Here is a 72,089-nt window from a genome sequence, read left to right on the forward strand (position 1 = left end):
ACACAGATGGGGTTGATAAAGGAAAAGCCGCCATGACTGGGGAAGTTGTGGGTACTGATGGTTTTGTCCTAGTTAAGACAAAGAACAGGAATCAGGGACAAAAGAGGCCCTTACAAGTGAGACAGAAGGAGGATACTTTCAACAGATTTGAAGCCCTGGACGACCTCACCCAGCAGGAGGTAAACCCTGGGTTGACTCCTTTGGATCAGGGTGCTCTGGGGTTGGCAGATGATAGTGTAATTTGGGACTCGACCCAAGCTTTGCAAATTGTGGGGAGCCAGCAAATGGAGATGGATCAGCCAGGTGTAGCCAGTTGGGATCCATACCTAGTGCGGTAGTGGAGTTGGTTGGGGGGGAGGTTTCTCCTTTTGCTAAAAAATTGGAACCTGTTGGGACCAAACGTAACAAGATGGGTGTACATTTGGGTCTCCACGAGAAGGACATTAAGAAAGGATCACCGGAGAAGAGTTCTAAGGCTAGAAGAAAAAAGGACTTAGAGAAGATCAAATTGATGGGGGAGAATTTGGTTGAGTCAGGGTCAGTAAAGACTCTGGATTCATACTTTTCCAATCCCCCTAAATGATTGTTTTATCATGGAATGTAAGGGGCTTGAACAGTGGCCCTAGACAAAAAGTTGTTTGGGAGTTGATAAGGAGCCATGCTCCTGATATCCTTTTTTTGCAGGAGACAAAACTTTCTGTGGAAAGTATGATGGATCTGATGCTAAAGATTTGGGGGAAATGCCAGTGTCAGTGTATTGATGTTGTGGGCTCCTCAGGAGGGGTGGCCTGTCTTTGGAACCCTCTAAGGATTCGTCCTGACTGGTGGGTGGCCTCCAGATCTTCGTTATCTGGGGTTGTCTCTAGTCTTGAGACTGGGGAATATATCTTGGTTACTAACATCTATGCCCCCACTAATCTTCAGGGTAAGCAGAATTTATGGGCCCATATCTCTGGTATGTGGAGGTTGGTCCCTTTGCATCCTTGGATTATGGCGGGTGATTTCAATGCCATCCTTGAGTTGAGTGAGAAGAAGGGGGGTGTTATGCGGTTAGAACCTTCGTCTTTCCTTTTTCGAGATAATATAGCTTTGTTGCATCTTGTTGACATTAAGCCCGGTAATGGTATGTTCACCTAGAACAATAGGAGGATAGGGGAGTATTGGATTGCGGAAAGGTTGGATCATTTTCTGGTTTCTAGTTTTTGGATTGGTGGGGAGTGGTCTACTAGCTTGGAGATTCTTGACTGGAGAGGATCTGATCACTGGCCCATCAAGTTGGCTTCTTCTTCGGCTCGGGTCGCTTGTTCTCCTTCTTTCAAGTTCCAACTTATGTGGCTTCGGGATCCTGCTTTGCAGACTCTTGTTGCATATTGGTGGAGACAAGGGAGGTCGGCCTTTGGCACTACTATGTATACTTTTGCCAAGCAATTGCAATTTGTTAAGTTTCAGCTTAAAAACTGGAAACGTCAAGGTTTCAGAAATATTTTCCATGCTAAGAAAGTTGCTCAGATTGTGTTGAATGCAATCACCAGTGACATCAGAGAGCATGGTTTGTCTGAAGCCTTGCTTAGGGAGGAAGATAGGGTTGTCAAGGCTCTAGAGGAATGGGAGCTTAGGGAGGAAATATACTGGAAACAGAGAGCTCGTATTGAGTGGCTTCAAGAGGGTGATAAGAACACTACTTTCTTCTTCAATTCGGTGAAAGCTAGAAGACATGGAAATGTCATTCCAGTTTTGGTTAATGATAGAGGTGAGCAACTTTTATCATTACAAGAGATTTCTAGGGAGTCTTTACTTTACTTCTGGACCCTCTTCAGGGAGGAGTCTCAGATGGAATCGGTGGAGGAGAATCAAGTTCTTGATTGCATCCCTTCTCTTGTTACTAGGGAGATGAATGAGCAGCTTATGGGTCCCATTTTGTTGGAGGAACTAGAGAGGATTGTTTTTCACATGAGAAAGGGAAAGGCCCCTGGTCCAGATGGGTTCCCGGTTGAATTCTTTCAAGAGTTCTGGGATATTATCAAATTGGACTTATGGGAAGTAGTTCAAGAGTCCCAGAGGAATAAGCAGATGCTTCGGGCGTTGAATGCAACTTTCATTGCACTCATCCCCAAGTGTGATGGGGCTGACCGGTTAGGCCAATTCTGACCCATCTCTCTCTGCAATTATGGAATTAGACAAATTATCTCTAAGCTAATAACGGATAGGTTGAAAAAGTGTCTGGGGGATGTTATCTCTGAGGAGTTGAGTGGGTTTGTGGAAGGGCGCCAAATCTTGGACGAGGTGGTCATATCTACGGAGACTATTCACTCTATGGCAATTTGTAAGGAAAAAGCTATGTTCATTAAGTTGGATATGGCTAAGGCTTACGATAGAGTTTGTTGGTCCTTCCTTCAAAAGATTCTCAGGGCGTTTGGCTTTGCTGATGAATGGATCCAATGGGTAATGAGTTGTGTGACGTCTACATCCTTCTCGGTGCTAATCAATGGCGATCATACTAAGTTGTTCGGTGCGTCTAAGGGTCTTCGCCAAGGGGACCCCCTATCCCCATACCTATTCATTCTTCTGATTGAGGGCCTGGGGAGATTGATTAAACATAATGTGGGTCGGGGATTTATTCAGGGTTGGAGTTGGGGTAATGACTTTGCAACCGCAGTCTCACTTGTAGTTTGTTGATGACACGGCCCCGATGGGTCTTGCTCGGATCAGAGAGGCCACTAATCTGAGAAAGGTTTTGGATGTTTATCTTGCAGCTTCATGTCAGATTATTAATGAGAATAAATCTTCTATCCTCTTTTTCAACACTCCGGGTCCTATTCAAAGGAGGATTGCTCGTATCCTGAGATTCCAAGTTGGCACTTTGCCCTTGACTTATTTGGATATTCCTATTTCTCCTGGTAACCCTCCTAAGGATTCTTAGCAGGGCATCTTGGATAAATTTTGCATGAAGGTTGATCACTGGACTAATAGATGGTTATCCTTTGCTGGGAGGGTTCAGCTGATTCAGTCGATGGTTCAGGGTCTTCCGACTTATCGATGTATGCTTCAAGTGGCTCCTAAGTGGTTTTTGAAGGGATTGGACTCTCTGGCTAGGCAATTCTTATGGGCAGGTAGCCTCTCCTCCTCCAAATGGAGTCTTGTCAATTGGGAGTTGGTGTGTAGACCGAAGCAGTCGGGGGGGGCTTGGTTTAAGGCAGTCTATTTTATTTGGGGAGGCTCTAACGGCTAAATTGTACTGGAGGTGGTGTGTTGAGCAGGATCGTGGCTGGGCTAGGATTTTGGCCTACAAATATATGCACAGGATCCCGATGGAGGAAATTCCAAGATATCCACTTGAGGGTAAAGGTTCAACGATTTGGAGTACTCTTAAGAATGGGGCCTCTCTTATTAAGGAAGGTCTCTTTTGGATTTGCGGGAGGGGGGAAGAGGTCCTATTTTGGAACAACTCTTGGGATGGTCACCCCCCCATCCTGGATCAGTTTCCCAACCTTGGGACTCTCTGCCAGAGGTTTTTGGAGGCGGGGTGGTCTAGGGTGAGTGACTTCAAGGCTGTGTATAGGCGCAAGCAGCTAGAGATGGAGCGGTGGAAGGCCCCTAATGAGTGGCTGGTTGTTGAGATGGAGGAAGAGTGTGCGGAGTTGTATGGCATTTTAGCGAATAGACATTGTAGTTCTCTCAAGGGTAGGGATGGACTTGCTTGGCTCCTGAATCCTAAGGGTGTCTTTACTGTCGCCAGTGGATATCGAGTACTGTTGAACCGAAGACTTGAGGGAAAGAGGTGCCTTGGTGGAAACAGGTGTGAAATAATCTTTCTTGGCCAAAGTGTAACTGCTTTGCCTGGACTTTGGCCTTGAACAGATGTTTAACCTGGGACAATATCCGCAAGTGTGGATTTTTGGGGCCTTCCATTTGTGCCTTGTGTGGTAATGGGGAGGAAAACTCCTCACACCTATTTTTCAGATGCCCCTTCTCTATGCTTATTTGGCATTATTGGTGGGGCGTGTGGAAGCATCCTTGTGTTCACGTGGATTCACTGGTGGAGTTTTGGAGCAGCTTGGGTAGACCTCCTATCTTCTCCTCCTTTTTCTAGACTGTCTGGTACATTGGCCCCATCTTCATTTTGTGGCAAATCTGGATTGAGAGGAACGGGAGGATCTTTCGTGAGGTCAGACTGATGGTTCAACAGGTGTGGAATAGAATCATAGTTATGATCAGGGAGACTGTGGAAGCTAAATGTGAGGTGCATTTTCCTTTGAATAAAGACGAGGCAGATATTGTGAGTAGGTTGGGGCTGCAAGAACTATCGCCTGCCTCAGCTTGTGTCAGGAGAGGTAGACGTTCTTTGAAGAAGGTTAAAAGGATGGGAAGATGGATACCTCCTTAGGATGGGATTATCAAAATTAATACCAATGGCTCCTCTAGGGGTAACCCGGGCCCTACTGAGATTGGTGGTGTTGGTAGGAATTGTATGGGGGAGGTGGTCCTCTTATGTTCGGTTCATAAAGGGTGGCATTCTAATAATTTTATGGAGGGCTTTGCTATTGTCTATGCCTTGGAGCGTGCCTGGGAGTTGGGTCGCAGAAAGGTTATCTGTGAATCGGACTCACAAATTGTGGTGAACTTGTTAACAGAGCAGAAGGTGAGTGGGGTGCATTGGCAGTTGGCAGAGATTGTTTGTCAGATTCTTCATATTAGCTCGGCTATGGAGCAGGTGTCTTTCATCCATATTCTTCGTGAGTGGAATAGAGCTGCGAATTGTTTGGCCAAGTGGGCCTCGGAACATGGTAGTGATTGGAAAGTTGAAGGGTGTGATCATCTTTCCCCGAATTATTGTCAAGACTTGCAGAAGATTCTTGTTGAGGACTTGGATGGGTATGAGATTGGTTGATTTTGGGTTGGGCTTGTGGTTCTTTTCTAGGGCCTTGGGGCCTTGGGTCTCTTTGTAATTCTTGTGTGATTTTGAATAAAGTTTTTACCCCCTTTTCTTTTCTTTTTTTTTAATGTAATCTTTAAAGAAAAATTGCTTTCATCGAGAGTTTAATAAAAATATAAAATAATAATAAGTTGGTACTAAAAGTTTTTTTTAATGTTTAATGAAAATATAAAAAAATAAAAAATATAATCACAAGAGCATTAAAACATAATAATATAATCATATCTTAATAATAATTTAATATTAATCATAATATTATAATAATTTAATATTAATTATAAAATTATTAGTTCTTGTCATGGCATGATACTTATGCATTCATTATGATTTTAAATAGCTTAAATAGTTATTACTCATTGTCTTTTCAACCACTCAATTTTAAAAAAAAATTAAACTAAAATAAATTTCTCTTTTCAAAAGTTAAGATACAAAAGTTATGCAAAATATGATTGATCCAGGCTATAGCAAATTCTTGGACCGTAATCTCTCCTTGGAAGAGCTTGACCACGCTCTCTTCTCTATGAAAACTTCTAAAATCCCAAGATCGGATGGTCTCCCAACTGAATTTTATCAAATTATGTGGAAACATATTAAGGATTATTTTTATATGGTTTATTAAGAAGCCTTGCAAAATGAGACTTTGGGTCCTAATATTAATAAAGGCATAATTGAATTCATTCCTAAATGGAAGAATGAGAATGCTATTGTTGGTTAGCGACCTATTACCTTATTAAATACTTCATATAAAATCATTGCAAAGGCCTTCGCTATCAAAATAAGACCCATTGTTCAGGTGATTGTGAGAGTTGAGCAAACAAGTTTTTTGAAGGGAAGATATACTTGACAATCTTATGTTGGCTAGGGAAATCATGGAATGGGCTTAGCAATCAGGCCAAATTACCTTGGTTGTCAAGTTAGATTTTGACAAGGCATGCAATAGAATCTATTGGAGCTTCATTCTTAAAATGTTACAATGGTTGGGGTTTGGGCCTAAAATTCAACAACAAGTTCAATTGTTGTTTAAAGATGTTAATCCACACCTTATTATCAATAAGAATATGTCCAATTCCTTTCAGTTGCACTGTTTTATAAGGCAAGGATGTCCTTTATCCCCCTTTTTATATGTTCTTACAGCTAACACCTTGGGTTATCTTCTCCAAAAAGCGATCCATATGAAGATGATCAAAGGAGTTTCTATTCCTCAAAATAAGGTGGTAATTAATTCCCACTTTGCAGATGATAGTGTGTTGTTCTTGCACAATTCTGAAGAGGAATTGAACAATGTTTTAGCCATTTTAAACTTGTATTGTGAAATTTTTGTCTCATGCTTATCCCACAATAAAACTGAATATCTAATGACTTAGCTTGGTCCTATTCCACATTGGATACCACATGAATGGAGACAAATCAAGCATGGAGAAATTACCATATATCTTGGCATTCACTTTGGCTTGGGAGTTTCTCTTTCTGAAATGTGGGCTTGGTTTCTTAATAGACTTAAAAATAAGCTTTTTAACTTTGGTAATAATTTTTTGTCCTTAGCTGGCAGAATTCAAGTCGCTAATAAGATCTTTATTGCAACCCATGTGTATTACTCATCGTGTTGGATGCCATCTAAACAAAGTTATGAAGAATTGAATAGAATAATTCGTAAATTTTTGTGGTCCAAGTGGGATGGGAATGCAGGGTTCATTGCTTCTTCATGGTCTCATTGCATTCAGCCAAGACATAAAGGCGGTCTAGGGTTTATCGATCCTAAAACACAAGGGACTTGTCTTGCTACTAAATGGATTGTTAGAGCTACCTAGTGGAGATGAATCATGGAAAATTCTTGTCTATCAACAAATCATAAAAGCTGCAATAAAGACAAAACGGCAAGATGTCAATTGGATTGACAAAATACTTATGGCTCCTTTCTTCAGAATAAGAGCTCCATTTCCTCTTCAATCCATATGGACTGCATGGCAATCGGTTTGTAAGTTTTTGGAATGGAATGAGTCTTTGCTACAACATGGTTTTAGTTTTGCTTTAGCTTCAATTTGGTGTAATAGACTTATTAATTATCATAACCAGCCATTAGCCATGAGCTTCCCTAGATATACATATTACTTATTCAAAAAGGGGATAAGACAATTTAAAGATATTTGGGATTTTGAAACTCTTGATTGGGCTTCATGGAATACGATTAAAACCCATTGTGGGCTTAACGGTAAATATGAATATGAACAATTTATGATTTTTGTTCAGTCATTAGTTCCTCTTGAGTTGACTATGAAGCTCTGTACCTCAAGAGATTGTTCCTTTTTTAAAGATTGGAAATGGTTGTCTATTAGTCACTTCAGCCATCTTCCTCTCAAGAAGATTCATTTCCAGTTATTGCGTAGTTGGCATCCCATTCCTCATCTAAATCAAACATGCAAATTCAGATTTAGTTCCAAATTTTGGATCAAATTTAGTGTTCTAGTATGGAAATCTAAAGCTTATTTTGATACCCAAGTGCTAGCATGGAAGATATTACATTACAAACTACCCGTGGGAGATAAATTGAAATGAATTATGATCCAACCAGCTTATTGTCCTCTTTGTAATGGCATTGAAAGTTTGAAGCATATATTTTATGTTGTATTTAAAGATTTTTCTGGTATTTTTCATCATGATTTGAACTACAAAGAAGTTATTCTTGGTTTTGGCATGCATAATGATGATTCTATTCGGCAAGTGGTTTTAAAGAATATATGGAAGAATAGATGTTCTGCATTGTTTTCTAACAATTATCATCATGTAACTAGTACTCTGAGGCTTTACTTTGACATATTCCTACAGGTGGCCTTTCTATTCTCGCAAATCCGAACTTTATGCATTAAGAATGCTGGACACATTAAGAATGCTGGACAACTACTCTTGTAGCTTCAATTTTGTAATTTCAACATATTAATTGAAATCTTGTACAGTCTACCGCACAAAGACAACAAGACAACTGTCATTACTATATTTGGATGGTATAATCAATATTATTTCAATATAAAAAATGAAGGTACGATCATGATTTCGAGGACCCTTTTGATTTATAAGTTTCTTTGTTCCTAAGATTAAGTTAATATATTATTGAAAAATTACACAATTTCTTAGCCTGTCGGATTAAAAAAAATACCAAGATCTCATGCCCACCGATTAGATGGTTTAAGGAATATTTTTTAAAAAAAATGATGCATACTTCATAGGATATGTGATGCTCTCACATGGGTTAAAAGATTGTTTGGTAGAATTTTTAGATAGAAGTTTATGAATCGTATCTTTATGAATTATTTTTATTTTTAATACATTTTTTAATATAGCATTTTAAATATAATTATGTGAAAATATCACACTTAATTATTTTACTGAAAAATTATTTTATAATTTTTATTTTTAAAAATATATGGAAAGTGTACTAGTATTCTTAATTATTTTATTGAAAAATTATTTTATAATTTTTATTTTTAAAAATATATGGGAAGTGTACTAGCATTCATTATAACTAATAGCTAATTTGGCGTATCCATAAATCTTAAACCTGCATCAATAAATTTTAGGTGAAATTAAATTCTATATAAAAATCAAATTTAATGTATTTATATAGTAGTAAACTTTTTTTTAATGAATGGTTTAATAAATTTAATTATTCTTATTTTAAATTTAAAAAGATAAATGTAAACTAATATTTCTTTGATAAAGAATTTAAGATTCGAAAAAAATTATTCAATTAATGTCATTTGAACTATGATTCTATTATAAGATAAAATTTAATTCTTAAAAAAGATAAAATTTAATTCTTAAAAGGCTCATTTAGAACCATTCAACTTTACTAAAAATTGGAAGTCTTTTAAAAAATAATTATTTACTTATCTAGATAACAAATTACCAAATCATCTTTAATTACATCCATGTTTTTCTTTCATTGTTTTTATTTTTAAATAAAAATATAAAACATATTTGTAGAATTAACAAATTTCAAACTTTGAATTATTAATATTGGATTATAATTTTTTTTTAAATCACTTAAAATTATTAATATCAAATTGTTTTTATGGGGATTATAATTTAAAATATATATAATAATGTTCTCACCCCAACCTAAAAAATATAAAATATATTTGTAGAATTAACAAATTTCAAACTTTGAATTATTAATATTGGATTATAATTTTTTTTTAAATCACTTAAAATTATTAATATCAAATTGTTTTTATGGGGATTATAATTTAAAATATATATAATAATGTCCTCACCCCACCCTAATATTAGCTATGCCTCCATTTTCACTTTGAAAAACTAGATATTTAAAATTTATATTTTAAAATTCAATGCTATGCTTTTTTTTAATCGAGCAAAGGAAAAAAAGGAAAAAATTGCATTGTAAAAAGCAACCAAAAGTGCATGAATAAAATAATAGCCTTAACATACCAGAGGGTTAACAAATTGTAGTTCATATAAAAATCGAATCTATTTACCAAATGGGCTTCCTTGCTTCCTCCACCTCCACACACTATTGTTAAAATAAAAGAAAATAACATATATTATTATCTCTACCTCTCTATCCCTCTATGATAATGCCACATATATCTCTATTTATCCTTCTACCTCTCCCTCTCTATCCCTATATAGATATCTCTCTTTATCTCTATTTATCCTTCTACCTCTCCCTCTCTCTCCCTCTACCTCTTTCTCTCTATTCTTCCCCTTCCCCTTACCCTTACCCTTACCCTTACCAAATAACATATATTATTATCTCTACCTCTCTATATCTCTCTATGATAATGCCACATATATCCCTATTTATCCTTCTACCTCTCTATCCCTCTATGCTAATGCCACATATATCTCTATTTATCCTTCTACCTCTCCCTCTCTCTCCCTATATTTATCCTTCTACCTCTCCCTCTCTCTCCCTATATACGTATCTCTCTTTTATCTCTCCCTCTACCTCTTTCTCTCCATTTATCAAACTTCTTATTTCTCTCTATCTCCCTCTCGCTCCCCTTCCCCTTCCCCTTCCCCTTTATTATCTACTCTAAACTAATGACAGGAACCAATGTAAACTCAAATACAAGAACAAGTAAAGTTCATTTTTGTTAGTTTAATAATTAGAAATTTGGAAGTCGGGTGGTATTAATAATAAGAGAAAGAAAATGATGAAGTTTGAATAATGACGAGTCCGTAATCCTCACCTGTAACTAATGCATTTTGTACAGAGCATTCTTGTCAGATTTTCTCTCTACACTCCAACTGAAGACGGAGAAAACAAGAATTCAAGAAATTGAAGGAGAAACAAACCTCAAATTGAATTTCAAAAGATTACCAAAAAATACCAAAAAATGCCGATTCCAGAGTGGAGGACGGTTACTATTCGGAAAAAAAAAGGTACTAAACTAAATATATACAACGCGCATCGTTAGGTGTCCTCTAGAACTTTCTCCAAAGCCGTTCATAAAAATCGCGCTTAACAATTTCCTGCAGGAAATGCAGAATTAATACACATGCCATGTTGCAAATGCAAGAAAGAGGAAAAAAGTCATGCCATGAGATACAACCAAAACTGCAAGGGTTTTTGGTGTTTGTTTTTATTGCAAACCTATCAAGTTTAGAAGACCATAAAACCCATCCAGTTAACTTGGATGGTACATCAATCCATCCAATCATCTCCATGGGGAAAAAGAGACTACTCACATACCCCAAACGGGTCATGGAGAGCTTGAAAGTTAAAACTAAAACAAGGCAATACCTGGAACAGACCTTGCAATTCCCTTCACGTGTTAAGTAGACATCAAAGTTCATATAACAGGAATGCTGGAACTAAAGATGGAGAATGCAGCTGCAAGCATCGTGAAAAACAGGGCCATTTAATCCAATGGTCCAGAGTAAAGAAGCGTACACACTCTATACTATATATCAAATCAATTAATGTGACAACAAACCAGATGCATGTAATCCAATCCAATATCTGGACCGATTTACGTCAGAAGATAAAGGAAACTAGGACAACCTTCTTCAGAAGGTGAAAAAACATGTAAAATAGAAGAGTGAAGGCTCAACCCAGTAAAATACAGCACTGTAGGCTCAAACCTGAATGTGAGCAATTTATTACTTCAACTGCACCAATTTTCTTCATAAGGTAAAGAAGCCTACAGAATACAATAAAAGTTGTTAGGCTCACTTTGACAGTGTCCAAACAAAAGCTCTCATCCAGAATTCCATTCAATGCAGAATTCAATTAAGCATTCAATTCTTGCAGAGAAAATAGCTATTCAGAAGAAAAAACAAATAGAACCATTCACTCATTTCTCAACAGAATTGAGTATGTTTATCCATTATCAATAAGCATGAATCTCTATAGATCTCAATAATTTAGCAAAAGGACCATTTTTGGGGGATATTTATTGCAAAAGAGGGAGAGAGATACTCAAATTTCTATGAGTTAATGGATAGTAGTATAACAGCAGCAATAAAACATGACACTGTTAAAACGATGCTGGATGATGTCTGCAGAACCCTACATGCCAACCACAATTTAAAGAGAAATTGTTTGTCTGCACTTCTCACACAATACCACACTGTAGCACACCATGGCCAATGAAACTTTAATTTCTTTTACAAACTGACTATAATATCATATCAAAAAAATTGAATTTTGAGACTTTGTTGAACAATGAAATCAGAAATCAAATTATTGCTGTTAAGTGTTAACTGTTATATAGCTTATATCTGATGTTGTCACTGCTATCATGATTAATATTATTGCTGTTATGCTGCTGTCGTGATATATTTATTGCTGCTGTTATAATGCTGTCATTTTATACTGTTGTTAAAATGCTGCCGTGAATGTTTAACAGTCACCATTATCCCCATGGAATAAAGATATACAATTATGTCATACAGGACAGCGCACTTGGGCTCTATCAAAGCATGTATGTTGCAAGGGTGATTGCAGGGGCACTGTGAACCGCATTGCTAATAGAAGGATATAGTTTCGTTTCGTATCTCAGGGACTTATAAGATGGTCAATATGAGTGCACTCCATGATGCTATGTGGTCAAAAAATGCACATTCCTTAGGTAAGGAAAAAGTTTTAAAGAAAATATTCATGCATATGTTGTTGAGGTTTCAAAAGAGAAACTTCTAGTGCCTACACTAATATTTTTGTTTAAGTTTGTGCCTTGTGGTGATCGGAAGTGGCAAATAGTAGAGATGGATGCCAGGTATCAGTCAGTTCACACACCAAACAGCTCAAATCAAGTGCCGCAGCATTGCATTAACTATAAGGACATGTGGGCAAGGTGACATAAAACAAACCAGATAGGCACTTTTATCCCTTTTGTGATTTATGATTTTAGCCCTTAGGAGCAGTTATCCATTCAAAATTGCCCTTCAAATGCTATGGGATAACATGGTTAAACTGTGAGAAAAATAACAAGTGTAGAAAATTGCAAAGAAGAACAATAGCACATAACACACAGATTTACGTGAAAAACCTGGTAAAAATATACCTGTAAAAAACCACAGGCAAATTATCATTTGTATTGATTCTCAGGAATTACAGAGCTACAACCATCGTACATCAAAACATGACTTTGAGCAGTCTAAAACAACCGAGTTGTTGAGTCCTACTTGAAGACAACTTACTAAATATAGTAAGTATGACTCAAACAACTACATATAAAACACATGTTGAAATTACTATTTACCTGAACTACATATAAAACACATGTCAAAATTACTATTTACTATTTATATTAAGTTTCCTAACAAAACTTTCTATTTATAGTAAGTCTCAAAAGGCCATGATACAAAACTTTCTATTTATAGTAAGTCTCAAAAGGCCATGATGACTCATTGACTCATCCACTGCTAGATAACTAGATAAGAAGGCCATGACTCAACCACTGCTAGATGGGAATCTAAGATGTACTTCACATTCCAACATAAACATCATACATTATATATATACACCTATACAATAATAGTTCAGAGTCTGCCCAAATTTCTCCCTTGATGTAATAGTATTCCTAATTTTTTATTGCATTTTAGGGCGAAAATAGATAAATGCAATAGCCATTATGCTTACCTCAGGTATCTATGAGCACAACAGCACTTGACATGTGTATCTACGCACGTGTGTTTGCATCTGCATGCATTATGTATGGCATGGATAGGATACACATGCGCATGTAACCACACCAACATACAGGTACACCATTGTGCATCTGCAGAAGCACCGGCATGGAAGAGAATCTCTAATGGACTGATCTTGAAAAGCTGCCATCTTATGACTGCCTCCGGAAGTCTGTTCTCAGATGCAAGAATGTTGATGTTGCAACATTCTCCAGTAAAATTTGGCAGTTGTTCATTCCGAGGTTCCGCAGATAGCTAAAGTGACAACAAGCAGTTTCTTTAAAAGTTCAGGCAAAGAATTGAGAGGTAAATAAAAATAACTTTTTTCGAGTAATGATATTGAAACAAGAGTAGAGTCCTGATGGTGGATGTAATGATATAAAAGAAGAGGATAGTCCCTGCTTTTATTGTTTCTGAAAGCAACTGTTGGGATATTGTTTCTGTAAAGCAAACAGAGATTTGTGAAGCCTATTGACAAATCAGATTAGAGCATTGCAGCATTTGCTGCTAGCATATAAAAGATAGGAGAAACGCTCTTCCAGGTCGAAAGGCATCAGAACTCAACTCTTTGAGGACATTCAAGTTTGCTGGTATACAAAGTCTTGTGAGTAAAGTGTGTTGGCATTAATATCATTGTTTCGGGAAAGCAAAGAGAGATTTGTGAAGCCTATTGGCAACACAGATTAAAGCATTGCAGCATGTGCTGCTAGCATATAAAAGATAGGAGAAAGCTTTTCCAAGTTGAAAGGCATCAGAACTCAACTCTTTGATGGCATTCAAGTTTGCTGGTATACGAAGGCTTGTGAGTGAAGTGTGTTGGCATTAATAACAGACATTTACTTTGGTCGTTGATTATATGTTGGGTATGCAAAGGTTTAATTTAAATAACTTAAAGGCTATTTTCGTTAAGCAAAACTAGGAAGATGCTGAGAATATCTTTAATTTGGTATACTCTATGGCTTTGTACAAACTATTCTCACAGAACATAATTGGCTGGGAATCCAGAAGGTTGGAATGCTTATGTTGTATATGAAAAAGATAGGAAAAAAATAATATACAAGAGAAATTTAAATGGCGTCCTAAAGACAGTGCTACTTGCATATAATGTGGATATACTTTTTAGTTTAATGTTGATGTGTTAAAGAGAATTAAGGCCTTCCTTTTTGCACAGCCTTTAGCCTTTATTTTCTCTTTTAGACCATATGTTACAGACATATATCTATACATACATGCATGCATAGATACAATACACACACATATATGCATATCCATCAATATAATTAGTAATGTTTAAAATTGCATACCCGTTCTGTTTTCTCTTATGTTTTGGGACCACTTCGATTAGAGTGTCCTCCATGCAATAGAAATGTAAACTGCCGTCCATTTTAGATGCAATAATGCCTGTAGGCACTTGCACACGTGCATGTACATGTGTAAATTCAATGGCTGAACAATCACAAATAAGGTAAAGAACACTCAAAAATAGGGTAAATTTCTGTCAATTTTAAATGCAGTAATTACTAAACACCTATCAGCATTTGTACTTGTTCACATGTGTGTATCCATATGCCACACACACATGCGCACACACGTCCACACATCGATATAATATTGTAATGGGGAAAATTGCATATCTATGCCTCATTTCCCTTACCTTTTGGGCCTCCTGCTATTAGTGTGTTCTTCATGCAATAACAAGTCTACAAGCGGACAGTTTTTTGTGTGAATTCAGCTCATAAAATCACTTTATCATTATCCCATCATCACCCATACCTAGAAATTGGTCTTAATAGCTAGATTTCCCCTCGCTCATTTTATTCTTGTATTTATACAGTTTTTACACATTGATTCTCACTTGTTTATATAGTTAAATTAAAGACATTCAACACAGTAACAGTGTTAAATTAGTTAAATTAGTGATATTAGATATCCACAATCCAAAATTAGTTAAATTAGTGATATTAGATATCCACAATCCAAATTGTTGCTGTTTCTGGATTCGATAGTGTGTGAGTTTTTGCATCAACGTTTCGGATCACACATCACCAGGATGTTAGAGAGCTTAAAGAGCTTAAGGAGTAAAATGACCCCTGCATATGTGAGATTTGAGAATATTATCTTTGATATTCATCCACAACCATGGAGCTGATCTAATCAATGGGTTCAACCATGGAGCTGATCTAATCAATGGGTTTGACCAAGGAGACCACAACCCTTGTGATCTCACAAAGGTATTTTTCAATACTGCCAAGTGGTACACATCAATAGAAATAGAGACAAGTAAGATTGTGCGGGCATATTTTCTGCTAGATCAATCCACAGATTACAGGACAGTTCCTCACATCAAGACAATTCCATGAGAGTAGGATGAATCACACACAGCACAAATCTGACCTTCAAGGAATCCTATGATTGTTACAATCGGAAGTCATTGAGTAAACCAAGAGCATCCATTTGCTGCACTGAGACAGCTAGATTATGCACAGCATCAGACTATTCATCATCATTATTTCAAGAGCCAAGTGTCTAATCCTCCTCATTTAAGATTCACTTATTACACATTTGTCATTCCCAGATGTATTAATTAATCTATGTTAATTTATGCTTGATTATAACCTAGATTTAAATTGAAAAGTATATTTTTCATCATGTATGTGTATATTCATTTCAACTTGCTTTGCAAACGAGTTGGAGTCTGTGTCCATGGAATTTGTGACAGTTATGTCAAATAACATTCCACCTGCAGGGGTCAACTAACCTGAATGATCAATCTCTAATGGATACCCCCTCCCCAACATTTGGTAGAGTTTTCTGAGTGATCGACTGATGAACCATATCATTTTGGCAACTCACTTATATTCTCCTTTCCAAGACTTGAAGAATTAAAATATTTTGGGCTTACCAAAGCTTGCTTTTTGAACAGATTGTCTTCTGTCCATGGAGCTTGTGCTGATGCACAACCTTCCACCTGGAGGAGTAGCTAATGGTGAATTATGTTTTGCTTTGCCTGTCAGAATATTCTTGGTACTCAAAACGCTTTTCTTACTCGATGAGCCAAATATTTTTCCAATCTTATTTGTGGCAGTGTAATGATTCATATTCTCCTTCTCCTCAATCAGACTTTCCTCTTCAATAGTAAAACATCCAATATACCCTCGTTCATTTGAACTTGCTTTGCAAACAAGTTGGAGTCTGTCTCCATGGAATTTGTGACATTTCTGTCAAATAACATTCCACCTGCAGGGGTCGATGAATCTGAATGATCAATCTCTAATGGATATTTCGTCCCCCAGCATTTGGTGGAATTTTCTGAGTGATCACCAGAGTCTGAGGAAAGATGAGCCATAGAAATTTGATGATGTGTATTTTTTACACTTCAACATTTGAAATACTGGAGTGAATAAATGAAGAGCATTGTAAAACTCTGTAACTTCCATATTCCTTTTCACAAGGGAACCTTTGCCAAGACTTGAAGAATTAGAATATTTTGGACTCACCAAAGCTTGCTTTTTTAACAGATTCGGTCTTCTGTTCGTGGAGCTTGTGCTGATGCTTTCACAGAACCTTCCACGTGGAGGAATAGTTAAGGGTGAATTATGTTTTACTGAGTCTGTCAGAATATTCTTGACACTCATATCCATGGAAAATGTTGGCCTTCCCTTTTGGGGAATCAAACTACTTTCAAGTGGGTGCAAGCTATCATGAAGTTGACTCGGGATATGCATTTCTGGAGTTGTCATGTGTGAGATTTGTCCATTTTCAATAATAATAGAGGTATCCCGCAGCTGAATAGTTTCTATGGCATCCAAAGCTTCTGACTGTTCTGCATCTTTCATGTCAGCACTGTTTCCACAGTAAGTCCTTGAGGATGGCCATCCTTCTGCACATTCCTGAACTATTTTCGGTGTGTCTTTCTGCGGGATTCTCTTGCAATCCATGTCATTAGAACCCTCACAGACTGGATCCAAAGAATTCAGTTTCACCTCTGTTGTCACTATTTCTTCTCCATGACCAGCATTATCTCTTATAGCGGAAGATGTTGGCCTACTATGTATAAATGTGTGTACACACACAGACACACACATATATATGCATACATACATATATGTACATAAACATATATATATATATGCATACATATCTATGTTATTGGGTTCTCCTATTTCCAGGGATGCACCCATACCAAATCAGACCAGGCATGGATGCTGGATCTGACCCCTCTGTGGTGCATCCAGGGTTTGTTCCTGGGACTGTGGATTTGTCCCAGAGACGTATTTGTGACAAAACCATAGTCCCAGGCACAAACACAGAAAAAAATATACTTTTCTTTCTTTTTTTCTCAGATTTTTATAATCAACTGATTGTAATTTATTTTGTGTCAGTTTTCTTCTCTTAAATGTTTTCTTTTCATCCCAAGCACAAACCCATGGAAAAATATACTTTTCTTCTTTTTTATTTTTAAGATTTTTATAACCAACTGATAGTAATTTATTTTGTCAGTTTTCTTCTCTTAAATGTTTTCTTTTCATTCGCGGTTAAGTTGTCAGTTATCTTCCCATAATTTTCTTTTTCAATCACAATCAAGCTCTGATTTTTTTTTTCTCATAAATTGTAAATGTCCACGGGAAGTTTTTGTCTATAGGCACAAACATGTTTTAAACATACGAATTCTGATTAAATGTCTAAGAAACATTTTCACCCCACACTGAAAATTAATGAATTTGCATCCTACATATGCTCCTTGAACAGATCTTTCATAGTTCACACATGAGGCTCCAAACTCTTATTTTCAATGTTCATTCAATGATAATGCCACTTGATATGCACAGTGAGAGGACAAAAAGAGTTGATAATATATTCAAACTGAAGCTATACTTAGGCCTCTATGCAGGATATACTAAATATAACAGCAAACAGAATAGATACTGCTCTACTTATGGTTCTTTAATTTTCCATTGATACTATTTATTATGGATGGATTACTTTTTTGAATCCTTTGTAATCTCTGTATAAATAGCGGTCTTTGTTCATCAAATGTTTATGTTTATAGGCTTTTAGCCACTGATTGTTTATTGTAATGTCTGAAGGCTGCACTATAATTCATAAGTAACGCTCCTACATGCCATCACATTCAACAAAACCATTCCAACATGCCATTTTTTGTGGAAGAAGTTGTATTGCCTCTCTAGCATTCTTACTCTACAACTCTTGAAGAGATTCTGCCATTCTCACAATCCAGTAAGCTCTATCACACTGCGCATGTCATTTTCTTTAAGGTTCTTGATCATCACTTTTGTGGGATTGCAACCAATAAAGTTACAGCAACAACATCTTTCTTGAAGGTTTTGCATGAACTTCTAGGTGATCTTGTGCTGATTTTGTTGTTCACTTTCTCATTATTCTGTCATCTTATGATTGCATTTGAAGATTTCAAGTGTTAGCATTGCGTAGTTGGAACTTTTTGTATCACAATTCATTACATTGTCATTTTAGAACCAAGGTTGCCAAGAGACTTGTACTGGTACGGTACCAGTACAGCTATTTTTGAAAAAAATATGAGACGGGTACTTGGAGATGCCCTTTTTTTAAAAATAATTTAACAATTGACTAACTTGCTAACATTAAACCTGAGAATATCAGTATGAAGTGAAATGTGAAAGGAATTTAGGATAACTATTTCAATTACTGTGATACACCCACTCCCACAGGTCTAGTCATCATGCGAGGATGCCCATTGGTTTATACTATTTAAAGGCAACAGTTATGGTCACAAATGTCTTTTAGAATATGGGTGAGTCATGTAAGAGTCATCCAATTATTATAAGGTAGTTCTGTTGGCATTATGGATGAATTGATTATGTGTTGCATTGATGTTTTGTCATTGATGTCAACACTAGCTGTTATGATTGGTTACCGGCAGACAAGTTTTGGTTACCAGTAGAAGATCTAGTGTTACCGACAAAAGAGACTATCTGTTGGACACTTCCGGCATGTTCGGATCAGTGAAGTATGTTTGATTTCATGTGTTATATGCTCCATGAGCATGTTTTGGTCAGTTGGTATTGGCTTGGCAATTGGATGCTATCATACACTCTGGTAAACCCTTACGGCACTGGTTTAAGGCTTTACCGGCAGAGCTTTCATTGAGTAATCGTGAAAGGATGAATAATTGGTGTTGGTGCAGTTTCTTCATGGATTTTAGGATGCTGAAGATGTTCTTTGATCGTGAGTCAACTGCTTGAAGACATTGCTTTGACGTGGTGGACCCAGAATAGGTCCGGTACCTATCTCAGTTATGGATCGGTATCATGCTAACATGTTGTTGATGTGTATTTTGTACACGACCAAACACAGAATAAAATACCAAAAGGTACCTTATCCTCTCTTGAATAAAGCTCCCGAATGCTGAAGATATCGCAAAAGGATTAATCGGAGAAGCTTCAAGGTTCCTGTTATGTAGGATCTCTACTCGTGGATAAGCTCTTTGTGGTATGATGTGATTTTTGCTAGAATCACAAGGGGACTTACACTTGACGACCTAAACGTCTGATTTGCTGGAATCACAGGATTTCACTAGCCTAGATTTTTTGAAAAAGGGGAAAAAAGGATGAGGGCGAGGGAAGGATCTAATTCTGACACTAAGAATGTAGGAACAATGAATGACCTTTGATGAAATTCTAACTAAGTCTTGTCTTGACATCCCAAGACCATCTCCACAAGGTTAGTGCGATCTTCAGAGGAAAGCTTTATGATGTTCAGATCATCGCTACAGGCATAGACACCATCAGGCTGATGCATATCAATGAAGAAGCGACAATTGAAGTTAAGCTTAAGCTGAATGATTCCAGTTGACTACACAAGGCAAGTCTACAATCAACAAACTGCTAGTAGTATGGATATACAAATTTCACCATCAATCAAACACATTTCTTCCACTCATCTAATAACATGAAATCAAATCTGAGAAGTATAAAGACCATGCAAATTGTTGAATCAACCCATAGATTTCCCCATTTCCTCAATGAAGTTTTACAAGTCTTTTACAACAACATCTTGGCAACAATCTTTGCCTTCTCTTGCTATTCTACTCTAATTGCTATTCTATCAACTGACTATTCACTATTAGCTAACTATTCACCTACTATCAACTATTGACTAACTATTATCCTTTACAAATGAGGAGCCAGGGCTTATATAGCGCCCTCAATACAATTCAATGGCTCGGATCAATTTGAGATCAATGGCCGAGATTTTACAATGAAAACCCTAATTAGGGTTTGTTACAACAAACTCAATTCTGGCCAATGAAATAATTGCATTATTTGGACACATGTCTTCTCTGGAATATTCGACCAATGGAGAACCGGGGTAGGTACATCGAAGTTTGTGCCATCTTTGATGAGTCAAGTACATTGAATCTGAACATGCTGAGCTAGACCAATCCGACTGCAGGAGTGATGACTGGGATGCCACCTTGTCTGACACTTGTAACTTGGTAGATATTCAATTTGATGTTGCTAAGAAGCTAGCTTTAATTAACTCTTCTGAAACTGTCTACTTCTTCAACGAACCCTTGCTTTAACTTCCTTTGTCTTCGATGTGCAGGATGGATGGTGTACGTTTCCTTCGAATGTTGGACTGGAAGAGGTCGTCCCTGATGATGCTGGACCGGAGAAGGTCGTCCTTGTGATGCTGGACCAGAGAGGGTCATCCTTGTTGATGCTGGACCGGAGAAGGCCATCCTTGATGATGCTGGACCGGAGAAGGTCGCCTTTTAACTGCAAGACAAACAAAAAGATGATTAAGGACACATAATAAATTCATTTCAACATAGCATTTTATACCTTAAATCATCAACAAGAAGAAATCAAAATTAAGTTTGCTTAAAATTCTTTCCAAAGACAGGCTCCATAAGAATTTTGCCCTGGACCCTTTGGAAGGGTCAGGAGCGAATTTTGCATTCCTGGCTCAAATTCTTCTCACCTTGTGATCATACTTGCTTAGATACATGGCCAAGGACGTCCTCATTCTCAACCAACACCAAGCTTGATGTAAATTTGGGGCAAAAATGAAGGTTTTAAGAATTTCGCTATGGACCCTTTGGAAGGGTCAGGAGCGAAATCCTTGGTTTGGGCTAATTTCCATCATTTTTCAACACCAATTAACTTCAGAAGGCAAGAACATGTCTCCTCGCACCCATCCAAGCCATGAAAACCTAACGTTTGACTAGACTTGCAAGGAAAATAGGTGGTTTTAAGATTTTCGCTCTGGACCCTTTGGAAGGGTCAGGAGCGAAAATCACTTTTTGGCTCAATTCCTTCAAATTTGATAATCATTGCTAAGTCAAAGTCATTCCTGAGGACCTCTCCCATCAAAACTCGCCCTAGTCAGCACTTGGCTTGGCACAAAATTGGAAAAAAATGGTGATTTATAGAAAATTCGCTCTGGACCCTTTGGAAGGGTCAAGAGCGAATTTCTTAATTTAGGCTTATTCCTCCATCATTTCAAGTTAAATTCACCTCAAAAGGCTAGAAAGCACTTCTCCTCTCACATCCAACCCAAGTTTGACATGATTTTGCAAGGCAAAATAGGTGATTGAAGGATTTTCGCCCTGGACCCTTTCAAAGGGTCAGGAGCGATTTTCCTCCTCTGGCCTAAAATCATCAATTTTGGAGACAACCATCAACTCAAGGGCAATCTCAAGGGCATCTTTTACATTGGTCTAGGCATAGCTTAGCATAAATTTGAAAGGAATAGGTAGATTTTGGGATTTTCGCTCTGGACCCTTTGGAAGGGTCAGGAGCGAAAATCTTGTTTTAGGGCTATTTCGCCATCCTTTCAACTTCAAATCACCTCCAAGATTTAGAACATCTTGCCTCACTCCTCTCCAGGGTATAAAAATCAAAATCTTGACTTGATTTGCAAGGAAAAAGGGTGATCTTAAGAATTTCGCTCTGGACCCTTTGGAAGGGTCAGGAGCGAAATTCTCGTTTGGCTTCAAAATTTGCATTCTTGGCGACCAAAATTCACTCTAAGGCAATCCAAATGACTTCTCTCACCCTTGCCCAGGTTTGACTTTGCTCAAATTTTGGAAGAAAAGATGGTTTTTAGGATTTTCACTCTGGACCCTTTGGAAGGGTCAGGAACGAAAATCTCATTCTTGACCCAAAATCATCATTCTTTCAACTTGAAACTTCTTTGCAAGGTAGAATCTCATCCTTCATTGCCCTAGGAACAAGGTTTCATGTCCAAGAAAGGTCAAAAAGTAGGCTTATAAGGAATTTCGCTCTGGACCCTTTGGAAGGGTCAAGAGTGAAATTTTCCTTTCCTGGCTAAACTCCTTCATTTTCACAACTTCCAAACACTCTCAAAGGCAAGATCATGTCCATTTCCCCTTTCAACATGCTTTGGACATCACAATTTGGTCAAATAGGGGAGGAAATGAGGTCTAGGAGGATTTTCGCTCTGGACCCTTTGGAAGGGTCAGGAGCGAAAATCATGATTTGGGCTTGATTCTTCCTTTTTCCAACTCAAAATCACCTCAAGAGGTAACTAAACATCATCCTTCACCCAAGGGATAAGGTCTTAAGCCAAAACAAGGTCAAAAGAATAGGCTTGCAAGGAATTTCGCTCTGGACCCTTTGGAAGGGTCAGGAGCGAAATTCACCTTCTTGGCTAGAATCCTTCATTTTTTCAAGGCTTTCAAACATTTCCAACGTCCAAACATGTCTACTCTTCCCTTCAAAATGCCTTTCAAACATTTCCAACGTCCAAACATGTCTACTCTTCCCTTCAAAATGCCTTGCAAATCAAAATTTGGTCAAATAAGGCAAGAAATGAGTCGTAGGTTGATTTTCGCTTTGAACCCTTTGGAAGGGTCAGGGGCGAAAATCTTGATTTAGGCTTTAATTGCTCATTTTTCAAACTTCAATCTTCTCCTGGAGGCAAATATAGATTGTTTTCCACTTGAGGAACCAGGTTTTAAGCCCATTCAAGGTAGTAAATGAGGATTATAGTGAATTTCGCTCTGAACCCTTTGGAAAGGTCAGGAGCGAAATTCCTAATCTTGGCCAAAATCCTTCACATTTCTACGTTCCATCACCTCAAAAGGCAGAGACATGTTATTTCCTTCCCAAGTTCACCCATGGAACAAGGTTGGTATCCAAAACAAGGGAGCAAATGAGGCTTATGAAGAATTTCGCTCTGGACCCTTTGGAAGGGTCAGGAGCGAAATTCCTATTTTTGGACAAGATCCTCACTTTTCAAAACACTTCTCAAGGCAAGAACACATCAAGACTCACACACAATGCCTAATAAACCAACGCCCATCCAAAACAAGGAAGGAAAATGAGATAAGGGTTTTCACTCTGGACCCTTTGGAAGGGTCGAGAGCGAAATTCCTCTCCCAGTCTAGAATCCATCATCCCAAGGTCTAAGATCTTCTCTCCAAGGCAAAGTTGCATCAAACCTTCTGAATTATGCCTCAAAAGTCTACAAACTTGGTCAAGCTAACGAGAAAAATAGAGGAAATATGAATTTCGCTCTGGACCCTTTGGAAGGGTCAGGAGCGAAATTCACCTTAGGCCATGATCCTGACTTCATTATTTCCCATTTCTTCATTCAAACAAGTGCTTTTGCCTTCATTCAAGCCTAGGAATGCATTAGTTCTAGGTTTTGGTCAAAGTAGAATGTCTTATGGAGAATTTCGCTTTGGACCCTTTGGAAGGGTCAGGAGCGAAATTTGACATTTTGGACTCTCCGTCAGGATCATTTTATGGAATATAATATTTAAGTATAAGTTATATTCCATATATACTTTCAGGATGTTTGAGAGTGGTTTCGGACCTCCAGGAGTTATATTGCAAAATCTAGTTTTTGGAGGATTCTTCAGTTTTCCAGACTTAGTCAAATTTCAGGATCAAGACATTCCAGACTTAGCCAAATTTCAGGGCATTTGAAGATCAGGATGACATTTCAGACTTCATCACTCACCAACTTGACCTAGATCGGACCTTCAAGAATGATACCCACTCACAAAGCAAGACACAATTAGCAACGAGAGCAAAACCAGGCCCTAAGGAAGACTCTCAAAGAAACCCTAATTCTGGGGCCCTGTGGACTCACCCTGGCTCAAGCAAAGCCTGTAATCCAACGATCCCCTCGACAGCACTCATCCTGCAAAGGCTAACAGACAAAACCCTAAAAGACCTAGAAAACAAACCCTAGAAAGCAAAAAGCAGGGGTCCCCATTTGCAATGGGGCGATGTGTGAATACGTCACAACACGTGTACTCTACACGTTACCGGGATGTTTCGAGAAGATTTATGGATTTGTTATTGTTGTTTTAGTCTTAAGCCAACATGGCATATCATTGTAATAAGGAATTATGTAATGATCTCTTTTAGGTGGCCGACCTAATTGGTTTAGGCCTTAGGGTTTGTATAAATAAGAGGTAGAAACTCTTTGTAGTGAATCATGGTTATTAAAAAGGTCATGGTCAAGGAAGGTAATGTGCAAATATTGTAATATCATTCAGGCAGAGGAGTTGGTCGATCATTGGGTGATCAAATTGGATTCAGAAGAGGATTTAGTCCTCTGGCATTGAGCTTAACCGGGACTGTAATCAGGCATGGTAGATGCTATCTCTTGCAGTTCACTCTATTGGAATGTTGTCCATTTATCTTGAGATGGTTGTAGCCTCTCTATGGTCAATGAAACTCTTTTGTAATGAGAGTACGCTCTAGGCAGTGTGCCTTCCTGCAAGTGCAAGCCCCTCATTGTAACACATACTTTTTGTATAAGTACCATCTGACTGTGGGTAGGCTTCCCACTGTGGTTTTTCCCTTTCCGGGTTTTCCACGTACAAATCATGGTGTTATGTGGTATGGTTGTTTTGTATTGATTATCTGGTTAATTGTTAATTTGTATTGTTTACCGATATCTGTTCCTATCGGCATCTGTATGTGCTTTACCGATACTTGATTTGTTTAAGGTTGTATTGTGGATTAAAAGTTATAATCTGTTAACAACTGATTCACGCCCCCTCTCTCAGTTGTTCACCGGTTATCCTAACAATTGGTATCAGAGCCTTGGTCCTCTTTTGCAGAAGCTTAACCACTTGAGGTGGATCCTATGGCAACTAACACCACTAATCTACCGGCAACTATTTTCAAAAGAGAAATCTCTAAGCTTGATGGAACAAATTATAGGATATGGAAAATTCAAATGGAGACTCATCTTAGATGTCTTGGTAAGGATATTTGGGAGATCACTAAGAAAGGATACACACCTTATGATCCGGCATCTGGCAATCTTGCTCCTGCAGACTTGGATAAGAGTATTGAAAATGATTGCAGAGCTAGAGAAGCCCTCTTGTGTGCACTTATTGATTAGCAGATCATGGGATTAACTGATAAATCATCGGCTAAGGTTATGTGGGACAAATTGCAAACTTTGAATGAAGGTGATCCTACTGTCAAAATTGCTAAACTTGATGGTTACCGGGTAAGATATGAAAACTTGAAAATGGATGATAATGAAAGAATTGTTGTGTTTATGGAAAGAGTAAATGAGATTGTTATGGGAATTCAATGTTGTGGAGGATTTCTAAGTGAAGATGAAATAGTTTCCAAAGTCTTGAGAGCCCTTCCACCGGCTTACAAGATGAAGGCAACTGAGTTAAGAACAATGGCAAACACTTCAATTAACAGAGGACCCGAACTTCGAATACACAGCTGTTGCGGGAAGCAAAGTGGCTACTAAACTATCCATCAGTGAGTACCCACTACTTTCTAATTATGCGATTATAGGTGTGCGATTTTCAGACTTTTACCACCTACACGTGATTGCTTTTTTTGACCTTGTACTTTATCAACTATAGAAGATGGGCCGTCTTTCAGACCAATCAACAAATTCACCTGGGAAATTATCTGCTTTTGAGCTTGAAGAATTTGGATCTTCTGGAGCTGTAAAGTCTAAACCTGCTTTTCATGTATCATCATCAACATCTACTGAGAAAAGTGATTGGAAAGCCCTATATGCAAAAGAATTGGTAGACATGAGCGAAGAAGATGAAGAATTTGAGCAACTTGAAGCCTTATTTGCTAGAAGAGTACCTAAAGGACCAACTGGAAGTAAGTATGAAGGAAAAACACCTTTTAAATGTTTTGCATGTAATAAGATTGGTCATTTTGCATCTAGATGTCCTGAAAGGTTCAAGGTTTGAGGAAAGAGTTAAGAAATCTTTTAAGCCTAACCAGAACAAATATAGATTCAAGAAAAGTAAACAATGCTCCGTAGCAGATGAGGAAGGAATAACTGATGAATCTAGAGATGAACCAGCAGAAGACTCTGCTAGTGGATCTGGAAATGGAAAAGAATGGGTGTTCTATGCTTTGAAGGAAGATGAACCGGAACCGGCTATCAAAAATGAAAAAAAGGCCCCGACAGCAAAAGTTGAAGATAAGGATGAATGGGTAGTTGATAGTGGATGCTCACATCATATGAAGCCTTATTTGCTAGAAGAGTACCTAAAGGACCAACTGGAAGTAAGTATGAAGGAAAAACACCTTTTAAATGTTTTGCATGTAATAAGATTGATCATTTTGCATCTAGATGTCCTAAAAGGAATGCAAGGTTTGAGGAAAGAGTTAAGAAATCTTTTAAGCCTAACCAGAACAGATATAGATTCAAGAAAAGTAAACAATGCTACATAGCAGATGAGGAAGGAGTAACTGATGACTCTAGAGATGAACCGGCAAAAGACTCTGCTAGTGGATCTGGAAATGGAAAAGAATGGGTGTTCTATGCTTTGAAGGAAGATGAACCGGAACCGGCTATCAAAAATGAAGAAAAGGCCCTGGCAGCAAAAGTTGAAGATAAGGATGAATGGGTAGTTGATAGTGGATGCTCACATCATATGACTGGAGATAAAGGGAAATTTTGTCCCTGCAAGTATACAATGGCGGTCAAGTCATATTTGGAGATGACAAGGCATGTATGATCAAAGGTAGAGGTATTATTTATTTGGATGGCAAGCATAATACTGATAATGTCTATTATGTAGAAGGTTTAAAGCATAATCTTTTGAGTGTTGGTCAATTGGTTGATAAGGGTTTTCAACTTCAGTTTAAATATAGAAAATGCAAAATCATTAACAAGACTGGTTTGGAGATTGCAACCGATATTCAGACTAGAAGTAATATCTTTCACTTGAACACTGGTAATAAGACATGTTTAATTGCTCATATTGATGAGAGTTGGCTATGGCATAAGAGGTTGTGTCATGTTAATTTTGATTGTATTGTTAAGATCAGTTCAACTAAGGCAGTCAGAGATATACCTAAGATTATGAAGCCTCATAATCTCCGGTATATGAGGAATGTCAATTGGGTAAGCAAGTTAGAAGTTCTTTTAAGAGCATACATGATAATTGATGACTATTCTAGAATGATGTGGGTGACTTTTCTAAGGGAGAAGTCTGAAGCTTTTGAGAAATTCAAAATCTTTAAAGCGAAGGTTGAAACTGAAACTGGTTTGAAAATCAAATGTCTAAGATCAGATCATGGCGGTGAGTTAACTTCTCATGAATTTAATAGTTATTGTGAGACAAATGGAATTAGGAGACAGCTATCTGCACCTCAGCAAAATGGAGTAGTGAAAAGAAAGAACAAAACCATTTTGGATGCAGCAAGACCTATGATGATGGAAGCCAAATTGCCTCATATCTACTAGAGAGAAGCAGTGAGTACAGCAGTCTACACATTCAACGGAGTTCACATCAAAGGTGAAACCGGTTAATATTGGCATATCTATATCTAAAGAAATTTATGTATAGAAGAGTGAGAAATATTGTTTTTGTCGTGTCTATTTTATTGTATTTTTCTTACTATGTTCACTCAAACCTTATAAATAATTGTAATCTCAAAACAACCCTTGCCCTAATTAAAGTTTATTTCATAACCTTAATTGATTTATAGCATTAATTGAACTCTAACTCTAATTCTACCAAAAATGCATTACCCGAATTGGAATGTAATTATTATTGAACACTTAATCTTACCTAACCAATAACATAATCCTCTAATGAAATTTTTTCTCTAACCTAATAAAAAAATAAAAGGTTAAGTACAACAACAGATGGAGTGGTGCTTTTCGAAATAATAAATATGAAAATGGAATGCCATAACTGGGCTACTTAGGATTAGCCATGACAACAAAACTGTCCAAAAACATATCTACTGTTCTAGAGTGTGGCCAGAACTTGAAACCTTTTGTAAGAGTTCTTGAATCAAAACCTTTTGTCATAGGCCAGTTTTAAGAAACAGGGTATGGATATCCATTACGCTTTAACGGAATTTTTTATTCAGTAAAATTTTATAAAACAACATGATTGTAATATTGGTGTCATTAATGCAAACATTATGAATTTTCACTAAATATACTACAAGCAGTTCATACTTATTTGTATATACAAATTATTATTAATTTTCTATCAGTGGGAAAGTACTCGAACTCTTGTACACGTCTGTGTTTTCAATGGCATCAACATTAACCTAAATAAGTCCAGGTATTAATCCATCACTTAAAAGAGAAATATTATAAATCTTCTGCGCCTATGACAGTCTACAGATATTTTGGTACCTGCTAATATCCTTCTAGTTTTACAATTTACAGCAGGAAGAATTCTTCCATATTCTATCAGATGTAGAATTACAACACCTTAAAATTTAGGGATTACCAATTTTTTCACCAATTTCATCTTACACAATGTCAATGCATTTCTCCATGGTATTTTGTGGAAGTCTTCTAGTTTTATTTAGACAGGAAACACATTTTATTATGTCACAAAGAAAATCCAAAACTCAATCTACAATTTTTATCCGGTCTTAAAAACCTTTTATCAATAAATGACTGATTTTTCTGTTCTGTCAAAAACCTGGTAAAATTTCTCTTCTTCAATAAACCTCTTCTATCAGGAGAGGAATTACTTTCAATAAACCTCTTCTACAATGAATATTCTATCAGGAGAGGAATTACTTTCAATAAACCTCTTCTACAATGAATGATTTTCATCTCACCCTTGGCATTGCCCAGATCTGGTCGATCTCTCCCATTGGAGCCAGATCTGATTATGACCTGTTTATGCATAAAATCTCTTTTAGATATCATAGAGATATCATGCAACGAATGTTTCAAGTACATTCATCCAACCAAATACTTTGTATTATGCAACAATTACTACATAACATACTTGTACCATGGTCTGTGACAAGAGAGAAATAGAGGTGTGTCTCGGCAGAGAAGGCAAGGGAAAACAGTTCTCTGCCAACTCCTCTTGAGATTTCTCGAGTTATTCAACAATTCTTTCCTTCACAACTGCAAATGATGTAAGCAATCTGGCTGCTGTTGTCGGTCTTGGAGATCTGCTGCCTATGCACATTTTTTCAGAGAATCTCTTCCCTTGCCTCCGCTGCAAAGAAACGCATCTATTTCTCTCTTGCCATGTAGACCATGGTACCAGTATGTAGTAATTGTTGTATAATGCGAAGGATTTGGTTACATAAATCTACTTGAAAGATTGGTTGCATGATATCTGCAAGAGATTTTCCTGTAGGAGTTGTTGACCACATGTGCCCAATGGGAAGTTAGATGAAAAACAAACATAAAGTTATAAACCAATGCAAAAGACTTCTCAATTGTCTACCATGGTCTGTGACAAGAGAGAAATAGAGGTGTCTCTCGGCAGGGAAGGCAAGGGAAAACAGTTCTCTGCCAACTCCTCTTGAGATTTCTCGAGTTCTTCAACAATTCTTTCCTTCACAACTGCAAATGATGTAAGCAATCTGGCTGCTGTTGTCGGTCTTGGAGATCTGCTGCCTATGCACATTTTTTCAGAGAATCTCTTCCCTTGCCTCCGCTGCAAAGAAACGCATCTATTTCTCTCTTGCCATGTAGACCATGGTACCAGTATGTAGTAATTGTTGTATAATGCGAAGGATTTGGTTACATAAATCTACTTGAAAGATTGGTTGCATGATATCTGCAAGAGATTTTCCTGTAGGAGTTGTTGACCACATGTGCCCAATGGGAAGTTAGATGAAAAACAAACATAAACCAATGCAAAAGACTTCTCAATTGTCTACCATGGTCTGTGACAAGAGAGAAATAGAGGTGTCTCTCGGCAGGGAAGGCAAGGGAAAACAGTTCTCTGCCAACTCCTCTTGAGATTTCTCGAGTTCTTCAACAATTCTTTCCTTCACAACTGCAAATGATGTAAGCAATCTGGCTGCTGTTGTCGGTCTTGGAGATCTGCTGCCTATGCACATTTTTTCAGAGAATCTCTTCCCTTGCCTCCGCTGCAAAGAAACACATCTATTTCTCTCTTGCCATGTAGACCATGGTACCAGTATGTAGTAATTGTTGTATAATGCGAAGGATTTGGTTAAATAAATCTACTTGAAAGATTGGTTGCATGATTTGGTTACATAAATCTACTTGAAAGATTGGTTGCATGATATCTGCAAGAGATTTTCCTGTAGGAGTTGTTGACCACATGTGCCCAATGGGAAGTTAGATGAAAAACAAACATAATCCAATGCAAAAGACTTCTCAATTGTCTGGTGTAGCAAATGACCTTTTTGGCAAGTTAGTTGAACCTTAAAAACCATTAGATAGAGGACAACACATTCTTAAAAAAATTGATGAATAGAACAAAATAAGTAGTTGAATCAGTAAATGGAAATTACTCAAATACATAGTGGGTAGGTAGATAAAGTAAATGGTTCGAAATAGGTAGTCCAATAGTTTAGAAGGGTAGGTAAGAGAAATATTATTTTATTTTTTAAAGTAAATTAGTAGTTTCAATTTTCAAATAGTTGCCTTTCTTGTGATCCAGTGCTTCAATAGGGTAATGTTCCTAATGAATTGTTTCAATAATTTAACAATAAATTTAGGTTAAGTGGTAAATAGGTGGTGCAATAGCTTAAAAGGGTGGGTAAGAGAAATATTGTCTACCTATTGAGGCCAATCAATCGTATTAAATTTTTAAGAGTCTAACTTTTTATTTAATGGTTACACAACATAGTTAATATTTCAAAGGAGTTGTTTCTATAATTTTAAAATAAACTTATGTAGTGTGACAAGTAAGTGAAATAGTTGCCTACCTCACGATCCAATGGTTACATATGGTAGTATATATTTCCAAGAAGTTGTTTCTATAATTTTTAATTAAACTTATGCCACATGGAAAATAAGTGTTCAAATGGTTATGTTGGGTGGTTAAGAGAATATTATTATTATTTAGAGGAGAATGAGCTAGTTGTCTTCTGATCCAATTGTACATAGGATAGCTAATATTTTCAAGGATTTGTTTCTATAATTTTCCAATAAATTTATGCAAAAGGACAATAAATGATCCAATAATTAAGAAGCTTAGGTAAGATAAATAATATTTTATTTTTAAGGAAAATCAATTGTTTAGATTTTCAAAAAGTTTATTATCTAATAAACCAATGGTTGTTACATAGGGTTATTAAGATTTTCTAAGAATTATAATTTTCCACTAAAGTTATGTGGTTATGTTGGATAGTTAAGGGTAGTGTTGGTTATGTTGGTTATGGGAATATATATATAGAAGAAAGATTTTCCTATCTTATGAACCAATGGTTAAGTAGAGTAGTTGAAAGTTTCAAAGACATTCAGAACCTTACAGAGATATCATTCACAGGGGGAGAGCTATTGATATTCAGGAGATTGTTGGGGGAGAGCTATTGATATTCAGGGTTTGTTGGTTGTCCTCCACAGCGGGAGACTTGTTTGGCACTTCTTGGTACTTAGATGTTTTTCACATCTAGTGTTGCCATAAATGCCAAAGGGGGAGATTGTTGGCATTATGGATGAATTGATTATGTTTTGTCATTGATGTCAACACTAGCTGTTATGATTGGTTAGCGACAGACGGGTTTTGGTTACCAGTAGAAGATCTAGTAGAAGATCTAGTGTTACCGACAGAAGAGACTATCTGTTGGACACTTCCGGCATGTTTGGATCAGTGAAGTATGTTTGATTTCATGTGTTGGTCAGTTGGTATTGGCTTGGCAATCAGATGCTATCATACACTTTGATTTCATGAGCATGTTTTGGTCAGTTGGTATTGGCTTGTGTTGTGACCATTTCACACATCGCCCCATCGCAAATGGGGACCCCCTCTTTTTGCTTGTTTTTCGCTCGTTTTCGCTTTCGTTTTTAGGGTTTTGTTAGTCAGTTGGTTGTCTGGATTTAAGGCCAAGCCTTAGGGTTTTAAATTTTGCCTCTTCAAGCCAGAATCCAGTCATTTTTTTTTTTGCGAGCTTTTGAGCTTCTTTTCTAGAATGCAAATTTTGAATGCAATAAATTCGCCAAAGTGATCTAATTTTCAATTGGAATGTTCATGCAGAGCTTAAATTTGTCTAAGTGTTGACCGTCAATGTGAATTTTTGTCCGATTGAATATTTTGACCGAATTTTGACTTTTTTGAATTTTGATCCTGGGCATTGGAATTGATTTGTTTTCGCCTCGTGAAGTGTTAAAATGTGAAAAATCTTGTTATTTTGGCCTGTAGGAGCAAAATCGCTCCTGTCCCTCAGTGAAGGACGGGAGCTCAATTTCAAATATCTCATCATCCTTGCAGAGTCCAGACAAATTTTACGTTTGAAGTGATGGAGAACGACGAGATCTTTCCATTGAATATAAATTGAAGATTTTTACAAGCACAGAAATGCCTCCAGGAGGAAAATCGCTCCTGTTCCTCAGTGAAGGACCGGAGCTACAATTCAAATTTCGTCTTGTCCTTGCAAGATTTTGAAAACTTAACAATTTGAGGACGTCCAAGGGAAGATACTTTGCCAAATGAATATAATTTGATATGCAAAAACGAAGGAAAATGACCTATATTGACTAAATCGCTCCTGTCCCTCTCCAAGGGACCAGGGCGAGGTACCTTGTAGCTCTCGTCCCTCTCCCAGGGACCAGAGCGATTTCCTTCATTTTGCAAAATCCAGACAAGGGTCAAGGCAAGTTTACGTTCAAAAACAAAGGAGAACATGAGATGAACACATTGAATATAAATTGAAGATTTTTGGGACGTCCATACCAGTGTTAAATGCCTAGTTCGCTCCTGTCCCTCAGGAAGGGACCAGAGCGATTTTTGATATAATTGCTTTTCTTGCAAAGTTACAAATGATGTCAGGGCATGGATGAATGGAGTAGAGCATGACAAATCCATTGAATATAAATTTAGAAGGTGACAAAGTGAAATGAAGGCCACAAGAGCAAGTTCGCTCCTGTCCCTCTCCAAGGGACCAGGGCGATACAATGGTTGTATTGCTTCTTGTTCATGTTTAAACCGATCCAAGTCAAGACGAAGGGTGGCGAAGACATTTTAGGGCATTTCCATCAAGCGCAAGGTTGTAAAGGTCATCACATGGAAGGAATGTGCACTCTAAGACCCATATCGCTCCTGTCCCTCTCCAAGGGACCAGAGCGATACTTCCATTAAGGCATCGATTTCAAAGGACAAGCAAATATTAAGTTACCAAGAGGACTTAAAGGACGTCATTTCACGCAATGAAGATAATTGCAAGTTGGTAAAAACAAGAACAAGCTCGCAATGATGAACTTCGCTCCTGTCCCTCAGGAAGGGACCAGGGCGATGTTAGATGTATTGATCATTTTGAGCAAGATTTACGTAAGGACAAGATTTCGCAAGGTCTTAGAAGGTCCACGGAAAGGTAGAAAGGTGATGCATGAAGATTTCAAACGTTAAATAATCACCAAAATGGACCTAGGGACCATATCGCTCCTGTCCCTCTCCAAGGGACCAGGGCGATTTGCTTTGGATTCCTTGTTTGTTTCAAGTTCAAGCTAAGTCATGACGTCCTAAGATTGCATATGGTCCAAGGCATCGTTTGAAGATAATTTGCAAGGGTCTTGAACGTCCAAACATCGCCAAATAATGTAAAGGCCCCATATCGCTCCTGTCCTTTGGACAAGGACCAAGGCGATACTATCAAAACACTCACGTTCCTTCAAAGATCAAGTCAAGGCGAGGATGGACGAGGTAAGGGACATCGTTGGGAAGATGTTGCAAAGGGGATCGAAGTTTAAAAGTCGCCAAGATCAAGGAGAAATAATGGATCGCTCCTGTCCCTCTCCAAGGGACAAGGGCGATGGTCCTTTTAATACGTCCAAACACATAATGAAGACAAATGGAATAAGCGCGAAAGGACATGAGCATAGAGGTTGTTCGCCCTACAATGGAAATTCGAAGATCAAAGATACAAGATGAACGTGAAGACATGGAGATCGCTCCTGTCCCTCTCCAAGGGACAAGGGCGATGTTAGGCAAAACACATGATATTCTTTGAAAATCACGTTAAGACAAGGACGCACAAGGTTTTAATAGCATTTGGAAGATGATACAAGGAAAGGATCGTACCAAAATGGAGAATTTCAAGCAAAAACCTTAGGATCGCTCCTGTCCCTCTCCAAGGGACCAGGGCGATAATGGTCATAAGATGCACTTGCTCGCACAAGAAAGAAATTCAAATTCGAAGGACCACCAGATGATCGATTTGGAACGTGGAAATGAAGGAGTTGAACGTTGAAAACGCAAGAATCAAGACCAAAATCATGGATCGCTCCTGTCCCTCTCCAAGGGACCAGAGCGATGAGGTACGTCCCTTTATTTTCATATTTTTGGCGCCAAATTAAACAATTCAAATTTCCTTAAATGCTAAATCGATTTAAAAATTGAAAATCCTATTTAAATTGGCATTTAATATGGCGTTAAACATTTATTAATTATTTCGCCTTGATTAAAATCGAAATTTGCAAATTTAAAAAACGCAAGGCATTAATAGTTAATTATTTAATTAATAAAAAATCGATTTCAAGCGCTCATTTAAGGAGGTCGGCCTTGTCATTTCATTGCAAATCATTTAAAAAATGGTTTTATTTTTATCAAGTCGGCCTAAGGGGTGAAGGATGAACGCGCTATATAAGGGGAGTGGAATTATCATTTTCTACATCATTATTTTACCTTCCTTCATGCGAATTGAAAGAGGCGAATACAGTGCGAATATTATCCAAGGGTGGCGCGCTAAGTTATCTAAAGGTGGTGCGATTTCAAACCAAAGGTGGCGCTAATATAGAGTGCGAATTGCGTTGAAGACCAAGGGTGGTGCGAGCTTGAGGATACATTAAGGCGAATTTGCTAAGGACTTGGAGACCACGCCAAAGTGCGAATTTGAAGATCCATTTGAGACCACGTCCAAGGCGATAATTGAAGATCACATTCTCTCCAGAGGTGGCGAAGACAATTTTGAGGAGATCATATTGAAGATTATCTTATATCTCAAATTTTGCCTAGGCGAATTTTGTTTTTGCATTCTAGAGTTAGCTCTCTATCGAGGTATGGCGATTTAATTATTGTTGTTTTATTCATTCATCGTCATATTTCAAATTTTGAAATTTTGAGTTTTGAAATCTCTTAGCTCAATCGTTGTATTTTAGGAAATGATAACTCTAGAGATTTATCATGAGATTTCCTAAAATTTATCTCTCTTATTTACGTTATTTATTGCAAAATCTATTTCTTATAATGAAATGTTGTGTAGGTATGGCGACCCCAAAGGCGGGAGCATCCACCAGTCGCTCGGCTCTCATGAAAGAAGATCAGAAGACCGAAGAAGTGGAGACCAAGATCGTGTCCAAGTGGAGCAACATTGGAGATACCAACTTGGGGAACTTTAGCACAAAGAAGTTCCGAGAGGTCCCTTACATCGGCAAGCCATCACCTGTCGCCCGGAGAATTATAGAGAGTGGCATCATCAAGGCGGCCGGTTTTCCTCCAGCTATTCAGTGCCACGAGTTGATGATCGAGTGTGCCTGTCACTACAATCCACAGTCCAGGACAATTGTGTCCAACGAAGGAAACACTTTGGCGTACCTTTCAGAGGAAGCCATAAGTGAAGCCTTCCATCTTCCAGAGCACAGGGACATGATATACAAGAGCATTGAAGGAGCCAGATCAGTGTACGATGATGATCCAGATGCTTGCCTAAGCATAATCAACAAGAACTGGCTACTTAAGAGTCGTCCCCGTCTGAGCAAAGTACCGAACACACCACACAGGATTGATTTCCAAGAGGAGTACAGAGATTTGATCACCATGCTCAACAGAGTTACAGGAGCACCTCATGCCTTCTATTTTGAGAAATGGATGTTTTACTTCATCCAGGTGATTGTTCAAGGAAAGGGTACAATACATTGGGCTAGGATAATTAGCCATTGCTTAGACATACAGTTGAGAAGACTCAGGGCTACTAAGTCCTTCCACATGAGTTCATACGTCATCTATGCCTTAATCAGGAGCGTTGAGTACGCAGGACTACCTCACAGAGGAGTGATTGGTAGAGGACCCGGCGAGGTCAGAGTTTGTGAATCCTATACCTACTTGCATCATCCACCAGGGAAGAACTACAAGTTAATCAATGATACTTTCACGATGAACATCACAAGGACGTTGCAAGGAGGGATTCACAACAGATTATCTCAGGATGCCCAGGAATTCATCAAGAGGTACGGTGCTTGGTTCATTCAGTTTCCCAAGTTCACTTACATTAGAGTGTATGGATGTCCTTTACCTCCGTACATGTTGCCGAGGTACCCGACAGATAGAATTGTGTTACTTGAAGTAACAAGGCAGTTGGCAGCATATGTGAAGGCATTCAGACACAGACATCAGAATGGAGTTCAGGTACCTATTATTTTGGGTAATTCAGTTGAGGTATGTCCTAATGTCTTAGCCATGGATGACGCAGAGAAGGAGTTAGCCTTGTATCCTTTTTCATCTTTTGCTTGGAGGAATAGTTTTGATCCACATGGACATTTAGAGGAGACGGTCGGTAGAAGATTTAGACATGAGTACCAAATTGAAGATTTTATGATGAATCTCCTAGATGATCTCGAAGTGAAACGAAAGATACATTCTAGATTGCCTTTGGATTTCATCAGGAAATGTAAGATTTACAGAGTAGCCGACCAAGCTCAGGACAACGGCAGGCACATCCAATCTTCATATGATAGAGAAAGCAAGACAATAAGTTTGAATTGGAATGAGCCCGAGGCCGTGGATTTAGATGATTTGATGGCACCAGTCTTGTCTTGTACTCGCAGATGGGTAGACGTTCAGCATCAGAAGTTGAGAGAACAAGGCATAGCTATGTCTTTTACTTTGGAAGAAAAGCCAGCCGAAGGTGGAGCCAGTGTTAGTGAAGGCAATCCTAATCCTAGGAATTCAGGTGAAGGTAACCTTCGATGTGCCAGTGAGGGCAATCTCCATTCGAGAGGTTCAAAGAGAAAGGAAAGATCAGAAAAGAAAGAGCCTTCCAAGAAAAAGCAAGGTGCCAACAAAGATCAAACACCAGGTACTTCTTCCAGGCCAGAGGATAGAACAGTTCGAGTGGAAGAGTCCATGGAATCGATGGTACAGAATGGCAGACAGGAGGAAGAACAGGCACAGCATGTTTCATCCGATGGATCTCTCCAAGACTATGATTTAGATAATGATAATGAAGTAGCATCTCCTCCCAGACAAGAAAAAATAGTACATAAAGAGATTCAAGTTCAAGAGACAAGATCAAATATCCCAGATTGGTTGAAGGAAAGATTGACTAAGGTGATCGTAATTGAGGACGAGGACAGTGCAATTGATTTAGAGAGCCTCGTGGGACGTTCACATATGACAACAGAGAAAAAGAAGGCTACAAAGATGTCCAAGATGATTCGAGATGAGACTGGATCTAGAAAACTGCAGATAGCTACACCGGTAGCAGACAAATATGAGGGTGAGATCCTAGCAGAAGACTATCATATACAGACTATTGAGTTAGGACCATCCACAGCAGAGCAGACTTTAGATGATGCCACCGACACATTTGAGGCATTGAAGGACAAGCTTAGAGAAGAAGTGGAAAAGAATAGAAAGCTTGAGAGAGAGGTCGGTGCATGGAGGACATATTTCAGTCACATCAATGAACCTTTGGGACGTCAGGATCCAGTTAGATCACCATTGCAGGCATTGCCCCTTCAATCAATCAATGAAGCAGAAAGATTCAGGAACCTGGTCCAGCGTACATGTAGTTGGATGGATAGATCTCACACGGTGGCCATAGAGTTTGTTACAAGGATGTCGAAGATCACCCACCAGGCTATCCAAGTTCTTGAGATTATTCACAGATTGATGGCAACAGTAGCTGCATTTGCCCATACCAAGGACATTGTCATCCCTGTCTTGAAAGTTATAAGACACACATCCAGAAGAATTTTAGCACAAGAGAGGATCTTAGAAGGTGATTCTCACAATTTGTTTCAGTGGTCAACCTTACTCCATATAAAGAGTGTTCTCTTTGAGGACATCAGTGTTAGATGTGGTCAAGTTGAGGAGGTGATCAATCCGATCCAGGACAGAGTATTTGAGGTACTTCGTACCATTCTTGGCAGAAGGATCGAGGTCGAGACATATGTGGATTTACAAGAATTTGAGGATAGAATCAAGATCATCTTTCGCAAGGACGCAGATGTTACAGATGAGCAGTATGATCAGATGTATGCCACCATGCTCCTGATTGATAGAACAAAGGAACTTGAACCTACTTGGGACACAGCTCTTCTAGATGCATTTGATCAGGTTATCCACTTAGAAGAGAGTATCAAGAATCTTCCCGAGATTCCAATCACAGAAATCGAAGGAATCGTGACAAAATTCATTGCATATGCTAAGAAAGAGAATTGGAAAGGGAATAAGATTCTAGATGAAAGGTTGTTACAGATGACATGACGCCTTATTTCTCATTGGTTGATACCTCCTAGATTTTTGTGCCGAATTTAATATTTGGCTATGTATTTAATATTGTGCAGTAAAAAGGAGGTCATTTGTAACAAACCCTAATTAGGGTTTAGGTGTCATGATCTTGTCCATTGATTTACTTTCAATCTGGACCTTTCATTGTAACTGGGGATGCTATTTATACCCCCATTTTTCATTTCATTTGATGATAGGAAAATAGTGAATAAGTGTGAGAGATAATAGTTGATGTAATAGAGAGATTAGAGTTAGAAGCAATTTTTATTTTGTAGCAAGATTGAGTCTTGAAGAGAGAAATTCAAGCAATTGTTGTATATGATGACTTGGAAATCAATAAAATATTGAAGTTATGGTGTTTTGTTGCAAATTTCTTAAGTTATCTTCATGGTTGTTGGATGTACTTGAATCACGCTCAATCAAAGTAGTTTGTTAATTTGAAAGACTAAGTGTGAGATTTGATATTTGGTAGGATTCGCTATCCAAACCACTAGCTTCTTGCTGATTGTAGGAACGCCTTGCGTGGTCGACTGGAAAACATTTTGAGTCCTTAACCTTCAAGCATTTTCGCATCTAGGATATGTACCTTCGTAGTAGTGTCCTTGGTCTTTGATGCATTGAATACCATTATTACCTTAGAAGATCGCACTAATTTCAATTGAGTTGTTATCTTATGGCAAAATTGAAGTTGGTTGAGTCTTGCCAAATCTCATTCATGCTAAGTCGTTCATAGGGCTAGGCTAGATTAGACTTCCTTAAACCCTGTCCTTTTGCCATTTTTTTTGAAAGTTCCTTTTAGTTTAGTAAAATCTTCGAACTTTTGAATCCGTAAGACGCCTTGGAGGAAACAGCAAATCACATCATACCACTAAAAAAGCTTGTCCACACGTGGAGACCCCACTAAAAGAACCTTGGAGTCCATCTAACTGATCCTTTTTGCAGATCTTCAGCAGTTAGAGACTATTTTCTCAAGAGAGGATAAGATGCCTGTCGGTATTTTATTCTGTGTATGATTGTGTACAAAATACACGTCAACAGCTTGGCAATCGGATGCTATCATACACTCTGGTAAACCCTTACCGGCACTAGTTTAAGGCTTTACCGGCAGAGCTTTCATTGAGGAATCGTGACAGGATGCATAATTGGTGTTGGTGCCGCTTCTTCATGGATTTCAGGATGTTGAAGATGTTCTTTGATCGTGCTTCAACTGCTTGAAGACATTGCTTTGGCGTGGTGGACCCAAAATAGGTCTAGTACCTATCTAGGTTATGGACCGGTATCATGCTAACGTGTACTCTACACGTTACCAAGATGTTTCGAGAATATTTATGGATTTGTTATTGTTGTTTTGGTCTTAAGCCGACATGGCATATCATTGTAATAAGGAATTATGTAATGATCTCTTTTAGGTGGCTGACCTAATTGGTTTAGGCCTTAGGGTTTGTATAAATAAGAGGTAGAAACTCTTTGTAGTGAATCGTGGTTATTTAAAAGGTCATGGTCAAGGAATGTAATGTGCGAATATTGTAATATCATTCAGGCAGAGGAGTTGGTCGATCATTGGTGATCGAATTGGATTCAAAAGAGGATTTAGTCTTCCGGCACTGAGCTTAACCGGGACTATAATCAGGCATGGTAGATGCTATCTCTGGCAGTTCACTCTATTGGATTGTTGTCCATTTATCTTGAGATGGTTGTAGCCTCTTTGTAGTTAATGAGACTCTTTTGTAATGAGCAATACGCTCTAAGCAGTGTGCCTTCCTGCAAGTGCAGGCCCCTCATTGTAACACATACTTTCTGCAGAAGTATCATCTGACTGTGGGTAGGCTTCCCACCGTGGTTTTCCCCTTTCCGGGTTTTCCACGTACAATTCATGGTGTTATGTGGTATGGTTGCTTTGCATTGATTATCTGATTAATTGTTAATTTGTATTGTTTACCGGTATCTGTTCCTACCAGCATTTGTATGTGCTTTACGCGTACTTGATTTGTTTAAGGTTGTATTGTGGATTAAAAGTTATAATCTGTTAACAACCGATTCACCCCCCCTCTCAGTTGTTCACCGATTATCCTAACAAGTTCTGGTGTCTTCTCGTTCCAATGTAAATCAAAGTATGTCAATAGGAAAGAAGGATTTATGTAGCTCGGCTAGCCTACCTATAGGAACAAAGATAAATGTGAAAAGAAGGCAAAAACACAAATATGCCTAAAAAACTATCAAATATACTTGGTTGCGTGGAAAAATATAGTTTTTCCGGCATATTTGTGTTTTCGCCTACCTTTTCACAAACCCTGTGTCCAATTTTCACACCTCCCGCACACCCTACGATACAATGGACACACAAAACTGAAGACATGTCAACTCAGAAAAACCCTTACGAGATTTTTAAAAAATATACATATATTCATACAATATATATACCTCGACTAAATGTGCAGCTCCCTCGCTCTGTGATTCAACCAGAACAATCCAGATTTTCTCAAATTATTTCGGCTCTCTCTCGCCCATGCAGCTCCTGTACGAAAGAATTCAAAAAAAAATTCAAACTATCGGGTTATTGATTCTTTTTATTTGTTTTGCCCGAAATTTCAAAAAAAAAAATGGGCTTTTTTAAACACGTGTAGCCATGCCCATAACCATGAGAGCGGCCAGCAAAATGTTAGCTGCTTGCAGGCTTTTTCGTCAACCGCAAAATGACAACATGCCGCCACGTCATTGGATGATCAGTGGGTCCTAGAATGTGGCTCTCATGGCATCATAGCATTGCATGTGATATCATGGAGAGGCATGCGGATTTGGTGCCAGAATAGCTACTGCCCTTTGCCCCACTTGCTAGGATGGTGTGGAGGTGACGGACCCAAACCCCAAGGAGTTTTTTTAAAAATATGTATTTCATACAATGCACATGTTAAACATACCTCGACTGGATAGCCAGCCCTTCTCACGGCGACCGTAGCTCCCCTCACTCTGTGATTCAACAGAAACCTCCACCTCCAAATTATTTCACTCAACCTTTCAGATCTCTCTAGCTCATGAAGCTAGACGAAAATTTGCGACATTTTCAGGCTACCACATTATTGAGGCTTTTTATTTCATTTACGCCTGGCATTTCAAATTTTTGGACACACGTGGCCACAAATTGTAACCATGCCTGTGACCGTGAGAGCGGCCCGCAAATGCTAGCCGCATACAAATGCTTTCTGTCAACTGCAAAACAGCAACATACCTCCACGTCATCTGAAGCCCGATGGTGGGTCCCAGAACGTGGGTCTCATGGCATCATGGGAGGGCATGCGATTTTGGATCTGGCATCATGACATGACATGTGGATTTGAAGCCGACATAGCTACATATGAAATTGTGACGATGTGCAATTTTTGACATTACACCAATGACCCAAAGTTCATCTATACTATTATCATTCTAAAAATAATTGAGGACAAAGTCTCCACAATGAATATTTGTACCGCCTCTGTGAAGGAAAAGGGGATAACACTTCGAAGAAAAAAAGAGTAGAATCTAGAAGAAAAGATCCTTACTCTACATTCAATCTACCGTATATAACTTTACAAATATGACTTTTTATTGAGTGTAACTCTTTTGAAAAAGAGAGATTAAAAATAATTTTATTCTTTCATTTTCTTTTTTCAAATAAAGTTCACATTTTCACTTTATGAACATAAAAATAAAGTAAAACAGAATATTATGATGATGTATCTTAAAGAGAGATTAAAAATAATTTTATTCTTTCGTTTTTCTTTTTTCAAATAAAGTTCACATTTTTACTTTATAAATATAAAAATAAAGTAAAATAAATATTACTAGTATACTTATTCTTAAAAATTAAAAAAATATACGTAAAATAATGCCGAGAGATATCACATAATTGCCTTGCATGTTTATTAGTTAATTCTGTTAGAATTCCACAATCCATAATAATGAAGTATGTAGATTTCCGGATTTGATTGTGTCCAAGTTTTTTAACACACAATCAAATCCAGAAATCTACATACTTCATGTTTATTAGTTGTCAAGAAGGACATGGAGCGGAATAATGCACCACTCTTTCACATACTTAGAGACAAGTGGCAATGATTCAGAGTAATAAAATAATACTTATAGCTGAAACATGCATGCATTTACCTGTCATCTACACGTCAAATTTATTCAAAACCAATTTTTTGTTTACGGACATTTGTATGTCAGTGTAGATGCCTCTCGGCATAATGATGATGTATCTTTATTTTGATTCGAACTGCTTACTTTACTTTCAGCTGAAACATTGAACTGTATAACAACAATCTTAGTTTTTTTTTGGCTTTTTTTTGTTTTGTTTTTTTTTCTTTTTTTGATATAAAGGCATTAAGCCTGAAATATATTATTATATATTAAAGATTACATATTGGATTTGGAATAGTTATGTTGCTAGGCATGTCTTCCATGCTAGCTTATCTTCATTAATTTTTTCAATTTTCTTGTGAAAATATATATTTCTTTCTTAAAATCAATTAGTGTTGCAAATATACATTGGAATCAATAATATCCTTTTTGGATAATTCCTCCAACACCATGTATCTTAAAACTTTTTTTATGGTGGCAACATCTAACAATCCGATTTCATCCTCCCAAATAAGAGCCTCAAAAGATAAACAATGTAGTTGAGGATTTCTAGGAGGATTGTGCTAATGAATTTGAAGTTATAAAAAGAGATTGGATGAGAGTGATTATGGAACAAGTTAAGTTTCAAACTGCAATGGAACACTAAGAGTGTAGAGGATGATGCTTCCAACTTTGAGTATCCTGTTTTCACCTCCACCATCAAAATGCAACCCCTTCCACCTATCAACTAGGTTGAAAGGGTGGTCCAAATCAAAGAAATAACACAATTTGTTTTACTAAGGGCAAAGAGATGGATAAAGTCCAAAACCTCTAAAAATACTGCCAAAAAACCTCCTCCAAAAGATAATAAATCCAAAAGACAAAAGCAAGCTGCTCCGTCTTCTGGTCCACCATCGCAATTACGTACTCTAAAAGATCTAAATCAACTACAACTAGGGGTGACGATGATTAAGACCCCAAAAAGAAGGCACAATTGCAGGGATCATGTTAAGCAGGAAGCCAAGAGCCAAGGAAGAAGTTGGAGGTAAAGAAACTCCCCCTCAAAAAGATGGGAGCAGTTTCAAACTTCTCATTGAAGAACAACAACCACAAGTGACCTCTATCCTTCATCTCCACCTTTTTCTTCTTCAGCACTTGCCTCTCCACCTCATTCTTCTCCACACACTTTCCTCTCTACCTCATGCATCTCCAACTAATACCAACAGTGGTTCAACTCCACGGACTACTTTTCACCCTTTGATACTTAAACGCTATCATCTCCTTCTCCTTAGCTACTTTTCACCCTTTGATACTTAAACGCTGTCATCTCCTTCTCCTTAGCTTACGTAGGTTGTTGCAAAGAAGAGAAAATGTGCTTAAATGCAGGATTCAAGTTATGCTGCAGTAACTAGATTGTTACAAGCTACTCACAAAAGGAAGGCTCACAAAACTTCCAAGTTGATGGTTGATTCTTCAAGTAATCAATTTGTTGAAGTTGATGGTTGATTCTTCAAGTAATCAATTTGTTGAAATTGTTGAACCTACAATGGATAAAAATGTAGAGGATGCTACGGAGGCAAATTTCAATATCACCAAAGTAGACTTGGGTCCATCTACACGTGAGGGTGACATCCATAATGCTCAAGTATCAGTTGCTAAGTTGATTTAGAGAGCAAAGAAAGAAAGAAGCGAGAGAACACTTTACCTTCTTATGTCAAGTCTTTTATTTATACCTCCACTCAATCTAATCATTAGATGCTTTGACTTCAACTTCATCCAATTCACCTCCAAAGGGAATAGGCTTAGTAAATATCAAGTGCATGGAAGGGCAACCAAAGCTTGGGTGGAGAAACTGATCCTCAATGGTCTCATGAGCATTAAAGAGGCTATGAAGCTTTATGAGCAAGTTAAAAACAAGAAGAAAGACATTGATATTGAATCTCAAGCTACAAAGAAGGAAGATGGTATCTTCACACCGGTAAAGAAAGATGTACAAGAAATGATGAAAACAAATATTAATATTTCAATTGTTGAATAAGCACTCAATAAACCTAATGAAAATGATTCTTCTAAGTGGTGTAAAAGTAGTGAATGAAAGCTGATAGTTTTGAGGCAATCTAGCTAAATGTAAGAGATTGTCTAAACTCTATGATTCTATTATGGTTGATATTAGAATCAATTGTTTAGCTTTTGAACCAAATTGTCAGATGTTGCAACTATAAAGAAAGCTTTCAAAGAAATATTGTGAAGGAATTATTAAGAAAGGATATTATCGATTCCAATACAATGGAGAAATTATGAAGCATGTCTACAACTCCAATCACTTTTCAAAAAGAAATTTCAAATTTTCACAAGAAAGTTGAAGAAATTAATGAACATGTTCTAAACATGGGAAAAACACTTGAGCATCATCACTATACCAAATGGCAAAGATCTACTTCCAACAATGGCCAATTCCAAGAATAACAAAGCCAAGATTGCTATTATAAAGTCCAATGTTCCGGCTAAAGATAAAAAAATCAGTAGTCCTAAACTAAGTTACTGGGTACACTCTTAAGCCTCTATTTGCATGTTACAATAGTTACAATATAAAGTCCAATGTTCCGGCTAAAGATAAAAAAATCAGATGTCTATATACATACATACATATATATATATACACACACACATATATATGTTACAATTTTGTGAATTTTATTCCTCTATTTGCATGTTACAATAGAAACAATTGTATCTAGATCTCGTGGTCAGTCCTCCACTTAGATATTTCTTTCCTTATGTTTGAGTAATATCTGGTAGATATCTTTCAAATTTGTTACTTTGAGTAGTTTCTTGTGACTGTAGTGCTTTGTATGAGAATAAGTGCTCATACACTCAGCTGTATTACATTTTATGTATGACCGATTATAATGGTGAAATTTGCATACCCATGTCACTCACAATTTCACATTTAGTTTCCACTCACTGTAAAGAGCCAGCACATTGTGACTAAAATGTCAAATTTTCATGCTACAACCACAAAAAAAGCAGCAACATTGACCCGACCCTTTAAGCTTTGTCATTCCCATTTAGTTTTGGGCCCATCTTGGTGGAATGTGTTCATATAATTGCTAAATTTGGTGGAATGTGTTCATATAATTGCTAAATTTGGCTCATGATTTAGCTCGTGACCCAATTTTGCACCAGCTCTCTTGATTTAGTCTAGGCTAATTGTACACTTAGCTTTGTCATTCCCATTTAGTTTTGGGCCCATCTTGGTGGAATGTGTTCATATAATTGCATATAAACTAGTGTCACACTATTGCTAAATTTGGTTCATGATTTAGCTCGTGACCCAATTTTGCACCAGCTCTCTTGATTTAGTCTAGGCTAATTGTACACTTATCGTTTGCATTTATTTATCTAGGTTTATTATATACTTATTGTTTGCATTTATTTGAGTAGCCTAGATTTATGTATTTGAGATTGTATTCCCTTACAATTATATATATATATATATGAAGAGAGAGGTATACACTCACATATGCATATATATTGTATATGCGATGCATATATGCATATACATACGCATAGCCCCACACACACATATATTTATACTTTTATACTTTGTCATACATACATTACATATGTATATGTATATGTATACACATACGCATACATATATGTACATATATGATATATATACATACATATATATACATAATGAGATTCTATTCCCTTACAATTATATACATATTGAGAAAGAGAGATGTGTGTGTATATATAAAGAGACATATACACTCATATATACACATATGCATAGCCCCCCACACACACACATTTATATATACACACGTGTGTATATACATATGTGGGTATTATACATATAAATATATATAGTTATATATATGTACATATATGTATGCATATGTACATGTGTACATATAAGATGTACATATATGTACATGTGTACATATACATATGTGTACCTATATGTATATACATATATACACGTATATATACACATACATACACATATATATACACATACATACACATATACGTATGTATACCCATATACTTACACATATATATACATATATACATACATATATGTATACATACATATACATATACATATTCATACAAGTTTTTATTTACTTGTATACATATACTAGCAATTACATCCTAGCAATTACATCTTGGTGTGCAATGGGTATGCTAAAGAGGTGTGGAAGGTGTGACGTCAATTGGTAGAGAGAGATAGAGAGGGGGAGGGAGAGATATAGGAGTAGAGAGAAATGGAGAGATAACGAGAGAGAGAGGGGCAAATAGATATGGATATAGAGGTCTAGGAAGAGGGATAGGTAGGGAAATCAATGGATAGAGGGAGACATGTCTAGAGATTAGGGGGAGAAAGGAAGATAGAGGTAGAGATTAGGGGGAGAAAGGAAGATAGAGGTAGGGAGATAAAGTGAGAGATAGAGAGGAAGAGATAGAAAGGAAAGAGGAAGAAGGAGAGATAGAGATATAGATGGTGACATAAAGAGGTGGAGATATGAGATATAGAGAGGGGAGAGAGAGGAAGAGAGAGGGAGAGAGATGTTGAAATAGTAGCTAGCTCGGATACCTATCTATTGTATTTTAATGTTGTCAATGACAATTAAAATACACATGTATTATCTATTATGTAAATTGAACTTAGGGCTGGGCCCAAATACATGTAACTTGTAATTATGTCTTGTTTGGGCAAGACCTATATATAATGTAACTTGTGGATAGGACAGGCCCTATAAATGTAACTTGCAATTTGGTCTGACCCTAATTGGGTGATGTAACTTGTGGTCCTATACTGAATGTAACTTGTAGATAGGGTAGACCCAAATGTAACAATTAACTATGTTTTGGGTTGGGCTCAATTGTAACGTGGTGGCTATGGGGCTATGGGGCTGGACCCAATACCTAACGTGGGAAAATGTATAATATTAATTATTTATCTTGCAAGCCGACGTGAGGATGTGTCATGTCCCTATGCTAATTGTACATAATATGTTTGCATATATGTATTTAAATTTCTGATATTCATTTAATACTTATGTCGCTACTCAAAAAACAGTTCAAACCTTATTGTGTTAGATTAATTAGTGAATATTAATTAATATGAAATCATAAGTATTGCGTTGATCATTAACAATTATTGTTGAATTTAAATTAATATACTTAACATACCTATAATTATTAATGTAAATATTGCATAGGATGTGTAATAAATATAATATTAAATGCACTGGGTATGCGTCTGAAGAGAGACACGACCAAAACAAATACAAACAAAAGGGTAGCGAACTATAAAGTAATCACGTCTCTTTTAAGAGACCCTCAGTTTGACCCGCCACATACTATATGACAAACACATCAAAGGGGGACAAGGGATCACGGAGGAATATATGGAAAGGAAATCAACTACAGCCAGGAGACCGACTGCCAGGTATGCCATCATACTCAGATTCTAAAGGATATGAAATTATTGGTACGTCTGTAGAATGATATTTCTGTCGATGTTTAAACCAATTTCCAAACTGTATAAAATATACTCCATCACGGTGAACTTTAAGCGATTCTAACAGATCTTATAATTCTGATTAAAAGACTGAAAATAAGCATCTTTTACAACTTGCACCAGTATAATAAATAAGGTAATGATAAAGTCTGAACAAAGAACACAATAACATCATATGTAATAACTTATCATTATATGGCTGCTCTTTGAGAGGAGGGGGATCTGTAGTGGGGTCGATTGCCCACCAAAATAGCCCACCTACTGTGTAAAGATGAACCAGTAGGCCAGGAGGGCAAGTGACCACTCCTGGGTTTGGGTCTGGCATGATGAACCACCATTACCATCCATCGTCCTTTGGAAAGATGCAGGGCATTTATAAGATAAAGTATAAATCTGTTTGGGAGAATAATTAGGAGACTGAATCTATGTGATTACCCCACTCAATTCTCAATGCGTTAAAGTGAATTGAGTATGAACAATAAACTGATGTTTACTAATTCTGGAATGGCAATTGTTCAATATTATTTCTGTTTCTTGTATTTGTAATCGATGTATTTTGTGGATACTTCCGTACGACTTCCGTTGTGTTAATTAATACAAATATAGTCTTTTATGATGAATAATTAAATTCAGTTGTTCCGTAAACCTAATTCCCAATTGTATGTCCTAGTTTCTGACCTGTCTCCTTATAATGACTGCCAGGCAAACTTATCAGTAATAGTAATCTAAGAAGGGGACATCATAGGATGTTTAGCGCCAAAAAGGATGGTATATAATCCACTTGAAGATGAAGTCATTTAAACAATCATTCTTAGCAAATGCAATTTGCTCTCCTACATTTTAGGGAACTCTTCATTTGTGCGAATTCAGTCAAGGATATTGTTGGGCGAAGTTGTCAAGATCTTCTGCAATTCTGCTCCAGCCTATTGTTGTCATCTGCTGCTGATCCTCTCTTTTGGTCATCTACTGTTGATTAGGGCTACATCCTTCATTACCTTGTCAACTTGCTGTTTGGACAGCAATCTGAGATAAGTTTTCTATTTTGTAATTGCCTACAATTGAGATAATACATATCATATTTAAGGCTGGGTTTTTCACCTCCAAGAGGGAGGTTTTCCCAGGGTATTGGCGTCTTGTGTCTTGTGTTTTATTACTATTACTAGTTATTCACAGTCTGATTATAATTAATTGGTTAGATTAACATCTGATTGCTTGAAATTAACATGGTATCAGAGCCAAGTTCGTACTAACCAGTGATCAGATTTAATCATGCATTTTGTTATTTCATCTTTGTGTGCCCTCGAGCTAGGGCACGCAGGGCAACTAGGGCTTGTGGCATCATGATGGTAGTTTGGAGGTGGTTACCTACAGTATGAGCACAACATGAAACATGAGGTGGTTTCAGGTGTTTTCGTTTCCCTAAAATTTATCGTTGTTTGTATAATCTTGAAAAAGGTTATTGTGTTAGTAGAGTTGCCCGTTGTTGTTTATCTCTGCATTATTGTGGTTTTGCTTGTGTTAAACTTATATTTTGAAAAACAAGTTTAGCTGTGTATTAAGGAAAGATTATTTGCAACTATTCATTTATCTCTGCATTATTGTGGTTTTGCTTGTGTTAAACTTATATTTTGAAAAACAAGTTTAGCTGTGTATTAAGGAAAGATTATTTGCAACTATTCATAAAACCGTAGTATGGGTTTCGCCTCTGAAGTAACATTTTTGTTAAATGTATTTAGTTTTGTTTTTGTAAGCCCTTGTTAGAGCTTGTTGCAAGAAAAGTTATATAATCTTTGTTATGGAGCTAAACCCGTATGTTGTCCTCAAGACTTACTATGTTAAAAGTTAAGACTAGTATTCAAACCCTTGTTCGGGTATACTGTTTGGAATAGACAGTGGTTAATGTTGTTCATGTAAACCCTAGTTCAAGTTCCCTTTTATATTTTGTATACCCCAGTATTATAGTATTATGAATTGAGGGTTTGATTATTGTAATCTATGTTTATCATAGTTTTGCATACCCCTGTTCCAATTGGTTATTTAAAAGCATACTTTTTTTAATTCTTAACCCTTGTTCGATGTCTTCGGCCTATGGTTTAGTTTGATCATTTAAGGATTTGTGGTTATATGATCAATATAACACTAGTTTAGATTTGGTGCTCAGTTTTGGTGAAGTTGTATTGTGGTAACAGGTTTTCTTCTATTCTTTTAAGATGATCACTATTTCAGTTGAGCAATTTCCAAGATGATTATTATTGTTTATTTGTTAAAAGAAATTCAAAACGGATTTAAAAGGGGAAGTACTATTTGCTAAGGTATTCAAGGACGCATTTGTATATTGTGTTGCTTCTTTTATTTAAGAGGATGACAGTTTTATTTCAGTTTTTGAATAAAGAACATTATATATGCATATTGTTGTAGGCATTCTTTGAGATGAGTTTAGTTGTATCAGAAAGTGATATCATTCTTGATTATACTCTATTGAGAGTTATTGATTTGCAGTGATTCAAATGCATGATTATTCTACTTTGTATATCAGCATATTGTGAAAAATTATGCGGCACTACAGTGCATTATTTCACTATACTATATCATTGTATGTATAATGCATATGCTATAAGTTAACTTGCATTATATATGTTGTACCTTTGCTTCTGAATCTCAAGTGATCAAAGTGATAGAGATGATACTCTGTATTTGTGTCATAACTATGATATGTACATAGTCTATCAAGGCATGATGGAAATGTTGACTAATCTGTTGTGCAGGGTCCAAACCAAGCTTAGTTGACAATAGTGTTCCCATATTGTAATCACTATGCACAGATCTTAATATAAGAGGGTCCCATTAGGGGACATTACACACACATACACACACACACACATATATATATACATAACAATAGTGTTCCCATATTGTAATCACTATGCACAGATCTTAATATAAGAGGGTCCCATTAGGGGACATTACACACACACACACACATATATATACATATACCACCAGCAGCTGTTGGAATTTGGAGTGCTAAAAAGGGCAAATCTGAAAATAATATTAGACTGTTGTTTTATGCTTGATCCGAAGATTTAATTCCTTTGATGTGTTTGTTGTTGGATGACTAGAGGTTTGGTCTGAAATACCTTTATATCCTTTATCAGAATTATAATTATTTTGATTATACTGCAGCTTACTAATTGCTATTGATTCATGGAAGTATAGTTCTCTTTTAGGCTTATATCCTTTATCAGAATTATAATTATGCTATTGATTCATGGAAGCATAGTTCTCTTTTAGGCTTATATCCTTTATCAGAATTATAATTATTTTGATTATACTGCAGCTTACTAATTGCTATTGATTCATGGAAGTATAGTTCTCTTTTAGGCTCTAACTATCATTGCTTGGTTAGTATCTTCATTGGTAAGTATACTTCACTCTCCTTGTAAACATTCTATGTCACCATCATGTGGTACTTCAATACTTCAATATTAAAAGGTATTAGTAATTCCTCATCTATGATCTGATTGATTTTTTGTTATAACCTGTAATTGCTATTGATTCTTGGAAGTATAGTTCTCTTTTAGGCTCTAACTATCATTGCTTGGTTAGTATCTTCATTGGTAAGTATACTTCACTCTCCTTGTAAACATTCTATGTCACCATCATGTGATACTTCAATATTAAAAGGTATTAGTAATTCCTCATCTATGATCTGATTGATTTTTTGTTATAACCTGTATGGTGATGTACAAGTTTCAGGTTGTATGCTACAGGTTGGCTTTTTTTAATTTGTGTCACATAAGTATTGTCTCAGCATTCTATGTATCATTGGTTATATTGTTAAAGGGATGCATCCAACTTATCATGAATGTTGTGATCCTCACCCAAGGTCATTTTTATATAACCTCATATAGTAGGTGATGCATGTCGAGGGCCATTCTATGTATCATTGGTTATATTGTTAAAGGGATGCATCCAACTTATCATGAATGTTGTGATCCTCACCCAAGGTCATTTTTATATAACCTCATATAGTAGGTGATGCATGTCGAGGGCCAAGGCCATACTGACATCAGAAATCCATAAGCTTGGATTGATGTGGCTTCAAAGGGAGCTTTGAAATAAGGCATAAGGATCTTCACAAACAATTGGAAGAAGTTTGAAGATATGTCATGATCATAATTGCGCCATGGGTCCAATTCATAAAAGGTGAAGTTGGCATTTCTCATCCTTGTTTATGAATACTTATGATACTATGATGCTTGGCTATCAATCTCACATTGAAGATTAAGAGGGAGCCCTATGATCTTCAATAAAACTCTTGGTATGAAAGAGTACTTGATAAGCCTAGGGTTTTGTAAAACTTGTTCCTTAAAGTATTTGAAATGCTAATTTTGATTCCTTATGTGGATGATCTAACTCTGACTGATAAAGATAGTCTCATGATTTGATATAAGAAAGAATTAGCTCAATTCTAGTCTCATGATTTGATATAAGAAAGAATTAGCTCAGAATTGAGATGGAAGATCTAAAACTAAAATGCATTACTTCTAGGTTAGAAGTGTGGCAAGGATCTAATGAAATTATTCTAAGTCAAGTTTTCTATTGTTATAGAATTATGGATTGTAAATTTACATGGAAACTAACTTGAAGAAGTTGAGTATGTTTGCAGCCAACAATGATCTTGTAGATTCATCTAAATAGAGGCAGGGTGATTGGTGAGTGCTTTAGCTAATCAAAGCTAAGCATATTTTGATATATTTGCAAGACACAATTGATTATGGGCTGAAACTGCCATCATTAGAAGACTACTTAGGTTGAGATTGGTCAAGAAGTGTTACGGACAAGGAAAACACTTCAAGCATTCACCCGCTGCGATCTCTTGAACCTACAGGAACAATCCTCAGTTGCATTGAGTATTGCTAAAGCTAAATACATTGTTGCAAGTGTTGCATTAAGAGAAGCTGTGTGGTTTCTCAAAATTCTTGTTATGTTGCTTTGATTTATCATCAAGGTTGTATAAGAGATACTTGACAATTCAGTGTTTTATGGCAAGACAATGCTGTGTTGCAGATGTTCTCACCAAGTCTCTTGAAGCTTGAGTACTTCAAAAGATAGACTTGGAGCTGTGGAGAACACCGCCTTGGTTGAGAGGGAGTCTAAACCTCAGTGATACATTGTGTTGTATCAACCACCCTCTGCGGGCAATGTAAAGTGGTAGTGTAATCTTCTCAGGGAGAAGAGTAATTGTTACCATCCTCTGCGGGCAATGTAAAATGGTAGAAAAGATCCTCTCCACCCTCTGCAGGCAATGTAAGGTGGATCCAGTCTATGGTTGTGTGCGAGCTGGAAGATTATGTTATGTAGTTTCATTCTATGCTTGTGTGCAAGATGGAAGACTACAATATTCTGATTATGTTTATTCGATTCTTTGCTTGTGTGCAAGATGGAGGATTATGTTTATTATGTTTATTAGATTCCATTCTATGCTTGTGTGCAAGATGGAGGACTATGTTTTCATTCTATGTTTGTGTGCAAGATGGAGATAACCACTCTATGCTTGGGTGCAAGATGGAAGATTATGACAGTGTATCCCTCTCTGGGAGAAGGCTGAGGTGTAAGAGCTCTTCCACCCTCTGCAGGCAATGCAAGGTGGATCCATCCTCTGCGGGCAATGCAAGGTGGACATCATGAAATGAGTTCATGATATTTATGTGTTTTATTGCAAGTATACTCTATGGAGCTTATACATTCATCATTGCGGGCAATGCAAGATGAAGGTCATGAATGGATCATGACTAGTGGCAGCTATCCTCCCTAGCTAAGAGGGAGTGTTGAAATAGTAGCTAGCTCGGATACCTATCTATTGTATTTTAATGTTGTCAATGACAATTAAAATACACATGTATTATCTATTATGTAAATTGAACTTAGGGCTGGGCCCAAATACATGTAACTTGTAATTATGTCTTGTTTGGGCAAGACCTATATATAATGTAACTTGTGGATAGGACAGGCCCTATAAATGTAACTTGCAATTTGGTTTGACCCTAATTGGGTGATGTAACTTGTGGTCCTATACTGAATGTAACTTGTAGATAGGGTAGACCCAAATGTAACAATTAACTATGTTTTGGGCTGGGCTCAATTGTAACGTGGTGGCTATTGGGCTGGACCCAATACCTAACGTGGGAAAATGTATAATATTAATTATTTATCTTGCAAGCCAACTTGAGGATGTTTAGCACCAAAAAGGATGGTATATAATCCACTTGAAGATGAAGTCATTTAAACAATCATTCTTAGCAAATGCAATTTGCTCTCCTACATTTTAGTGAACTCTTCATTTGTGCGAATTCAGTCAAGGATATTGTTGGGCGAAGTTGTCAAGATCTTCTGCAATTCTGCTCCAGCCTATTGTTGTCATCTGCTGCTGATCCTCTCTTTTGGTCATCTACTGTTGATTAGGGCTGCATCCTTCATTACCTTGTCAACTTGCTGTTTGGACAGCAATCTGAGATAAGTTTTCTATATTGTAATTGCCTACAATTGAGATAATACATATCATATTTAAGGCTGAGTGTTTCACCTCCAAGAGGAAGGTTTTCCTAGGGTATTGGTGTCTTGTGTTTTATTACTATTACTAGTTATTCACAGTCTGATTATAATTAATTGGTTAGATTAACATCTGATTGCTTGAAATTAACAAGAGAGAGTGTGTCTAAGAGACTAACAAACAAAGAGACAAACAAATAGAGAGTAGATATAGAGATATAAAAGGGGAGAAAAAGCGAAGGAAAGAGAAAGAGGGAGAGATAGAGATATATGGGAAGAGAAATGGAGAGTGTGGTAGAGATAGATATGGGGAAAGAGAAAGAGGGAGAGATAGAGATATATGGGAAGAGAAATGGAGAGTGTGGTAGAGATAGATAGGGCGAGATAGGGAGAGAGGTAGGTAGAGGGGTTGAGAGGGAGAGGGAGAGAGATATGTAGAGAGGAAGAGGGAGAGATATAAAAAGAGGGTAATATAGAGAGATAGAAAGTGATAGGAAAAGAGATAGAGAGATTATAAGATGGAGATATAGAAAGATATGGAGAGAGAGAGAGAGATGGGTAGAGGAGGAAATTAGAGATGAGGGGGGAGAAGGGGGAGAGGGAGATTGAGGAGGCAGAGTGTGAAAAGAGGGAGAAGGGGAGAGAGAGAAGGGGAGAGAGATGGGTAGAGGGGGGGGGGGAAGAAAAGAAGAGGGGGAGAGGTAGCTTGATATATATATAGAGAGAGAGAGAGGGAGCTCAATATATATATATAGAGAGAGAGAGAGAGATATAGAGAGAGGGTGATATAGAGATAGAAAGTGATAGGAAAAGAGGTAGAGAGATTGTGAGATTGAGGTAGAGAAAGATATGGATAGAAAGAGATAGAGGGGTGAGCGGGAGATGGAGAGAGAAATGTACAGTAGGAGAGATGTCTACTAGGGCAGTTTCAACTACAACATTTGATGAAATTCTTGTATTTTTAATGCTTTGATGGATGCCCATACCCTGTTCCAATGCTCCCATTCTGGGACAGGTTAGAGAACTGCTTAATTGCATTTGGTGAAACAAGTGTGACTTCCTTGTGAGGATATCCACGTCTCCTGTAGGCTGCAATTTATTACATTTGGTGAAACAAGTGTGACTTCCTTGTGAGGATATCCATGTCTCCTGTAGGCTGCAATAATTGTAGATGCTGTCTCATTCTTTCATGTGATTAAACACTTTACAAGCATCCAACAAACCTCCACCTTCTAATACATGTATTTAAGCTTCTTGTGAGAAGAAATACATGCAGCAAATATATGTGTACATACATATACAGTGATACGAGCATTTGTGTTTATGTTTGTGTGCTAAAAAGAGTGTTATTTTATTATTTTAACTGTCAACTAATATTTTAGAATTTTTCCCACTTGCAAGATTGGCATATTTCCATCATCAAATTGACCCAAGCTGCTCAATTGAAAAGGGAGACATATGGATACCTGTGTTTGTTTTTGCGACTGGCGTTATTATCTGAACTATCAACTAATATTTCTCCCATTTGCAATGGCTGACAGTTCAATTTTGGGGAAGAGACTGTTTATCTGAAATGCCATATAACAGTTTTTTCCATTTGCGAGACAGAGTAAAATAATTCATGCAAATTTTGATTAATATGTTTAGCAAGCCCAGAAGCATGCTGCCATCAAAAAATTGAGCAGGCTGCTCTATTTGTAAAGGGAGACATGTGGGTACTTATGTGTTCGTTTTTGTATGTGGTGAAGAGATATTATTTTATTATTTGAACTGTCATCTAATAGTTCTCCCATTTGCAATGTCAACTAATAATTTTTCCATTTGGAATATTGACAGATGGATAGTTTATGCACTTTTTTGTTAAAACTTCACCTACTCATAGCCAGCTAGGTATGACAACTATAATATTTTGACAAAAAGGTTAACAAGTATTATAGATAGCAAATATTTTGCATCTAAATAACAGTAAAAAAATTTAGTTATTTCAGTCTAAGCGAGGGATAAAACAATTCAAAAAAATAGGATTTACTATTACTACATTAATTTTTCTGTCAAATGCAACAATTTTCAGTACTAAACTACTAGTATTTGAAAATTTTATTAATTGAATAAACTATTTTTTCAACGTTTTAAATGAAGCTATTCTATTGAAAATGAAAAATAGCCCATCGAGATATACTTCACATTCATTTCCTACTGTATATATAACAATATAGGCTAATACTCCAGGGATTGTAGAATGAAAGGGTAGGTGAGTTGTCAATGGGTAAGTAGCTAGAACAAGGAACTGGGGCTGCCTAAACCTATTAAGGCATATAATATAAATTTTGAATAAATTTTAGATGCTAATGTCCACTAGTTATAAGAAATATAACTTAATCAGACATTAATGCGTTCTAACCTATTCTGAAATCAAGCGCATAAATAGAATGCAATCAACATGACAGTTATGAGATGTATTAAGAATATGAATTATGATAGACTGATGGCATGAGTAATGAGTGGCGAAATGGATGACTCATGGCATGAGTAATGAGTGGAAAAATGGATGAAGTTGTTATAGACACTGACAAGCTTCATAGCCTAAGCAAGGATTCATAAATATCCTTACCTATCACTCACGTGTGTTGTGCCAACCATGCTCTTCAAGAGTTCCTGTTCTTCGTAGCAGCAGGATAACACTAACACCAAAATTTGTTCAAAGCGTGGTCCTGTCAACTTTGGGTTCTGCGGAAAACAAACCCGATTTTGAAATAAAACTTATGCACAAATTTAGTTTTAATTTTTGGGGAAAATATTTTTCTTCGAAATTGAAATAAAAAAATAAACACTAGTGAGACCAAAATAAAAACCATCTCTGGCACGTGCATTATACTTCAAATATAAAATCCTACAGAAAGCCTATTCAAAAATACCCTTAAAAGTGACATTTACTCAAAATGCAAAAGCTATTCAACACAGCTATTAAAAGCAATGGAGGGTTAGCAGCCATTATGTTATAATGAAAGGGTTTGAACTTTGTATTAAAAATAGCAGTGAATAGTGTACGTCAGGATCCTGCAAATGTGTAGTCTGGTGTGTTCCTTGTATTTATGGACATCAGAAGATATAAACTCCCCAGAATTGGTATAAGAAAGGACTAATTTTCGTCTTAATTTTTGGGGGAAATGATTTTTCCAAAACTGAAATAAAAAATAAACACTGGTGAGAAAAAAAAAATGAACATCCCTAGCACATGCATTATACTTCATAAATAAAATCCTAAAGAGTGGGCCTATTTGAAAATACCCTAGAAAGTGACATTTACTTAAAACACAAAGTTTCTCCAATGCCCTGGCAAGAGCAATGGAGGTTTAACAGCCATTATAGCCAGACACCAATCAGGATAAATAGGCCTCGTTTGTAGCACAATTAGGTGCCTCATATATGGAGTATGGGATAGTAGCCCATTGAGATATACTTCACATTTATTTCCTACTGTATATATAACAATATAGACTACATACGCCAGAGATTGTAGTGAAAGGGGAAGTGAATTGTGAATGGGGAAGCAGGCAAACTGTGGAAAAGCTGGGGTGCCTACTAGACCCAAAAACAAATGCCCCGATATCGTGGACTACAAAAAAATCCCACTTCCATTTCCATTCAATTGAAAGTGAAAAATAGCCCACAGAAATATATTTCACATTCATTTCCTACTGTATATATAACAATTTAGGCTACATGCTCCAGAATTTGTAGTATGAAAGAGGAAGTGACTTGTGAATGGGGCGGCAGCCAGGACATGGGAAAGCTGGGGGTGCCTACATTTATACATTTATAAAGGCATTTTAATTTATATTTGACTAAATTTTAGATATTAAAGTCCACTGATTAAAATAAATGTAATTCATTTAGACATTAATGCGCTTTTAACTACTTCAGAAATCAAGTCCATAAATTGAATGCATTCTCAATTACAGTCGTGAGATATAATGAGAATATGACTTATGATAGACACATGACATGAACAATGAATGGCAAAGTGGATTCATAAAAATCCTTACCTGCAACTCAGGTGCACTTCGTCAGCCATACTCTTTCAAAGGTCCTGTTCTTGGCAGGAGCACAATAACCCTAATAAAACCAAAAAATAAGAAAATGTTGAAATTGTGGCCCTTTCTATGTTTAAAAAAAAAAGGCTGAAATAGAAATTATACACAAATGTAGTATTTTTTGAGGGGAAGGAAATATCTCAAAATTGAAAAAAAAATATAAACCCTGATGAGAGAAAAATAGGAAAGAACACTTAATGTCTCTGCCACATGCATTATACTTAAAAATATAAATGCCTGAAGAGCAGACCTCTTTGAAAATAGTATGGAAGGCGACATCCACGCACAACGCAAAATTACTCCAACGCCACTGATAGAAGCAATGGAGGTTTAACAGCCATTAAGTTATTACGAAAGGAATTGCATTAAAATAGTGCGCAGTAAAACAGAACGGAACATGAAATACGAATCTCCCTCACAGTTTAAATTTGCTGCTATTGCTTGATCTCCTTGTCATACCCAGCCTTACCATTCTCGTCCAAAGCGAAGAAACTGGAAAAAGTAATGGAAATAGCTCTTGTAAGTATAGACACGGACTAATTCAACTCGCATGCAAAACACCGAAAAGCCGAGGGTAAAATTCATTAAATGTGCAAGCTCTAGCTGTCACACTCTTCATCGATATTAATGATCATTGGGATTATTAAATTATAAGCTACTGGTACTAGTTCAGACAGCAGCTTAAAGCAGCGCGCATGAGACAGGTATGATGACATGCACATCAAATGAAAGAGCAACGTAGCATATTTATGGATACGTGTAGCAAGAAGTCTTTTAAAACAAAAAACAAAAAACAAAAATATTAATGCAATATCAATTACGGCATTTGTGCAAATACAAATTTTCATGGTTGGTAGTTTGTTGTGTTTTTTATATTGGATTAAGAAAATTCAAATGTTACAAGGAATTAATGTGTGAGCAGCAATACAACATGTTTGTTTATATACTGATGAGAATATTTAACATGATTATTAAGAAAATTCAAATTTTACAAGGAATTAATGTGAGCAGCAATAAAACATGTTTGTTTATATACTGAGGATAAGACTAATACAATATTTAACATGATTATAATTAAGAGAAAAGTTGGATTTTTAGTAGTCTTATGGAGAACAATTTTTCAATATCTTAAATGTGAGACAAGGAGATGGTTGGTCTTCAAGGAAGATCGGACCAAAAAAAATTGTATTTTTTACAAAATTAAATGACATTTTATCAATTGATTGTGTGGCATATGAGGAAATATATAGTCAATATGAAAACAAATTGAATGTGGGAGACCAAAATGAGTTTTTTTTAGGAGGCAAGACTTCACAACACAATTGATTTCATGATCAAAATTCATAATAGAAAAACTGACACTGAGAAGAACTTGAAGATTATTAAGGATGCAACTCTTGATCCCTTATACTACTGGTGTCTTGGACGCCATTAAAATTATTTCATTCATTCAATTAAAACTAGCAATGAGCAACTTACTTTTTTATAAAGTATGCAATTCAAGGGGCTATATAATGTAGATTAATAACCATACATTAATTTATAATTGATTGTGAATAAGTTCTTTTAATGAGTGTAATTGTTTACCTAATTGTTTGGAAGGTTAAAAAATTATAGAGAATTATTTTTAAGATAAAATTTATAATACATACTTAATAGGGTAGAGTATATTATTGATTGAAGGTTTTAGAAATTTGACATTGAGATTATACGTTATTTTCCTCTCTCTTGAGGAATGCATATCCATTATATTTCAAGCATGTCTATAGTTGGTAGTTAAATGTTGGGGATATGCATAGATGAGTGATTGTAATGGTGTAAATTTGGAATTAGGGTTTTAATAAATAAAACCACTAACTAACCGAATTAACCATACTTTGAAAGGAGGTAAATCCAATAGATCTAGCCACAATTTGATTAGAAAGAGGGTTGAGAATTATTGATCAAATTTACCAATTTGGTGGGGGGAGGGGGGGGGTGTGTGATCTCCTTCTTTCTAAGTTGAATTGTAGTGATTATGAAATTAGGGTAAAATGAGGGATTATTGAAGTGATATGGCGGAAACAATAAGCTACAGATGTCCCACAGAGCCACCAACCTAGATCTAAGCAAGATGAGATGTCTAAAACCTATCCTCTGAAGTTTGGTTTGATTTGTCGGAACCAGGTAGCACAGATTCACCCTGGGCCTCCAAATTTTTCATCATCAAAATCCCACATGTTTGTCACTATTGACTCTATCGAATTTTCTGAGTACAACTCCACACATGTTTCCTACACACAAAAAGAAAGGGAGAGATGTTAGGAATATGGGTTTGCCTTATGTCAAACCCCGATGTTTATGGTAAAAATGGAAACAACAATATTGAAAGACTAAATGAATTCAACCATCAAACCCTAGCCTAACAACAACAAAGATCCACCATAACATATGAAGAATACCTAAGATAATGCAAATCAAATGAAATCATAAAGATTATACCATCACATGTCCAATAGGGTTTGGATCTCCATTCTTCCTATCTCCATTGATCTTGCTTGATATATTTGCTCTCAGATTTTATGTGTGCACGAGAGCTCAACAAAGAACGAAAATATGGTTGCAAGAAGGCTTGATCGCATATGAAAGTTCGAAAGTGTAGTTGGGTCGAATAGAATGATTGGGGTTTATAATGAAGGAAGTATATCCTTATATAGAAGACACTATAAGAAATGGAGGGATAAGATTAAGAGGTATAAAAGATAAATGGTCAGCTAAGATTAGAGGGTAGGTAGAGAAAATAAGAAAATAATAATAGGGTAGGTAGTGTAGGAATACAGAGATAAATGACATGTGTTATGGGTAGAAAAGGTTAATGAATTAATTAAATAAATAAAGGTTTATTTAATTAATAGAAGAAGTGGGACCAATTAAATAAATAAGAGTATTTATTTAATTTAGGAAAAGGATAATTTAAATAAATAAAAGTATTTATTTAAATGAGAAATAAGGTTAGAAAAGGATAAATGAATTAATTAAATAAATAAAGGATTTATTTAATTAATAGAAGAATTAGGCTAAAATAATTAAATAAATGTTTATGAGTTTTTGGTAAAATGAAGGTTTGGTATCTTTAGGGTTCAAAAACTCATCTAAAGCTTCATCTAATTCATCTTGGCTATACTCATAATCAACATAATTGCATACATCATCATAAATATGAACATCTCGCAAATAAAAATCTGGCATTTTGAAATAAAAATTGCATAAAACCTAAACACACAATGCAAAGAAACAAAGAAACACACTCTTTCTTTTCCTTTTTTTTTTTTCTTTTCTTTAATGAAGATGAAACTTAAATGAAACACACTAAATCTAGATCTAGATCTAACAAATGCAATGCAAGAGAAAGCAATAATAAGTTCACGTCGAGTTCACCAAAATGTGTAGGGGAAAAAGCGAGACTAGGCTAACATGCCCTAATCCTACCTTTTGACACACATTGTGGAATACGAAAGAGCCTAGAGGTATCACACAATTGGCTACTTCTTTTTGTGGAAGAGAGAGCCACGGGCTACCTATTAGGGTTTCTATTCCTTTGTTGTAATTGAAAGATAAAATGATGCAAGTTCAATTCCTAGCCCCAAAGTGCAAGTATGAACTAATAACAAGATTGCAGAATTGAGATTACACAATGGAAAGCTGTAAACACAAGGACAAGACAAGAATGCAGATGCGTACCCGGAGTTAAAATCTGAGTGAAAATGTTCGGGATGGGGGTGCAGGTGCCACTGTCCTGATTCTATCCCTGAAACTGCTCCTGAAATTGTTGTTTTGCAACCTAAAAAGCTGTCGGAAATGCTGAAACTTGCTGTCTGATAGAGGGACCAGGGCACCCAACGCCCCTGTCCTGGCAGGACCAGGGTGCCCCACGCCCCTGTCTTGGTCTTTTGCCCTGAAATTTGGTGTGTAGCTCAGTTTATGTCTGCTTCTGCCGGATTTGCAACTTGCGGCGTCGTCTGAATCCCAAAATTTGCACTTATATCTGAAAAGGTACGGTGGGCGGCTATATAGGGTTTTGTCTTAGTCAAACCCCCGCTTTAGTGATTTCCACCTCCATGAATAGCCAAGTTGTATTGTAAAAGTAGTGTGTGTGCAGACCTTGTGTGTGTGCAAGATCCTAAAATGCAAGTAAGCAAACTAGAGCAACCTAGAAAGTAAACCCTAATTGCTTGTAAATGATAATGTAAATGCTCCAAATCAAGATGCAAAGTGATCTAAAGCATGAATACAAATGATATAATGAGGCTTATGCAAAGACATGAAAACAACATGAAATCATACCTAACCCCAAGGGAGGGGTACAAGCCAATCTTCAGTCGGTGATCCCCTATTGCTCTTCAATGTCTTCAAAACCCTAAATGGATGAATGAAATTGATGAATGCTTGATGGATGGATGTTGAATGTTGTTGAAGTCTTCAAAGATCTGCTCTTTCACTGCATAGAAGGCCCCTGAAACCAAAAATTTCGATCCTTTCAAATGAAGAAAGAGAGCTCTTATATATGAAACCCTAGGTCTTAATTTCAACTTTTGGCTGACCTAGAGATTGAATCTCCCGCCAATTTCTTGGGGTTAAGCTTTATTTTATGATTGGATTGCGCTCCTAAAATTTCGAGAAAAATGTCGGGGACCATGTGCACTCCGGGCGCCATGGTCCTGACAACTTTTCACCAAATTTTCAGGGTCGTCGAATATGATAATTTTAGAGAGAATCCTAAAGTTACAGGTGATTTCGAGATGTTTTGACCCCCGAAATCAAGCCCCCAAGTTCAAAATAGGACCTAATTAGGGTTTTTGATTAAATGATGTATTGGAAGAATAAAATGAAAGGGGCACACTTTAATGAAAAGGGCCCAACTTTATGATATGGGAGATGATAAAATAGAACCTTAGACCTAATTAATTTAATTAATTAAGTTCTAAAGGGGAAATGCAATGCAAAATGCAAAATGCGCCAAGGCGGGTGCTAAACTAAGTGTGAAATTGTACCACCCTAGCAAGTGCGTACAATTTACGACGCTACAACAGGACAATTTTAGGTGTCTACATTTTGCCCCTCTTTGAGACAATGCAGCTTGTCGCGTTATTTCAAAGAAGATAATATGAACTGATACAAAGTTTCCCCAAGATGGGAATAATATGCCCCCTCGAGAGATTGGATGAAAATGTCTAAAAAGATCATAGACAATATCTCGATAAGAAAGAAAGGCTAGACTGGACTGACAAGATAGAGTGACAGAGACACAGGATAAAGAAGACTGAATAGGGCTAGGGCGAGGGCTAAACTACGAGGGGAAAACATCCTCATTGTCATCCACACATCCAAGAGATCAGAGTGCAAAGAGAGCAGAGAGCAGTCAGCAATCAGCAGCGATGGCATTGGTGCATAGATTCGATCGTGTTCGTCGATTTCAGAGGCCAGCAGATGCAGGAGAGCCGATGAGTACCACAAAAACCTCCTTGTACTTTGTCGCATTAAATTTTGTCATAAATGCATGATAAGTAGGTAATAAATCTGCTTTAGGTATGTCAAGCGAGGGGGAAAAATGCTAAGGTGTGTCTGCATTAGTGTCAAGCATGTCTAGGTAAGATAGGCGTGTCTTCATTGGTGTCAAGCATGTCTATGAATGTAGTAGTGTATATGTTCAATACGAGTGTGTCTATGTCTTGCAGGCGCGTTTATGCAAGACAGGTGCGTCTAGGTAGATTAGAGGCACATCTATGTGATTCCAGGGCATCTGTACAGAGCAGGCGTGTCTGTGCAGTATGTAAGTGCGTTTATGTCTTCAAGGTGGAATTGACAGTTTTGTGATGAACATACATTGTCGATTGGATAAGCTACTGAGAGGATACACTCAAGCAGGTCCTCTAGGGAAGACTAGAATAGCAGATAGGGCTAGGATTGACAATTCTGTGATAGAACATACGTTGCCAATTAGGAAACTACTCAAGAGAATACACTCAAGCAGAGGCCCTAGGATAGGATCAAAGCAACACTTTGTGATGAATAGGGAATGATACTAGGATAAAAAGTAGTACTTTATGATGAATAGGGAGTACTAAAAAGAGTAGCACTTTGTGATGAACAAGGAATGCCACTAGGATAGAAAGTAGTACTTTGTGATGAATAGGGAGTACTAAAAAAGAGCAGCACTTTGTGATGAACAGGGAATGCCACTAGGATAGAAAGTAGTACTTTGTGATGAACAGGGAGTACTAAAAAAAAGTAGCACTTTGTGATGAATAGGGAATGCCACTAGGATAGAGTGTCATATGATAGATATAAGCACTAGGATAAAAAGCAGCACTTTGTGATGAACAGGGAATGCCACCAGGATTGACACAGTTGATTTGCTTGACTATAGGAGGACCTACCGATGCTGGAGTCACGGGAGAGATTCTCTTCGACTCAGAGTTTGCAAGCAGAGCTGACACTCGAGGAGAGAGTAGTAGTTGAGGCTATGGGCCTGTGACATATTCTGTATGTGCCTGAGTTTTGGGCAAATATGGGCTTGCTGATTGTGCTAGCAGAGAGATGGCACTCAAAGACTTGCACATTTCATTTGCCGATGGGTGAGATGACAGTCACCTTAGAGGATGTATATAGGATACTGCGGATACCGATCGATGGGGAGTTGGTTCCTTACGATCGAGACGGAGATAGGGATGCACTGAGACGAGTGTTTCAGGATCCAGGACTAGAGATGAGGGTAGGACACGTGGCTTGGGATACCATGACATAGACAAGATCGACACTACCAGCGGTGTTGGCGGGAGTGATCAGTGGGTTCCTGTGTCTAGATAGGGTGACACGAGGGTTGGCAGTGGGATGGGGAGGGACATTGGAGACATTAGTGATAGAAAACACCAGGGTTGCATGGGGACCGTGTCTGTTGGCACACTTGTATTACGAGCTGCATCAGTTTGTGTATCATGGGTCAGCATGATTGGGATGCGGGGTGACCTTGCTGCGGGTATGGGCATATGAGCATCTGTCAGTTACACGATCGATACATTTCAGAGGCAGAGGACATGGGCGCAGCTATGTTCACTTATATGATATGATTACATCTCAGCCATGGATTAGGAGACTGGAGTATTGGCGTTGAGTGATTGACGAGGTAGACAGTGTGGTATGGAGGTCATATCGGGACTGTGAGGAGTGGGAGGATAATGCAGTGGAGCTGTCATATGTATTCCAGAGCAGGTATCTGATTAGGCAGACTCCATATATTATTGAGCGGCAGTTGGTAGATAGGGTGGGCAGGCAATTCGGCAGGATACAACGGATGCCACGGGGGTCAGGGATGTATGCACGGACAGTGAGAGATCAGGTGCACTTGAGTCCATTATCGTCTTATGATCAAACAGTGACACAACTAGTAGAGATGATTCCCTTGCCTTGGGATATGTGGGCAGATATAGAGGATGCAGGGATGGATGCATAGTATACTGCATATTGGGGAGAGCATCCATTTCCATGGCTGACGGATCTAGGGGAGTCGATAGATGGAGATGGTGGAGGAGATGGAGATGATAGTGGAGATAGTGGAGGTAGAGGCCGACGGTGGAGGCGAGGTGCAATAGTAAAGAGGAGAGTGGCTCTGAGGAGAGAGGGTGGAGAGGAGAGACAAGCTCGGCAGACTCACATAGTGAGGGGTAGAGGTGGATTTCCTTTACAGGTGCCAGCAGGACAGGTTCCCAGACAGGTACAAGGACAGGAGAAGCCACAGAGATAGGGTGAGGGGGGAGAGGAGGAGGATGAGTTACTATCCTTGAGGGAGATCTGCTAGGGACAGGCAAATGAGATCCAGGATCTGGAGAGGGAGACAACTAGGCTTAGGAGACAGTTGAGGGACACTAAGCGGGAGAGAGATCAAGCTATTCAGCGCTGTACAGAGGCTGAGACAACATTGCGGGTAGAGAGGCAGGCAACAAAGGACACAAGGGCAGGATACGCCTATGTTCTATGGGCAGGGGAGGAGATAGTCTACTAGAGAGACCTATACTATGGAGTGGTGCCACCAAATCAGCAAGCTAGGAGCTTTCGTAGACCATCGCGGACTGCAACGACCACTAGAGGTAGAGACGGGAAACAAGCGTCTAGCGGTGGGGTCATGGGTCCTCCACCACCACCAGATAGAGGGGATAGGAGAGACGATCCTGGGGTGGGTCCTTCCAGGGCTCAGACTCCATCAAGGCCAGTTGGCTCCGTGGGAGGGATTTCATCATAGCCTTAGAGGGCTCCCTATGTATCAGTTTTGTACCATTTTGTATGATGACACCTTCAGGTGATTGTAGCCATATGTATTTTGACATCATTGTATCATGACACTTATGATTATATATATGAGATGATTCATCCTTGCGGCAGCTATATGCATGCGTACCTATGTGATGTTTCTGTATGTTTTATGATGTATGCTTCTATGTGGTGTTTATGATATGGATGCAAATATGTACATGATGGAATGCAATATTTTTTGTTCTTTTATGTTTTTTATGCAAATGTGAATGTATGAAATGCAGATGAATGTGATAAGGATGTAAAATGTGCTAACATGTGTTGTGTGCAGGATGTGATACAATTGTGATATCTTTATGTATGTATGAAATGCTAAATATGTGGTAATGCAGGTATAAACTACATGAAATGCAAATATTTTGGTGTGTCATCATACTCAGTCATGTGATAGTAAGCTACATGGACTCGGGAAGGATGATGGAGGTCAATCAAGAAAGGGGGATGGAAGATAGAAGATATGAAAGTGAAAGTGCTTCTTGTGCTTTATCATCATTGAGCTTTATTATGGCAAATAGGTTATGACAATCTAAATATATGTTCGACCCAGAAAGTCATTGTACCTGTTTGCATGGAGATCAGACAGTCACAAAAAAAGAATGCCCCAGTTCATACTAGACTCTCAATGTCCTCATATCCTTGGACAAGTCATAACATTACTAAGAGACAATCCACAGACATCAAAGAAAAACAGGTGACGATACCCCATCCTTGCCTTTCTAGTCAAAGACATCCTGGAGATAGAATCTCTAGTCCAAGACATCCCGGAAAAGCTAAAAGACATGTCACCAGAAATATAAAATCAAAAGAAAACCAAGACTCGACACCAACATCCACTATAGTCCTCAAGTTTAGTGCCTCTTGTCACTTGTGTAAGTCTATTTGATTGTGGTCACAATGTTTACTTGCACAAAAGGATAGATAGCACTGAACCATAATGTTGTTTGAGTCAGTTGAAAGATTTGATTTGTTGAAGCTCATTGCTGCTTGTGTCTCATCTGAAACTAATCGGATCCATGAAACTAATACTTTATTGCGGAGAAGATGGAACTTTATTGCGTATGGTGATGCAAATGCTTCTTTATTGTGGATTGTGCGTGGATAGACTAAAGAAAATTGGAAGAAACTGTACTCCTCGAAACGTGTGATGCACTCAATTCCACACCCATCACTAGACGTAGGATTTGCCTTAGCCATAGATAGGAGTTGATTTATTATGGATGGAAAGGTTGAAAAGGGAGGTTTATTATGAATGGCTAACCAATCTTAAGTAGATCAATAACAAGTCGTGATGGGAATGGGTAAGTTTATTATGGATGAATGGGCTATGAGTGTGTGTAAAGTGAAGGATGAAAGTGAATCGTGAAGGAGAGAGGAGCAATGTCTCTACGCATGGCGTCGGTGACCCAGTTTTCACCATGATACTTGCCCAGGGCGCCATCGAAGTGGTTTTCACCGTTGGACGAAATGTTTTTCTGTTTTTCAACAAAAATAAATAAAAATTGTGTCACAAGGCGCCTGTTTGCCAGGTTTTCCACCAAATAACGATTTTTTATGTTTATGATTTTTTTGTATTTTTAATAGTTTTTTTTTTGTTTTTTTTTGTATTTTGAATTAGGATACTCTAAAGAGCTATGTGAAAAACTTGCAAAGGTGCATGTTGTTGATAGGATCCTCCAAAGGTTCGCCCTCTGTGGTTGAGAGTTGATATGCACCGGATCCATAAGTTGTTGTAATGATGTAAGGACCAAGCCAATTTGGTTCGAACTTGCCCTTCTTCTCTCTGTCTTGCTGATTTTTGGGATTTTCTTTGAGAACTAAGTCACCGAACTCAAATGTATGAGGCTTCACTTTATGATTGTAACTGCAACTCATTCGTTGTTGATAAGTCTTGAGATGATTAAAAGTAGTTTGTCTTCGTTCATTCAATAGTTCTAGTTCTTGCAAGTGAGAGACCCTGTAGTCTTCATCACTGATAATGTTTTGTAAAGAGGCTCGTAGAGATGGTAACTCGATCTCAATAGGCAAGATAGCTTCAGTGCCATAGACTAGTGAATAAGGTGTGGCTCATGTAGATGTGCGAACACTTGTGCGATAAGCCCAAAGTGCGAGATTAAGTTGGATATGCCAATTGCGGCCAGCATCATCGACTGTCTTTTTAGGATTTTAAGAATGGTTTTATTAGACGCCTCAACTTGACCATTACCTTGGGGGTAATAGGGTGTGGAGAAATGATGGGTAATATGGAAGCGATCACAAAGTTCACGAACATCCTGATTTTTGAAGGGATGTCCGTTATCGGTGATTATGAAAATAGGAATACCGTACTGACAAATGATGTAGTTGAGAATGAATGTAGCAATCTGTTTTCCAGTGACTTGTGTAAGAGGCATGACTTCGATCCATTTTGTGAAATACTATGTGGCAGTGATGATGAATTTGTGGCCATTGGAAGAAGGAGGGTGAATCTTGCCTATGAGATCAAGTCCCCATTGGCAAAAGGGCCAAGGAGTCACAATCAGTTGAAGTTCTTGTGCTGGCGCATGAATAAGATCTCCATGAATTTGACATTACTTGCATTTCTTGACAAACTGATATGAGTCTTTTTCCATATTGGGCCAGTAATATCCAGTCCTGATGATTTTATTGGCTAAGGTAGGACCACTAGAATGTGGACCACATATCCCTTCATGAACTTCGCGTAAAGCAATCTGAGCTTCGTCCCTTTCTAAACATCTAAGAAGAGTGCCATCTAGACCTCGATGGTATAGGATATCGGATAAAATGACGTATCAGGAAGATTGGTGAATGAAAGTGCGACGTTGGTTGTTGGATAAGTCAAGAGGAAGGGTATTATTACGAAGGTATGTGAAAATGGACCTGTATAACTGGGAATTAGGACCAACGACACCTATCATCTCAGAAGGAGTGATCTCATATGAGGGAACCAAAAGGTTATCCACCAAGAACTCATAGCGGGTTTCATTATGTGGTAGGTCTATTAGTGAAGCAATAGTGGCCATGGCATCTGCAGCTCGATTCTGCTCTCTTGGTATTTGCTCAAAGGTTAACTTCATGAAATGTTGTTTCAGGTCATCCACCATTTTTTTGTAAGGCATTAATTTTTCATCCTTTGTTTGGTAGTCATCAGTTTCTCAATGAATTACAAGTTGAGAGTCCCCAAAAACATGAAGTTCTTGGATCTTCCATTGAACTGCAATCCATAGTTGAGTTGTTAATGCCTCGTATTCTGCTATGTTATTAGTGCAAGGAAATGATAATCGATATGATTTTGGAATGGAATCTCCTTGAGGTGTGATGAAAAGGATGTCAGCACCTGCACCATGCTGTAAGTATGAGCCATCAAAGTACAATTGCCAAGGCTTCATGTGTGATACCATCAAGATGGATTCATCTGGAAATTCTGAAGTTAGAGGAGCATCATCTATCATGGGAGCATCTGCTAACTGATATGTGATAGCTTGTCCTTTTATTGCTTTTTTGTCCACATATTCAATGTCTAACTCACTCAAGAACATCACCCATTTGGCCAGTCGACCAGTAAGCGTCGCTTTATTGAGAAGATATTTCAATGGATCGATCCTTGCGACCAACTTAGTTTTATGAGTTAGCATGTAGTGTCTTAATTTCTGCGAAGCAAAGACCACAGCGAGACATGCGCACTCAATTGGTGTGTAGTTTAGCTCATATCCTACCAAAGTACGGCTGATGTAGTAGACTGCCTTTTCTTTGCCCTCGGCATCTTGTTGCGCTAAGAGTGCCCCCAGAGTTGCTAATGTAGTTGATACGTAGAGTAATAGGGGTTGTTCTAGAACTGGTGGCATCAAAACTGGTGGATTCAGAAGATAATCTTTGAGTATCTGAAAAGCCTGTTGACAGTTGTCATCCCATTTAAATTTGATGTTTTTGTGTAGCAAGTGCTGAAAAGGATAACATTTATCTGCAAGTTGTGCTATGAATCTTCGTATGGACTGGAGTCTTCCTTGCAAAGATCGAAGTTGACTGATATTTCTCGGTGGTGGAATCTCTAGGATTGCCTTGACTTTTTTTGGATCGGCTTCAATTCCTCTTTTTGAGACAATGAATCCCAGGAGCTTCCCGGAGGTTACTCCAAAGACACATTTCTTGGGGTTTAATCTTACTTTGTATTTTTCCAACTGATCAAAAGCAATTGAAAGTATGTCCAAATGTGTAGCTCTGTCTATTGATTTTCCCAAGAGGTCATCAACATAGTCTTCTATAGTTACGTGCATGAGATCATGAAAGATAGTAGTCATGGCTCTTTGATATGTATCACCTGCATTCTTTAGCCCGAAGGGCATGACATTCCAGCTGAAAGTTCCCCAGGGACAAGTAAATGTTGTTTTGTGTTGATCCTTAGATGCGATTTTTATTTGATCATAGCCAGAGAATCCATCCATCAAAGATAACATCGCATGACCTGTTGTGAGATCTACG

This window comes from Cryptomeria japonica, chromosome 3 (assembly GCF_030272615.1).
Source record: "Cryptomeria japonica chromosome 3, Sugi_1.0, whole genome shotgun sequence".
NCBI lineage: Eukaryota > Viridiplantae > Streptophyta > Pinopsida > Cupressales > Cupressaceae > Cryptomeria > Cryptomeria japonica.